This window comes from Amphibalanus amphitrite, unplaced genomic scaffold, assembly GCF_019059575.1.
Source record: "Amphibalanus amphitrite isolate SeventyFive unplaced genomic scaffold, NRLGWU_Aamphi_draft 000661F_arrow, whole genome shotgun sequence".
Taxonomy (NCBI): Eukaryota; Metazoa; Arthropoda; class Thecostraca; order Balanomorpha; family Balanidae; genus Amphibalanus; species Amphibalanus amphitrite.
In genome coordinates this window covers 123,736-193,908 of record NW_024882155.1, presented here as the reverse complement: position 1 = coordinate 193,908, position 70,173 = coordinate 123,736, and the positions used below count along the sequence as shown (strand labels likewise).

Genomic DNA, 70,173 nt, shown 5'->3' with positions numbered 1-70,173 from the left:
CATGCAGACACTAATTGTGATTTGTGATATGTGAAATAATAAATCGGCAGAAATAGGACAATACCTTCTTATCCTGTTAGCAGTTGAGCCGCATTCATCAAGGAATGAAGTCCCGTGCCTCACAGTCTTGAGCTCTGACTGTGGGACTTGGAGATTTACCTTCATTCTGCTCATCTTGAGCCGTATTCTGAAATAAATAAATTGTCAGTTCGCAGCCAAACAGATGTCTACCTACTTCTTATCCATAGACAAATAGAAAAGCAGAGGGAGATACCATGGAAGAGAGAGAGAGAGATAGAGAGAGAGAGAGAGAGAGAGAGAGAGAGAGAGAGAGAGAGAGAGAGAGAGAGAGAGGGCAAGAGAGAAACCAGGCAGACTCATCATCACTAGCTGGTAGATACATGGCAAAAGTTGAAAAGGTAGAGTCAAAATTATTCATGTAAGTAGCATGTTTACAAACGCACACATAGCCACCATGACCAGTGGTGGAGTGGCAGAATGAGAATCAGGGCCGGCCCGAGGGCTCCTCCTTTCCATCCATAACGCCACACTAGTCACTACACGGATAATATTTATGTAACCACGCCTAAAAGGCATTTAATATCACTGATGTTATTGCTAAGAAAGATTTGGAGCAAGTATCACTTGTACTTACCAACGTCACACGCAGCACAGACACGAGCTCCCTGGATCGCACAAAGATGGCGACTGAGGCCCACGCGGCGCTGCATTTGGCGCGAAACTGAACCGAGTAAGTTAACAACCCACAGTGTTAATTGGTGTTAATGTCCCTCAAGATCGCGGCCCAAATAACCCCATTCGGGTTTTTAAACTCGACGCAGAGGGGTAAACACGCCAACGTGTCATTCAACACGGTATAACCGTGCGCAAAGATGCTTCCACAAAATCGTATTCGTGTTTCGGAACACATTGTCCGCCAAATGCGGGTATGAATACATGGCGATTACTCGAAAGGTGTCATTGTACATGGGGATTCCGAGCTAGTTCATCCTGATTTGGACCAACGGTGTTTTGCTTCGCAATAAGGTTTAAATTACTCGATAAATACGGATTCATTAGCAAGGTAGCTTGTTTGAACGCATCATTAAAGTGAGTCACAAAACTCAAACTGTGCTAACATTTTTTACAGTGTATGTCCTCAGTCCTGTTTCACTGCACCGCAAAAGCCAATCCGTGTCCCAGTGTAGGGGGACGGAGAAGGTCGAACAGACACCGTCAGCACCATGGCTAATTTCGTCAGGCTATAGGTCATAGTCATCTGTCGGACACTCTCGGCTCCGTCAACACCGTGTACCGTGGCACCCCAGGGTCACTGAGATCTCCGGACGCGGCCCGGGAAGTGCCGAGCTATCATCCACCTGTCGGTCTGGAACCACTGCAGAACTTCGCTGCAGACTTCCACTGCTGAAACGCTGCATAATTCTGCTGAAACAGAAACCGTGGAGGCTATACTACTGCACACCGGAAGCGGATCAATGTTCACTACGGTGCTATGGTTCAGAATAGTGGACGTTCCAGTGTTGGATATGATTCTGCATGCACGTCGTCATGCTTTACCCCGTCCGCTGTCACACAGTCAAGGTCGCATGGCTAGTAGTGTGTCGTCCCCGTCTCGACAGGGGCCGATGTCACGCGCCGTCTGTCTCGACAGGGGGCAATTCCACGCGTCTTCTCTCCTCGACAACTATTATGCGAAGTCACGCATCGTTTCCGTCCCGGGTCCTTTCACTGTCTTCTCGTTTGCACGCAGACCGATATTCTACGCATAACACGTGCGCATCTCGGGAGCCAGGGCTGGGCTGTCACTCTGTCTAGTCTACAGCCGAGGCAGCTTGGTCACGGGGCCAGGGATTAACGTCCATAAGAGGCGAGGGATGAGAACGAACCCGCACAGCGGGTGCCCGTTACATCATGTTGCATTGCTTTGTAGCGTGCCAAAGAGTGTGTGGTTAGCCGCTTCTCTTCACAATAGAATACTGATGAGACAGCGTGCTGTCGCTTTACAGCTGCTAAAAGTTTGTGGAGATGACTGCGGCTGGTGTTGTAATTCGGTTTTCGACACTGTTTGCAGTCTAGTGCAATGCCAACACTCCTGTCATGAGTGGTATGCTTTCAAAGCCGGTAAGACCCTAACTTGCATTCATTTGCTACCACCTCTGCTAGTTTTCGTTTTCCATGTGAATCTGCTACACCGGCACATAAGTCACTTTTTCAATTTTGTGTGGGAGGTTCGCCGATAGATTCGATTTCACATCGTGTTATCTAAACGGTTCTCAGTAAGTAATTACACAGCTTTGAGAAAATTCAAGGCCAGCCAAGGTGAGAAGTCGTTTTGGCAAACATGAAAACAGCAGCCAAGATAAATAAGGAGACACAATTTACATAACAGCAGTCGTGGAATGTAAATGACTTTAGGCGCCGTACCGATGACACACATCACTTCGCAAACTGTCATGTCTGTTCTCTGCAGCCCTCTGTATTTGTCGATGACCCATGGTATTAGGCAGTCAGCAGAGTAACAGCATATAACCACGGGTCGGAGTCACAGCCACCCCTGTGGGCGGTGCCGGACCCGTAACCGCGCCACTAACGCCGCACTGGCGCGCGTTGCACCACGTCCATCGTTGCCGCCGGCCGCGCGTCTCTCCCACGTTACGCCACGGCCGGCGCAGATGAAGACACTGTCGGCGGCCAAAGGTCACGGGCGGGCTGACCTAGCGACCACCGGTCACCGCAGGCTAGACGGTTGACCAGCCTTCACCGCAGGCGGGCCGCCGGCCATCGCGATGGTCAGCTGACTGATGACTGACCGATGCATCGGTCACTACAGATGGGCCGTTGACCATAAGTTAATACGGGCTGTCCAATAATAACATCGGTCATCTTGGGTTGGCCTATACCAACGATCGGTCATCGCAGACGGGCTGCCGACCATAGGTGACCGTTGACTGTCCAATTGCCACCACCGGTTATCGCAGATTGATAGCTCCCGCATCTTCACTAGTTATCTCCAGCAGCAATTTATCCGCGTCATCGTTCATACTTCCCTGTCCAGATTGACAGTCCAGATTTACAGTTTTTTAGAGCATACCTATTCTTAGCCAGGTGATCATTTAGTGGCTGGATGGCATTTCCCGTGAGGCACTCCCGTCCTAACAGCGACGAACCTTGGTTTGTCGACTAGCACAATGCTTGTCGATAGATAGCAGTAACATGGCTCAGATATTACCTGGCTCGTGGCCGCCTACGTGAAAAGGTATAATTCGCTTCATACGACGGGATGCTGAGCAGCCGTAGCAATCGACTTGTTAAGTTCTTGGCCATATCGATCATCTGGCTATGCGACGTTAGCACACACGACAACCGACTTGAATCATTTATATCCTTCGGTGATCACCCAAGATTACGCCCGGGCCATCTAGCCGACGCCGCTGGATGCTTCGTAACAGCACCTCTGTCAGCCACAACACAGCTCTGACTCCTCCTCCGCCTCGGCCTAAACAGCACGTTGCCGGCCTCCAAACGGCCGCCCTCCCCGTCCGGCGTCCGCCGCCGAGGAGCGTATGACCTTGGTCCGGGGGTGAGGGTGAGGGGGCGGCTCGTTGGCTCATCTCTCGCCGGCGGCGCCCCGTCACACTTGTGGCACCGAGCTGCCGACCGCGGACGGGGAGGGGCGGATGGGAGAATACGAGGTGGGATGGGAGGTGAGATGGGACGAAATGAGACAAGACGGGATGGGACGACAGAAGCGAAAAGAGGACGCGATGAGACGGAAGGCGATGCGATGAAGAGGGACCAGGAGCGGGACGTGAGTGACAGAATTGGACAAGCTATAGCGAGACGGCGGAGAGACGAGAACAGTACATATATAAAACACTACATTTACCGGACGGGAAGATACCGCACTTCACAAAGAACGAGGCTGGAATGGCACTGTCCTGGATGGAACGCGGGTTGGGAAAAGTCGAGAGAAAACAAGACGGAGGAGAAACAGGACACTGAAGGCTCCATGGCGACAGGAGGGAATGGGAATGAAGAGACTAGGAACTGACAGGGACTGGATGGATGAATCTTCCTTTAATTACTCTATAACCCAAGCCCGATGCGGTTTGAATTCACCTCGGCTATTGCGACAGTGTGCCCTGCTGAGTTGGTTCGTCAGGTCGCCTTTGGCGACGCAGCGTAGCCCGATACGGCACCCGACCCCGTGTCTCAATAGTTCCCCAGAGCTGATGAAATCAGCATTCCCTGAGTGAAGATACATCAACACACAAAACGTCTGTCACTCTGGTAGGCTAGGAAACCATGGGGGTGAAGGCTCTCCAGCTGAGTTTTTGAGAGGGGCACTGGGCAGCATTGAGTCATGTCCTTCCGCGCCTGTCTACATAGGTACCTACATGTAATAGCCGTGAATTAGCAATAGCAAGTCCTTGCTTAGCCACAGTCTTTCTTTCCGTATAACTTTCATCTGCTTCTGTCTCCGTCCCTTGACAGAATGACAGCGATTTGTGCCACCCAAACACAGTGCTCATTGTTTGCGCTCTGTCTGTCTGTGAATGTAGAATTACGCGTCACTACAATCCGCGCAATCTTATTGTGAGCGTCAGGAATGACACCCGCTGGTGTGACAGTGTGTTTTTGTAACCGCCTACCCCGCGAGGTCCCCGTGCGTGTAACTCACGCCAACCGAGGCGGACGGGCCTCGGCTGGTGGCCAGGTGGCAAGGGTCACCGCGGGCTGGGTGGCCGTAGGAACTGCCACACCAGCTGTCGCATCAGGTTTTAACGGCGACAGGCTTGCAAGCTCCCGTCTGTCGTCTTAGCTCTCGTTTCTCACAACATGTTGCTCCTCTCTGAGATGTCACTAGCCCTCCCGCGGTACGCTAACGTCGGTCTTACGGCTCGATAGTCGGGCGCAAAGTGACCTCAGCAGTCAGCACTCAGTGCAGTCGGTGAACCCAGAAGCCCTAGTTAGCATACCTAAGGCTCAATGTTCTAACTCTCGATCTCTCTGTGTTGCAGTCCTCGCCGTCGTACTGGGGCCAGACGGCCATCCAGGTGGAGACTAAGCGCACTCAGCGCCTGCCTCTGACCGACATCGGCCTGCGCTCGATCGGCCGGCCCGACCAGAAGTTCAAGATAGAGCTGGGCCCGGCCTGCTTCTATTAGAGGCCGGCGAGATGGGAACCAACACTGCCACACGGACGAGAGAGGAAGTTACGTGTCCGGCCTCCTCCGTCCCAGGAGATAGCGTTAGCAGCAGCAGCAGCAGCAGCAGCGGGAGAGGAGGTCGAGGAGGAGAAGGAGGAACTAATAGAAATTATAAAAATAAACAAAAGATAAAAAGGAGAAGCAGGATATTTAGAAGTCAGGAGAAAAGACCACAGCGGAGGAGCAGGAGTCTGAGATCAGAGGACTCTGTTAGAACAGAGAGCCGCAGTGCGGCGCGGAGGAGAGACCGACCTGGGCAGGGAGGTGACCAGTGACGATTTGTGATGTGATGACGTGCCGGAGGACAGGAGGACAGGGAGGGGGAGCGCGGTGTGTCGGTCGGGCCGCCGGACCGCCGGGCGGCGCCCACTGTCCGGCCCGGAGTGGAGTGGAGTGGAGTTGGTCTGGAGTAGAGTGGAGTGGCTAACTCCAGCCGCGGCGCGCTGGCCGGGAGTGGAGCTGCAGGGCTCCAGCCGCAGCGCGCCGGCCCGGGGAGTGTGACCGGTGCAGTGGGCGCCGTCCGGCGGCTGACCGATCCGGCCCCCACCGCCTCCATGTGATGGCCTCGAGAGAACGAGAGACAGTCGGCCGAGACATCTAGGCTCTAAGTATTTTTATATGTCTGTGACGTAGATAGTCCTAGGTTAAGGAGCAGTACTTGTGCAATAATATTATTCTTTGTGCTTGAGCTTGCGTGATTTGCTTATATGTGGTGTACGCGTACTTTAAGTCCCCTGTGATGTGTTCTGCAGCCCACCTGACGATCGTAATTAAGTAATTAAGGAATATACATGCGATGTTTGCTTTATGTTTTGTTGAGTTGTGCTTCCGATATCATGGGTGATAAGGGAAAACTCATAAATTAGAAAAAAGTTAGAGTGCTTAGCAGCATTCAGGCTACGTGCATACTAATTCTAATGTCATAAATTCGTGGTCCAGTCACAATTATTATTGCTGATAAAGGGATACTTTCGGGATGGGCGATGGTGCGCTAGAAAAACCGCTCCATGTAGCTCACATTGCGCAGCCAAATCTGCCCAGTACCGCAACAAAACCTAATCTTACCCGCGCCGGGGCAGGATCAAAATGTTTAGAATGAACATGTCTAGAAGAATTGCTAACATCCTAATATTCGATACTTTACCATTTCTATTCACACAATATTGTGTGTAAAAAGAAATTCTGCTTATCTAAGCTCGCCTCAGTTATTCATTTCGAATTGACTTGCTTTTGCGTACCTTTTTCATAAAAAGGGATGTGATTTATGCATGTATAATAGACCTTTATGGACTATATATAGTCCATAAAGAACGTCCATATATGGACTCACACGATGTATCTAAGTGAAATTGGAGCTCGTCAGAGAACAGTGTCAAACTAACAAAACCCACATATTTGTAACAAAGGATCTTCGCGCCTGTGGTGTCGGAAGGTCACGACATTTGACCTCTCGGCTGGCTTTCGGAACAGACGGGAAGATAAACACAGGTATCTCTCAGAAAACTGATGGCTGGCGTCTTAGCGTAATGCTGCGGCATGCGTATTCATGAGTCGTTGGAAATAGTAGTCATTTTTCACCGATTGCTGTATTTCCATAATTGTATGCTTGTATCAACAATAGACGGACATATCAGTTTCCACATAAGCAGAATGGCTGAAAGTATGCGAGTTGCGAATTATTTACATCAGTCACAGGTTGACTTTACCGTCCAATTAGACGAGCAGGTGCAGTAAGCACTGCCTTATATGACGGTGTTGGTGATCGTGAATAATTGCGAGATGCCTTTGAAATGTCATCAGATATAATGGCCTATGGTGTATACCTAACTAGCTGTTTCGAATCCCGTTGTAGTTAAGTTCCCAAAGGACCTTAAGAAGGTGAGAGATCACTGTCAAATAAGTAGTTATGATAACATTTATTAAGTGCTCTAGCGAGGATGAAATTGAATATAATAAAACAAATAAATGAAGTTGACTTTTCTTCGACATCAAAAATGTACATACAAACCAAATAGTATTAAAACGGTGAGCTTTCGGCCACTGACATTTATCGCACTAACGATTGACTTTTACCGTTGTTTTGATAACTTGGCCAATGGCTGACAGCTCACCCTTTTTAAATGCATTGTTTGGTTTGAACTTTTGTCGCGGAAAATTTCATCTTCCTTTATTTATTTGATTATAGTATTAAATACGCGCAAATAGAAATAGAGAGAGAGAGGGGAGAAAGAGAAAGAGAGAGGGAAGAGGGGGAGAGAAAGAGAGAGAGAGAGAGAGAGAGAGAGAGAGAGAGAGAGAGAGAGAGAGAGAAGAGAGAGAGAGAGAGAGAGAGAAAGAGAGAGAGGGGGAGAGAGAAATAGATGCTCTTTAACGGAAGCATTTACAAGTCTTTCTATCACTTGTCACCCACCCAGACATTTTGTTCTGTGAAACTTGTGGCACGTGTCAACTGACCGCTAACGAAAGCGAGAGTGCTAACTGTCGCTCCGACGAGCGATGTGGCGCCGGGGGCGTGACGAGCAGAATGGTATGGTGGAGCCGGCTCTGGACAGTCGCACCTCCCATCTGGAGTCGATCACCGTGTCCAATGTCCACCACCGAGACTCCGACACAGGGTGTCACTGCGAGCCGGCTTCCGTACTCGGTGCCCGTTACGCAAAACGTGACGGTGCGTATTGGAGATCTGGCGAATGCTGAACTCAAATCAGAGTGATCTGATCGGCTCTCTGTCCGGCTGCCATTGACATATGCAGGTAACGTTCGGCGCATGTGAGTTCGCCAAAGCAATTAGTGAATTGCTGAATCCATGTTCCGTGACTAGGACTACTTCGTGCTCCTATAATGACTAACCGACCGGCGGACGATGACTGACTGTCCATGAGTGTCTCCATGAGTGTCTGCACCGGTACAGTTATCTTGTCTCGGTGTGTGTCTGTTATCTGTACCGCTGTCTGAGCTGGACCGTACTGTACCCAGGGGAGTCTCTCACGGCCGTCCTTGGCTTCCTGGTAGGTAGCGTCGTATGTCATTATACAGCGGAGCGCTGCGGCGTCTGCCGTGGCCGCCGCAGAGGTGCCACTTTTACCGGGCGCCGGGCCAAGGCCGCGCCGCGCCGTGCGTCCTCTCTGCGTCTTATACGCAGCCGACAGGCGCATCTGCACGCTCGGCTGCAGATCGCTGGAGGCAAGGAGAAGCGAACCGTGGGACTTTACGAATAACGGAAACGGGCTGCAGTGTCACCGATCCACGGAGCTGCCGGCAGCCATCGTTATGCTTCAGCTGTGAAATCTATGGACCTATGGATTACATGAAGCTCAAAGCCCTTTTCATTGACTAAATCTGGACTTAGGCTGATCCTATGATGCGAAGCAAACACTTTGCGATGCATGACATTTTCAGGCGTAATGCTAGGTGCTGTTGAAAACAATGTACCTATTTACTCATATTTACCATGTTAGTATCACCAACAGCGAAAATGCACTAACTTCCGTGTATAAGAGCCTTCACCTTGTCCATTAATCAGAAAAATAATAGGCGTTGAGAAAGCAATATCATTGTTGGAGCAACATCACGCTTGGCTACTGGGACACGTGTTGGCTCCCGTCCGATAATGTGATGTGATGTCCCAAAACCAGCGTCCTTTGCGGAACCAGGCTAGCCACTTGTGCGGCGATGCAGTTTCCGACTGGTGTTATCGGGATAGCTTCTTGTGTGGCAATGCAATATCCCGGTTCTAAGTGCTATTATGTTGTTAGTCTGCTGTGTCATAATGCAGTCTCTCAATTTTTATTAAAATGGTTACTGTCCTGTGCGACAATGCAGTCCCCCAGTTCTTGGTGCTTGCAGACTGGCTTCTTACATTTGTGATCACAAGCTAGCCTCTTGTGCGACAATGCAGTCTCACTGCATTTGTGCCTCTGTGCTAGCTTCTTGTGCGACAATGCAGTCTCGAGCATATTTAGCTCACAAGAAAGCCTCTTGTGCGGCAATGCAGTCTCTCAATTCAGCGCAGTTAGGTTACTCTGCTGTGCAATAATGCAGTCTCTCAGCCCTTGCGCTCAGGGTTGTATACGACTCAATCAATAGCAATCAATTCAATCACGACAAATTTGGGAAACCAATCAAATCAATCAAGTCAGAGCAGTTTTCGGGAATTGATTCAATCGACTCAAACGCGACAATGAAAGGAATCAATCAACTCAATCAAACGACTCAAACCAAGACATACATTAGGTTTTTTGCCCCACCAACTTGGAAAAGTGTCCATAGCAGTCTGGTGTACCTACCTACCTACCTACCTACCTACCTACCTACCTACCTACAGAAGAAACATAAAAATATTGTCTTTTAAAATTATAAATTGCCATGCCATTCAAAGTTTCTATGTAATAAGGAAGGATACCTAGTGATGGGCAGGTGGATCATGATATTGAGGTTCAATGGGTAGAATTGGAGCAGAAGTGTCATTTATTGGGTGCAAAATGACCCAGTAGTTGACTCGCCCCTTAACCCAAATCACCACATTTCACCTAAAAGTTGTCAATTTAATTTTGGCCATATTCCAACTCCATTTACACTAAATATCAGATATTGCAGTTGAAAGTTGGCTGCTCGGATTTTGGCAGTGTTCGTGATTTGGCCATTTACCCTACACCATGTCTATTTTAATGGATAATATGCATCAATAACATATTAACCATAGGGAAATAGAAATAAACATCTTACCTGCATCATGCATGTGACGGTTTCGGTTAGACAGAGACTGACGGGCAGCCTGAAAAATCATTCCACACAATGTGCATTTGAGGCGTGGGATGTTGTCAGATTGGGAAGGAAGAGATTTGAAGTATTTAGCGGTCCACGACTCTGGACGTGGCATGTCAATGTTAGGTAGGTACCTATGTGAAAAATTCAAAACATTTAATTGCAATACAATTTGAAACTATTAGGACTGGGGGATAAGGATGAGTATTTAAAAGGAAATGGAGAGGACAGGGACTCTGGAACCACAGGATAAGATAAGGACAAAGGAAGTAGGAACAAAGAAAATTAAAACGCGAAAACGGCACGGTGCGACTGTGAATAAAAGAAAACGTTTTGCCAAGAAGTATGCTAAGCTTTTATAAATCCTTATTCTACTTCTTTTGACTTTTTTGTAAGATGACGTCATTGATTATCATGTAGTATGGTAGATCATCATAAAATAAATCGGTTGTACAGCACCAATTTCGTTTTAATTATTATTTCATTTGAAATAAAAACACTTAATAATATTCGGTAAAATATTTTAAGGAAAATGAAATATATTAAATATGTTATGCTTAGGCTCTCAGGAGAAAAGGATCAACAAACGTTCTGCTGCAAATTAAACAATGCAGCAAAGTAGCTATCAATTGTACGTAAACGTAATCAGCGAGACGAAAACGGCGCTTTTGTTTCAGTTATTTTTGTAGGGGTTTCAGATATTTATAGAGTTCAGTGGGTTGTTTCTGAGGAGATGTGGAGATGTGAATTATTAATCAATCACACTTTATTAGTATATAGGGCCTTGCACTTTATCATCTGGATTAAAAAAAAAACGTTTCCTGCTGAGTGCAGAAAGGAAGGTAGGTGCATCGCCAGGTTCTATCACCAGGATTGGAGCAGTTATTGCAGTTGAAAGTCAACGTTGGCTGTTCATGTTGTTTAGGCCCTGTTCTTTATTTGGTCATCTACCCCATATTGCAGTTGTGATGACAAGCAGTTTTCAGTGTAGTTTTGTGATCTTTGGTGTCATCAATTGGTGTCATTATTTTTCGTCAAGTAAAACTTATTTGAACTTTTCATTCAATCGACTCAATCATACGAGTCACTCTAATTTTCGGGAATCAAATCAGTCAACCAGTCGCTTAAGTCAAACGAGTCAGTCAACCAGTCATCTCGAAAAGTCAATCGACTCAATCCAATCAACTCAAAATATGCGTTGAAACAAATCAATCAATTCAATCGACTTGATTGGTATACAACCCTGCGTTGCGCTTCAGCGGTACTGTGGTAGCCTCTTGTGTGATATTGCAGTCTCTCAGCGTTAAGTGGCTACAGGCTAGCCTCCTGTACGACAATGCAGTCTCTCAGTTCAAAGTGCTTTTAGGGTTCCTGTCCTGTGCGACAATGCAGTCCCTCGGCGTATGGCGCTTGCATGACAGCCTCTTGTGCGACAATGCAGTCTCCCTGCCTTTGTGCGTCTGTGCTAGCTTCTTGTGCGACAATGCAGTCTCTTATTTAAGCGCAGTTAGGTTACTCTGCTGTGCGACAATGCAGTCTCTTAGCCCTTGCGCTTCTGTGATAGCCTGCTGTGTGACAATGCGGTCTCATGGGACGTGGTGCTTACAGCTGCTAATCTCGTACGCGACAATGTAGTCTCTAAGCATGTGATGGTCACAGGCTAGCCTGTTGTGCAACAATGCCTCCTAGCCTTTATGCTGCTCTGCTTGGCTCCTGTGTGACAACGCAGACTCTCAGCATGTGGTGGCTACAGGCTAGCCTTCTGTGCGACAATGCAGTCCCCAGTTTTAAGTGCTCTCAGGTTAGTCTGCTGTGCGACAATGCAGTCTCTCAGCCTTTACAAGACAATGATCCATATCCTGTGCGACAATGCAGTCTCTCGGCATGAGGTACTTGCATGACACCCTCTTGTGCGACAATGCAGCCTCCCTGCCTTTTTGCTATTGTGCTACCTCCTTGTGCAACAATGCAGTCTCCGGCATGTTGTCCTTTCCTTGCAGGTTAGCTTTCTGTGCGACAATGCAGTCTCCAGTAGGTGGTGATAAGCCTTTTGTGCGACAATGCATTCTCTCTGCATGTGGTGCTTTCAGGCTGGCTTCTTGTGCGACAATGCAGTCTCCCAGTTTCCATTTTCGGACAGCTGACCGTTATGTCACCAGCACCAGAATAGGACCGTTGCCACCAGTAGTCACGGAATGCAGTGGCTGCGTGGCTACCGTTGGGCTCTTTGTGGCCGTTTTCGCTACCTCGGCTGCGGAGGATAGATGGACAATACACGACGTCGGCCTCGCAGCCTCCCCACTGAGTGTGAAAACATGTATGAGAGTCGGGGAAAGGTCAAGAACAGCATTTCACAAGCGAAGTCTGCGAATGCTGAATGCCATGAATAGCTAATACAGGTATGATGAATCGTGAATGACAAACAGTTTCATCAATGGGAACCAACATAGGTGAGTCTGCCCCTATAGCGGTCCATTGTGTGTTTGGGGTGTCAAGACCTCATGGGATTGATCGATACACATGACGGGACTATGTTAGACATACAAATACTCGTAAGATGCCTTTTTTTAGGCCAATCGAGCGACGAATCGACCTTGCTTGGATGCAAAAAGGTAGCACTACAGTCACAACGAATATTTCTGTAGTAGCTTGTGAATCATCAGCTTATTTCTTCCCTCAAGAAAAAAAAAAAACAAGGAAAGAGCAGACACATGCCGCGAATCAATCATTAATCATGGTGACCGTTGCACACATAGCAGCCCTACAAATAATTCGTTTGGATTTATGAACATCTTCTAAAGCGAGCGGTCCCTCATATACCATCTATGTACGGAGAGTTGCCGCATCGTGTCGAAAAAATGCCTGTGCGGAAAGAAGCGTTTTCTGCCAACATGATATAACTATAGCCATAACTTTCCAATATACGAGTATTTAGCTCGAATGCTTGCGTGGACGGATTCGTTTTTGTCGGAGTCCGTGCTAAGCAGCACGCAGACCCGTAAACGTTATATCGGGCAACGTCTGAGCTGAGTCGGGATAATTTAGATGCCAAAATTCAGCGTACCTATCCATCAAAGCCGGGCACGGTCCGTCCCACTCACTGACTTCAACTGGGTACGACCGCTCCCACTAACCACTTGATTACGGCATGCCAGTGCCACCAAAGGTAATCAGTTGTGTGAGCCGCTTGGTAATGCATTATTGCTCAGTGCTCATGGGCATATCTTCGGAGGCTATTTGTTAAGTCGCATTCATGCTGCTTTCACATTTTTTTCTGCAAAGTTTATTTATTCAAAAACGAGTTAATGAAGAAATCGGATATATGGGAGTCATATAAATTTTGCAGCAACATTCAATTATTTAACATGGCTTGAAGGATGAAACAATACTCGTACATACCTCCGTGCAGCTGTACGTGGTGTCTACTAAATAATGAAAAAAAGCTTAGAGGCTTCAATCTCGGATATTATGTAACATAAATAATCGGAAATTCGCATGCTTATGCACCTGTCTATTTGTTATCAACTACTTTCAGTGCAGCGCACTGGGTACACCATGTTTCACGTCACGCCACGCGCGCCACCTGACCCCCTTTATCAAACGTGGCGGCACCTCTGAGTCAAATGAGACCGATATTTCCCGCCTTCGCGTCTTCAGATGTGAGTCGGAGCTCGGAAGCTACGTCCATTCCCCTGGGCGCATTTATTTCTTGAAAAGCCTCGTAAGTCTTCAATCGGCCACAAATGTGACACGCAGGGTGGATTCTCTTCTCGATCTACCACGGGTACGCCGACCCCTCCAACATTGTGTGGTTTTAATGGCATAATGGGCAAAACCTATAAGTCGAACCAGAACGTATAGCGTTGGGTAGTATTGGTCTTGTATGACATTGGCGCCCCCCAAAATAAAGAGTCAACGCTATATCGTCTTTCATCTTTGCCTATGCCTTTGTGGTTACCTTGAACTGGCCAACAGGCTGCGAACACATCAGTCCGGCTCGTTTTCGTGCACAGACATTCCAATTCCCAACAACGCGGGCGATTTAAATGACCTTATGGATATCAAATTGGCCGCGCTAGGTGGGTATATCGTTGCCCTCAGACCACGACAACGCCACCATTCAGACATAAGTGACGTCACTGGTCACATACTGGTGACGTCACCGGTCAGCGGCTAGTGACGTCACCGGTCAGGTGCCGAAGCCAAGGCCGTCGTGAGAGGGGCTGTGGCCGGTATTAGATGGGCGGCGCGCCGGTCGGGCCGCTGTGCTCGCTGGTCGTCAGTCGGAGGAACATCGCCACCCTCAGCTCCAGGTGGGTGGGAGACCAACACGGACTGAGTGTGCAGTGTGCGGCGGATAGTCTCAGACGAGCAGCTGTCGGAACCCATAGGCCACCCAGGTATAACGGCAGAGACACAGGTAAGCTCGGAGAAACGCGCTGATTTCACCGTCGGCAGACCGTCAATCGACGAATCTCGACGTTAGGAAGATAATCGCTTCAATTAAAAACATCCGTAAAATTTTGAAAATTTGGTGAATATAGCATTCGCTGTTATAAGGGAAACCGACAGCGGAGAAATTAATGCTTTTGAATCGAATGAATTATGGCTATGGGTATTATGAGTTACGGAAAGCCCCAGTTTCGATGAATTTCATATTCGTGATGTTGAGTCTACTGCTGATTTATTTATTATTATTTTTATGTAGATTAAACGACTGCTAAAATCGTATTTCTCTTTTAGTTAGGTAAACAGAAATGTTCATCGACCTAACTTCGTTAAGATGAAAATGGTGAAGATTTGTAAAAGAGTTTCTACGGGTTTCTACATTTATTGCGTGTATTTATTATAAAAAGCATTGCCTCTAAGCTGCACATTATCCGCACTAGCGAAACCAGAAGTCCGCTAATGGACGCTGCGGGGAGGCAACCCCCCAAGGTTTTTTTCCCAAAAAAATCCTCTGATTTCGGTTCCTTACGGCACCGCTCTGCACTTTAAAACACACCTTTTCCCGTAGAACTTGCTTAGTTTTTTCTATTACCGAACATCGTAAATTTTCGTCGATTCCGGGCACCGCAGGTCCCCTTAATAAAGCATAAGCATAAGAAAAGCACAAAAATTAGAAGCGTCACAAAAGCAGAAAAGACTACCTCTTATTTGTCCTGGCATATGTGCCTTCTTACCTATTATTTGTCGTGATGAGGAAGGCTAAGCTCCGTGCACCTTTTTGCGATAATCGTGCAATATCATCCGGAGTCCAGTTGTAAACAAGCGAGTGTTTTGAAGGCCAGCCAGTTAATTGCAGTCCCCTAGCATGATATAGGTGCCGACCTTATGAGCTTTGTCTCAGCATCACGTCTCATAGGCTTTGAATCGATTTATTACGCCCGGGCAAGACTGATAAAAGTGCATACTACAAAACATGCTGATTGATAACTGAACAAGCATTTTCATTGCCTTCTCAACACTGTTTGACCTTTACACTCTTAATCGCTGCCCGCTGCCATGTTTACAGCCATTCTTCGTCAAGGAGCCACTTGCAAGACAATTAGCCTCGGTCGCATAGGACGCTCAGTCTCATTTTATATAGCAAGCGGCCACTATAATTATGCGCGGTTATACACTGAGACAGACTTACCGGTGTCTTCCGTTGCGGTCCCGTGCACTGATTCCCCTCTGTGACCTGCGGGTGATAGTGACGAGTGAGTGGTCTGCCTACGGCAGCGACGGGCTCCGACACGAGTTGGGCACGCCACTGGGGGTCAGAGGTCGCGCCCCGTCTGCACAGGGTCAGGGATTGTGGTAGCGGCGGTCCGGGCCTGACTTCCGATTAGCTTGGGCGCCCGGCCCCGCCCCCGTCCCGCCCAGCTAGCTTCAGGCCCCTTGTTATTTCTGCACCTTGCAGTTAGGCCAATAAATAATCAATAAAAAAGTAACCATGACATGCTGATTATCAATCGATGGGTGTAGCATAGTTTAAAGAACTAGCACTATGTGTGTGTAGTAATTTGTTTTACGATTGAAAGGTCATCAAAATGTTTTGCCTGTTATCTTCCGATCATTTAGTTTCTCGTAAGTTTAGGAAATCAGATTGATTATTTTTAAAGTCTTTTTCTGCTTAGTTTAGAAGGCAGCCTGTTTTCGCACGAACGACAGCATCTCACCAAATTTGTTTGTCGCTGTTTCACCGATGTATTTAGTACGGCTTGAATATTAGTCAGGCTTTCTGCCCACTGTAGTTCCACGAATTGCTAAATATTTGCTTGACATTCTTCAGCTCAACCCACAGTAAACGTATCCAGAGGCCGTTAAACAAGCAATTTTATTGGCGCTTCCGTCGCGAGTGCAAAGTAGCCTCTGTCGCCAGCCTTCAATTATAAATATTCTTTCGACGCTGACCAATTTGTCAAGGCGGTTGATAAGTAATTTCGCTTATTGACGACTCTGTCAGCAGATTCAAAGGTCAAATGTAAAATATGTGCTCGCCCGAAAGATAAAATGGCACCTAATTGGTCATTTCATTAGCCAATTTAGTCGCTAAGACCATATGCTCGACAGTTCCAAAGGCATCCAACTGCTTCATTGGTTTCCAACCAACCAAATGGCTGTCGCTCAGCAAGTCTTCCATGCATTCTCTGCGGCCGTAAGTCAGCAGGTGCATCCACCATTCAATTTACATGTAGCATGGCTCCTGTTTTAGGTATGCAGGGATGCCGGCACTGCAGAATACATTGGCCTCTCAGAACACTGGTATTAGGGGTGCGCTCTCAGCGCTGCACAGACTGAGACTCCGCCTGCTGAATTTCAACACTGCAGCCGTGAAGCCGGACGCCGAGGGCCAAGGTCGAAAGGGGCACACACCAGCCGTTCTTGCATCAGTCTAGTAGGGAATCCTATGAGGCTCCTTGTCACCGGGGGTCGCCGCTAAAGCATTACCTTTTTGGCTGAATTGCGAGCATCCTTCATTATTTCGCTCATGGATAGTTGGCATACCTATTATCGGACTATTAGTTGGTAATATTCCTGAAATGTTTTCAATTAAAGTGTACTTTATTATCAGCTCCATTTAAAGTCAACTGCGATAGCGACATGTCAAGGTGCCCTCTGCAGTTGGGGATCGACTAACAGCTCTTTCAGTCTAATGTGAGCCGATCTGCGACAGTGCCTTCCGCTAGCTCCCGGAGTAACCTGTCACAGAGCCTACCGCAAACCACCGGGCCAATATGTCACCGTGCCGGTCCATCTGCGGCCGGCGATTACATCACCAACTAACTCTCCCTCTCTGTACCGACAGCAGCGCCATGGCTCGTCTGCTGTTCGCCACTCTCGCCGCCGCGCTGGTCGCCATGGTAACCGCCCGGATGGCGTACGAGCTGTCTGACGGCGCAGATAGCATCGTGCCCAACCTGGTACAGTCGTTCAGCTGCGACGGCCGCGCCTACGGCTACTACGCCGACGTCAGCAACGACTGCCAGCTGTTCCACATCTGCGTGCCCGTGCTGGGAGCTGACGGAGAGGTGAGGGAGTCGACGGAGAGGGGGGAGCCAACTGGGAGGTGGGGGGGGGGACGATGGAGAGGTGAGGGAGCCGAGGGAGAGGTAAGGGAGGGGGAGGGGAGAGGCGAGGGGGCCTGCGTCGACACCGGCCCGCGGCGCCCGCTCAAATAGCGTGATTGGAACGGATTCAATCCCAGGACATGGAATGGTCAAACTAGGCCGAAATTTCCCAAAACCACAAACAACAACACCAACATCAAAAACAGCAACAACAATAGCAACAACAACGGATTCAATCCCTACGTTTGTTCTAAGCATTTACGTCTAATACGTAAAGCAGTGACTCGGTCAAAAAGAACGTTGCGAGTCTTCCCTTTATCAATGACTGATGAGCGCTAGATTTTGTCGATTTTCAAATAACTTCGCTTGCATTGCGTCGGGTTTCCTCATTCTCATTCAAATTTGCTTAGGTAGGTATATCGATTCAGGTCCCCCGGTCGTGCGTCGTTGGGGCTGGTTGGGGGCAAAATTTTGAAATTCTGTTATTAAGCAGTTATTTGGCACATTGACAAACATAAAATTGTAAGGTATGCCACGAGATGTGATAGCCAGTCGTAAGTTGCATTAAGCCTCTTTCACTTTCTGCAATTTGTATCAAAAGCATTTATTGCAGTTAACACCCAGCTTCCTTATTGGATATAGGATATTGATTCGTCAGAGAAGCACAGCTACTTGTCACGAATGGCAAAGTCATGCACATGAGTGACAGACCCCTAACGAATGCGCGTCATTACCTGTGTGTGCCGTTTAACACGTCTTGCACCACCGGGTCATAGGTCGACAGTTGCAATCCTGTGCCACGGTTTCGCTGAGTAAATTAACCAAATAGACGCTTGCCACATGCAGTGGCAAAAGCTCCACTTCAGTTCAGACTCGGCACCCGAGAATTGTAGGTTTCCTTGCCACGTGTCCTGGCGCAGTGCCAAAACCGCCGCTCGCCGTGCCTTCCCCGGCGATTGTGACGTCATTGACCGCTCGAGGGAAGAGGTCGGCACTGCGGCGCAGGGGTCAAAGGGCACGACGAACGGCCCACCGGCTATCGGGGAAGGGTGGGTGGCTCAGGGTCGCCTGCCGCGCCCTTGGTAGTCGCGCGCCTGTCGCTCACGTGCGTAATGCGTACCTATGTGGCGGTGAATGATGCCCAATGAGGGAGAATGATGGGAGAGGAAGAGTGTGAGAGAGAAAGAGAGAGAGAGAGAGAGAGAGAGAGAGGGTGGGAGAAAAAGAGAGAAATAGTGTTTTGACTTTTTGACGCTTGAAAATGGCAAATCAGCTTTATCAACATGGAAAATTTGTAATTTGATGTCAAATACACCATAAGTGTGACTTTTAGTTTTTAAAAGGTAACAATAAGTCAGTATGCTTACCCAATGACTTCTTGTAAGCAGTTCACACGGTGCAAAACGAGCGAAAATGTGAGTGAAGAGGAAACAGCCCCATTGACCTGTCACTTACCCTGCCGGGCGTTTGACGCAGCGCTGACGGAGTCGCCTCTCTGTCTGTAATTGCCTACAGGTGCTGTCCACCGACCAGTACAGCTTCCTGTGCGGCAACCAGACCATCTTCGACCAGGCCACGCTCACGTGCAACTACCCGGTGGACTCGCTGCCCTGTGAGGACGCCGAGTCCATGTACTCGCTGAGGAACGACGAGTTCTTCAGGAAGCTGGACGGCAGCGAGGCGTGAAGGCCGTGACGGGGTGTGTCGCCGCAGCTAAACCGTGAACCACCTGGCGAGCGCCGTGTGTGCATGTTCATGTCAGTTGGTTTGGTTTGTTGGAGAGACGAGGCTGACATCATGACGTTCATTTCATAGCACATCAGCCAGACTGATCGAGCTCGACTTGTGTCAAAGTTCGGTGCATGCCGGACCTGCGTCATTGATAAAGGTGATCAGCATTTGTGTAGGAAGGCGCAGCACTGTTCCCGATTTGTCCGACCGTTTACTCTGCCAAACATCTTTAAACCTTCCTGTCTTTGTTCTATTCGTTTGAGCCAAATTAATCTTTTCCAATTCAAGACATGCATGCTAACCATTATTGAACGGGATTCCATGCGATAATTTTGTATCCAAATGATATTTTGTATGTGATTCAAGTGTATTTTGACATTGTACTTCACTGAACAGAGCATTATGAATTGATGTGTGCTGGCGGCACGCAATGAGTGATTCATATTTCATATGAACTTCTGAATTGTAATAAAGAAATCGATGAGTGAAGTAACCGCGTTTGGGCGTCCAAAATATAGGCTGCTGATTTGTCGTAAAATAATATTACAGACTTAGTTAGTATCTAATACCGTTCATGTACATACAATGGGTGCGGTGCAGAACAAATCCGAGCTGGTTATTCCATTGTGTCATTTCGTGGCGGATGAGGTGCTAAATACAATCTCGAAATGTGAACACGAGCCAAACTTGGCTTCTCAGTCATAAGTAGTGACAAGCGACAAAGGGCACGGGAAAGATCGTCAAACTTGTTACCAAATTTCATTAGTCATCTTTCTAGATTGGATAAGATATCAGGTCAAAGGAAGTGAAATCTTAATAGATAAGATAGTAGATCATGTCAAAAGAGGCGACGTCCTTCTGGAAAAACAAAATAAAGATGGGATCAAAACTATACTTGGGTTCGCTATTTAAATTATAAGCTCGCATAGGCCGTTTTTACAAGTGGGGAAGCTGATGCCATTTTTCTTAGTGTGAGGCCACCACCTACTCACGTAACTTGACCTGTTGACTTGACCGTATACCTAGATGTGTCATGTATACGGCACGCCAAACTCTTATGGAGCATGAACCCCCTTCTCCACCACCGCTACCATGCCGCATATTTTGAATGGCCTTGCTGAGTCTCAGCATTCAGCAACACGGTCTTTACGCCTTACGGCTAGGATTGTTGATTCAGTCGAAGCGACAAGAGACGTCCATGCACCGCACGAGATGCCCATGCGATCAACTACGGTTTGATAAAGGAAATATTCAATTTCAAGCATGGAGTTTTAAACTGAACTAGCAGTTATGTAAGTACCTTACCCTAACACCATTTGGAAGCTTTAATAGCCTAACAATCAGCCTAGTCAAAGATATTCCACTTTATAAGTTCCGAATTGAGTCCCTTTCCAGTAATTCGACGCGTCCTATACCCAGGTACTGTTCCAAGTATGACAGAACATGATAGGAGACAATCTGTTCGGTGAGTCCCTTCGCGTGAGCAGAGGCGGGTGATCGTAGTTGATTGGCTATCCGGTCATTTGCAATCAACTGTTTAACCGTCACAATAAAATGAAAGGTTGTAGAGAATCGATAGATTTTACTTACCTTTGTTAAGGAATAGTATTATCTCACGTTTAACCTTCGCCGGACCAGTGATTATCTACATACGCGCCAGCCGAGGGAGGGGGGGGGGGGGGGGTACAACCCCGTCGCCGTTTCGCCCCCGGTGGAGCTAGCGCGTCGCGAAAAATAACGAGAGCGTGCGCCGTTACGAGACACAGACATTGATACCCTATTTTAAGGCCCTAGGTCAACCAATGACCTCTGAGATCAGGTTAACCCTATTAGTGGCAGAGGGGGTTGTTTTCATCCACCCCTCAGGTTTTTCGGGAATATCTACGAAACCGCTGAAGCTACGATGCTGAAATTTTCTGACTTTTCCTAAAACTAAATTGGGCACATTCCCTGAAAATTTCAAGTTCATAACTTTACCAGGGACGGCTCCAGAGCACTGGGAATTGGGGGGTCCTATTCGTGAAGCGAGTCATTTGGGCGAAGATCACGATGCTGGTTGCTGATGTATTATAACTGTATGCACCAGTTTTACGAACAGTGAATGAAAGGTATCATGTGATAACATAGTTATACAAAGTTATTGTGCATCCTCTTTTGACACCTTTTTGCTATAATAGGTGGATCCAGGCGTCCAAAAAGGGGGTTTATGTTTTACCTCCCAACATAGGTGCCCTGACACCGCCTATGCATGACCAATACAATTGTAGTCGTTCTCTCATAAGAAAATTGTAACATAACAAGACCATTACCACCCTTTTTAGAAACAGTACCAACAAAAACCTTATTTACTATACTTTTTGTGTACCCCCAATCTCAATGATCTGTATCCGCCTATGATTTTTGAAAATGCATATTTTTAGGATCCATGTGAATTCCTGGTTCATTTTCTATCGATCGGCAAAAGTTGCGTTAAGATTGGTTCAGAAACCTGGCCGTGATAAACAGTCTAAAATGTATCTGCAATTTGCCCGTTTTTACCCCCCTCTACCCCCCTATTGACATTTTTTTTTTAACTTTTATTTTTTAGAAATGTAGATCACGTTGAGCGAAATCGAACGGCGTTTGAATTTTGAAAATCGGCCCGTTAGATCTCGAGATATCAGGGGGGGGGGGGTCGTAAACAGCCCTCCCCCTGCCACTAATAGGGGTAGCCAGGAGCCTGCCACTAATAGGGTTAAGTGCCCCAAGGTACGGTTCCGTTTTTGGTTAGGTAATAACTTCGCCAAAAAAGCCGCAGAGCCGCGATTTTGGCAGCATCGTGTTCGAAGCGCTTCGGAGTGTCGAATGATATACTATTTGTTTGGGTGAGGTCTACTTAGGGTGTTGACCTCAGGTCAAGGTCAGGTCAGCGCCCCCAGGACACGAAATTGTTCGAAAAGCATGTCGCATATCATTCGATTCGGCAGGTCTTTCTGAGTCCATTGGTGGCTTTCCCGACTCGCTAGCTCAATTTGATCGGGAGTTATTGACGAAAAAAATCTAATATAAACCTAATGACGTCATAAATGACGTCACGCAAGGTTAAAATTGCAAAAGTGACGCATCGATCCTTGCAAGGAGTGCATGTTCACGATTCTGATACTTGAGATAGCTGGAGATCGTTCCCGGCGCCAGAATCGCAGTTTTCATTTTACCCCATTGACTTATAGGGGCGAGGTCACGAAAATGACCTGACCTCATATGACCTCTTAGGAAAAATCCGAGTAATACAAGTTGTGAGACTCCTAATGGATACTTAGGTCCTACAAGTTAGGAACGTTTTTCGGCTACTAGTCGTTTATTGTTTTCGTTTCGAATTTTCGACCTTCGCATCGAGGTCGGTGTCAAGAAAACATGTCAAGAAAACACGTTCCTAACTTGTAATGTCTAGTCGTAAAAGCTTAAAATCATATATTAGGTCCTACAAGTTTCATTTCCCTGTGAAAGCTCCTCTGGCAGTGAGGGCGTAGCGAAGTTGCGACATCTGAAGACCGTGCAGAGGCTCACTTATGACGTCATAGGCCAGGAAAATGGAGTTGGTGTCAGAAGATCCGGCTTGAATCAAAGGTCAGGTATGCCAAGTTTCAACTCCATATCACTGGCTGTTGATGATGATGATGATGATATTTATTGAACAGAAAGTACTGGAACAAAAGAGTAAATCGGAGATTGGTGCAGAAGCTCAAGGCTTAATTCGGGGCACCTCTCTCCGTGCACACTCATTCACAAACATACAAGCTTACGTGCAGACTCATACCTATGCTTTACACTATACACATACATACAAACACACACTCTTAATCACTTCTACTGGCACGCGCACACGTAACAGAATTAACAATTAACTTAAGAATTAACAATTCTTGGCGTATCAGGTAATTGTTGTGTACTATTATTAGCGTCACGTGCAAACATGCACTCACACGCGCGCTCACACACACACACACACACACACATCGCATTTTCAAACAGTTACACTACACTCCATCATACGCATCATACATTCACACACAATCAGTCATCAATGTCTCGCGTTCATTGCACATCAGCGACCGCCGCACGAGGAGGGACACCCGCCCACAGCGCCCCGGAACAGCCGCCGGGAGCCGCCGCCCCACGCGCCCGAGAGGAGTTTTAGTGATCAAAATCTGTGGGAATTAATTATGTATTTCTGGAAACAGCTTGCCACCTCTCGTCCGCTGCCCGGGTTGAGTAACTCGCCATGAAGTAGCATCTTAAGTTGTTTGGATGTTGGCAAAGTTCGAAAGTCAAGATTGAGAATTGTGGATAGTTCCTCGAAAAGCGTTTGTCGAATATTATTGTATGTAGTGCAATGAAGGATGTAGTGTTCCGCAGTTTCAAGTGAATGGCCGCATGGACAAGAGGGTGAATCTGAAAGGAGTAATTTATGGAGGTGTTCGTTGAGTTTAGATGCTCCGACGCGTAGTCTGGTGTGCAGGAGATTGCCGCGCTTGGAGCCGAAGGTAAAGTACTCAGGCGGTCGTGGAGGGCCAAAATGTTCGTGAATTTGTCGTTTGAAGGAAAAGAGGTTTGGATGGTGGACAGAGGGGGGAAGGTCGTTCCAGAGCCGGGTTGTGCTTGGTATGAATGACTTCCTGAAGAGAGTGGTTCTATTGAAGGATTGTGTGAGAGTGCTGGAATTTCGTAAATTTCTACCTGTCTGGTATGCTCGTGTATCAGGAATAATTAAAAGAACATATGGTGGTATTTGAGGATCAGCTGTTTTTAGGTGATGGTAAAGTAGAAGTCTGTGAACTTTGCGCCTGTTTTCCATGGAAGTCCAGCCCAGTTCCTCCCTCAGTCTGTTCGTCGGTGTTCTTGTCATTGTTCCTGTAATAAGTCGGGCTGCGCGATTTTGAAGTCGTTCAAGTCTGTTAGCGTCGTTCCTAGTTATCAGTCCGTCATATACTATGTCGCAATAGTCGAAAAAGGGCCGTATGTAGGTTATGTATATTTGGAGGAGAATGTTTCTTGGTACGTGTTTTGCGATAGGATAGAGGGGACCCAGAGCTTTGGTTACTTTCTTTATTATCTCGTTTATGTGTGTTTTAAATTTGAGATCAGAAGACAGGGAGATGCCAAGATGTTTGTGGTGCTCGCGGACGGGGATGGTTTGACCGTCAAAAACTAGTTTGGGAATGCTTGGGGCGTTTTTGAGTGAGAATGTTTGTTGTATCGTTTTTGATGCATTAAAGGTGATCATCCAATCATGGCTGTACTGCTGAATGTTGTCTAGGTCGCGCTGTAACGAGGTTTGTGTCAAGGCGAAAGTGTCATTGTTGTGTGAAGCGTAAAGTGAAGTGTCGTCTGCAAAAAAGAGTGTGTCATTAGAAGTCTTGGTCGAGAGTCCGTCTAGGTAAATAAGGGCTAGTAGAGGGCCGAGCACGGACCCTTGGGGGCATCCCGCATTTGTGGTTTGAAGTGAGGAAAACGAATTTTGTATTAATACACGGTGTGTTCTGTCCGTCAAATAAGATTGCAACCATGTCAAGAGAGTCCCTGTCAGTCCAAAGTCTGTTTTACACTTGTGAAGAAGTCCTTTGTGCCAAATTTTGTCGAAGTATTTGGAAATGTCTAAGTAGATTGCTGTGAAGTCGTCGCCTGCGTCAAGTGTTTGGTATAAGTTGTGCGTCAGATAAACGAGCTGGAGTTGAGTACTGTGGCCCGGTCTGTACCCGCTTTGTTTGTCTGTGAAAAGGTGATGTTCGCTAATATGCTTGTAGATACCGTTAAAGACAATTTTTTCAAGAATTTTTGACATGGTGTTCAAGAGGGATATTGGACGATAATTTGATGGAATGGATGGTGACCCTTTATTCTTAAATATTGGCTTGATTATTGCTGTTTTCCAAGAGTTTGGGAAAATACCGTCCCTGAGAGACTTATTAAAGAGTTTTGTTAACGGCTCAGAAATTAGAACGGTGGCAAGCTTAAGTATTTTTGTTGGAATTTTATCCGGTCCAGTCGACTTGTTGGGATCGAGGGAGTTAACCCGCGCCCCGTAGGGCTACCGGCGGACCCTACCACCCGTAGGGGGGGGCCGTTTCGGCCCCCCCCCCTAAGATCTCGGAAAGTTACCGGCCGATTTTCAAAATTCAAACGGCGTTCGATAGCCCCACCCGGGAACTACCTTGTGACCAAATTTCATTGACCTAGGTCAAACCGATGACGTCACAGGTCAGGTCAAAGGTCAGATTTTCACCGTTCACAGGCAATTCAAGAAATGTGCTGTGAAAGCGAGTAAATTGGTAATTTATTGAAAACCATCGATGGCACATTGTTCGTCAAACACATACTTTGCTATCTGAGGTCACTGATACCAGGTCAGGTCACAGCGAGGTCAGGTCACCGGGGGTCACAATATGAATGTGTCGTGTGATACATGTTTTATGGTCCATTTTACATGACAAATGCGATTATGTGGGTTAGGCAGCCTTTGGGGCCAGCCTAGGTCACGTTTTTGTGAAGGTCAGGTCAAGGTCAGGTCAAATTAGGTCAAATTTCAAAATTGATATTTTTGCATAAAATGGGTATCGATTCGATGCAGCTCGTCACGGGGAGTCTAATGGTGGTCTTCGTTTTGCTCTACGAGTTCTAGAATTGCCAAAAATTGAGTTTGAAAATTTGACGTCATCATTTTTGAGCAGTTTTTTCGTTATAACTTGGCCAAAAAACGAGGTATCGATCTGAAATTCGGTATGTAGATAGAACACGGTAGGCACTATCACATATATTCCGGTTTTTTCGAAACTCAAAAAACTTTTTGGATTTTTTGGCGAATATATCCAAAAAAATGTGTTTTTGATTTTTGAGGGTCAAAACTCAAAAATTTCAAAAATTCGAGATAGCAGTTTTGTAGCCCTGTCAATTCTACACCTTTTATGTCTTGATCATTTTTCTGTATCTTCAAAGCTGTAGTCCTGACAGGTCTTCTCGCGAAGGTCTTTTTTCGGTCGAAAATGACAGAACATGACGTCACTCTGACGTCATTTGTGGCCAACCTATCATAGCCTCCGGAAAAATTTTTGGTCACAATGTGTAAAATTGATGCCCGGAGGGGTCCTGAAAGTTTGGTGGCGATATCTCCAGCCGTTTAGGAGATATCGACCGAAAAGGACAGGGAGGGGCCGTTTCGGCCCCCCCCCTACGGGGCGCGGGTTAAGGATGCGGATCACTTCCTGTTCAGACACTTGAATGTTGTCTAGTGTGGGTACAGGCCGGGCTTCGTTTGGGAGTGTTTGTCTTGTGGAAGTGACTAGTCTCGTTTGGGAAGCAAAGTGGTCGTTAAGTAGCTGAGCTTTGTCTTTGTCATGTGTCACCATCTCACCGTCGTTGTTGACTAGAGGGGGAATGGGCTGGACGTTTTTCCGACCGATAAGGGTGCCTTATAGAATTTGGAAGTACTTGTGGGGATTTTGTTTGTTGCTTGTTAATTTGCTAACTTGGGACAGGATGTGTTCAGAGTGAAGGCGTTTGTTAAGTTTAGTTACGAAGTTCCTTTGCAACTTCCATTTGTGCCAATCAATTTGGGACTGAGTACGTTTTGCGCACTTAAAGAGTGTATCCCTTTTTCTTATGTTTCTTTTTAGTTCGTTATTTACCCATGGCTTGTCTGTGCTTTTTATACGGATGACTTTTTTTGGAATTGCCTCCTCCGCGGCACTTAAGATGGCTTCGGTCAAATCTATTGCTGCAGAGTGAACGTCTTGATTAGTTATAGCGTGCCAGTCGGTTCCTTGTAGTTTTCGTATGAACAGATCAGAATTCATCGTGTCGTAATTCCACAATGTTTTTGACAATGTTTGGCTTTCCGGTATTTTAACATTTAATTCAGCAAAAACAGGGAAGTGGTCTAGACGGGAAAATGAGGATAATGTTCCGGAGTTTTTCAGCATTGCAGTATCTGAAATAAATATAAGGTCCCTTAGGTTTGCGCATCTTTCCGCTAGTCTGGTTGGTTCATGGATGATTTGTGTTAGTTCTATGGCTTCTGCAGTTTCGTTTAGCTTAAGATCAAAGGGTGTGATCCCATTGCTATTTGTTATATGATGCCTTTCACTGAGATAATTGTTCCCAGCATTGAAATCGCCAAGAATGGTCTTTTCTGTGTGTTGATGCGTATTAGCGAGACTGACGCTTTCGGACAGGTTTTCGGTAAATTGGTTAAGCCTATCGTTGTCTAAATTGGGCGGTAGGTACAGGCAGCAAACTAGAAGTGAAAATTTTGAAACAGTTATTTTGCACCATACCCAGTCTTCGCAATTGTTAAGTTCTAGATTTTCCAAACGTGTAACTGGTAGTGATTTGTGTACGTATATGGCTGTTCCTCCCCCATGTCTGTTACGGTTGTGTGTAATTGGTGCATGAAAGTCGCTTAGGCAGTACAGGGTTGGATGGATGGTATCGTCTAGCTTTGTTTCGGATAGGCCAAGAATGTGTATGTTGTTGGTTTTTGTAAAATGATGAAGCTCGTCCAGTCGATTTTTTGCAGTTATACTATTGATGTTGACGTGAGCAATTTTTAAAGTTCGTGTGTACCCATGGTCTTGGGACAGCGGACGAGAGAGGCAGCTGCTACGGTTGGGGTTGACGGCTCCGTGCTGGTCGTCCCCCCGGGGCGCGGGAGCGGCGACCCCAGCAGAGCCGGGACCGGAGGCGAGCATGACCCCCAGACGGCGGCGCTGAGCGGCACTGAAACAGTCGTACGTTTGTGCAGGCACAGACACATTCTCTTCAGTCATTTATCATGCACCTAAATAAACCTATGAACGTATGCAGAGACCAGCAAGAAACAGTCTAGAAATTTAAAGGAAAAAAAATCTCCGTTAATGTTGGTAACAAATACAATCGCACAAAGGAGTAATGAAACGAAAACTGTTAAATTATCACGAACAAACTCAAAGTCAAAACACTATGATCGTTCTATACTAATGTAATATGACGACACATCATATGCACTCACTTTACATAAGACACGATAGCCCCGACCCCACCCCCACGAAAGACGCCGCGCAATTGGCCCGACAGCAGGCGAGCCGGGGAGGCGGACGGCGAGTACACCGGAGCAACCGGCCGACCGGCGCTGAGCCCCGCCACCACCAGCCGGGGACCACCCCACCGCGGGGCGGAGGGCGCGGGTCAGTGAACACATCAGTGGCGGTGCAAGTCAGCCGACCGGGACGGCAGGCCCGCCCCGGCTAGCCAAGCACACCGAGAGCCGCCACGCGAGCGGCCGTGACACGCGGTCGGCGGTCACGTGTCAGGCGAATCTCCGAGACGGGCCGGGGCCCCTCCACCGCACCGCTCACACAGCGACATCCCAGGTCACTCGGCGGAGAGCCAGCTGAAAGTCAATGCCCCCGGGGTCTCGAGAGTTCGACAAGGTCCCGACGCAAGCGGGCAGGCAGCTGTCAGCACGGCGGCCAACCGCGCCCCATGGACTGGGAAACTAACGGTGAAAAACACGCCGCGCTCACTTGAAAGTCGCGGCTGACCACCGAGCAACTCCGCCGCCCGCCACCAGGGGCGCCAGGGCCGCGACAGGCAGACACAGACAGCAGCCGCATGGGCGAGGCCAGGCCTCAGTTCCAGGGGGGGGGGGAAGGTTCATTTCTTACCGACGCTTGCTACCCCGTCTCCCGGACCTGCGATACCCGGAGTCGTCGGCGCCGGTCTCCGGTCGCTGAGCCGGTGCAGAAGTTTCGTCGAGCACGGGGTCGTCTCCACACAGGGCACGGAGGTCGGCTGTCGTCTTGAAAACCTTTGTTGACGCCCAGACTGCAAAGTATGGCACGCAGGTCGACGAGGCGCACCGGCCCAAGTTAAAAATCCGCACCAACCCTTCAAACTGAGCCGGAAAATCCGCACCAAAGCGAGCCAAGAGCCCAAAATATCAGCACCGAACCCACAGGCAATTATAATGCAAGGGACTTCATTAATCTCACTATAATTATTCCCCTCCAATTTCAGTTTCACGAGCAACGCTCACCACGGGACCGCGCCGCGCACTTGTACCGGAAGTTTGAAATAGAGCAAATAGACGGACGCCGGTGACAAAAGGGCGCCGGAGGGCATATTGGGTCACGTGACATTCGGAACTTCTCCCCCCTCTGTGGGCCTTCTACATGCTAAATGTCACGTGTGAATTTGACGAGCCTTGATAAAATCGCCCCAACAAACTTTCGTATGAGTAAAACTAATGACGTCATTCCAAAGTAGCGTGCTGATTGGCAATTCAAACCAGCTGCTCGCAAATGTGACATACCAGTCACCACCGCAACCAGTCTTCGTTCTAATGACGTCGTCATCACGTTAATTTCCGAGGCAAGAATGGATTTGTTCTGCCGCAATTGTTAGTTCGTAGAGTAAATTTAAAACCTTTCTCCGTCACCGTGCGTCACCGTGGCTGGCACGCATTTGTAGGGCTTTCCAAAGAACAGTCAACAAGGAAACCCAGCCGGGTAAGAAGACCAAGCGAAGTCCGCACCGCATCAAGGTCCAAGCCAAATCCGCGCCGCACCAGGCAAAATCCGCACCGCACCACTCCAAAATCCGCACCAGCCGAACAAGCCCGCACCGACGAGATCTCGTCGAAATTGCCATACTTTGCAGTCTGGGTTGACGCCCCTTGGTTTTCCTTTACCTTGAGCTTTCCTTGGTCCGACCATGCGGCAAAGACTTTCCCTTTCTTCTTCAGCTGCCTGGCCTGGTACATGAGGAACTCATTTTGTTGAGTCAGGTTGTCGGAGATGAAGGTCTTTGCCAGTACATCACCCGTCAACTTCGAGCCTGGCGGCGCCCTTGCACCACGCAGGGCGCGGCGCGCGTTGTAGAACGCCTGCCTCTGGGACAGTGTCGCAAAACGAGCGATGATCGTGCGAGTTTTGCCGGGCTTCTGCTTTCCGATTCGATGTGCTACATCGATATCGGTGGGCTGGAGGTTGGCCCCAGTGATTGCCGACAGCTCCAACACGATCGACTTGGCATCCTCGTTGCCGTTTTCGGGAATACCCGAAATGTTGACGCACAGTCTCCGTGAGTACTGCTCGATGTTGTTGAGCTGACTGGTGACTCTCTCTACTTCTTCCTTAAGAGCCTTTATCTCAGCATCTTTCGATGCCATAGCTGCGTTTACGGCAGCCTCCACCGCTTCGTTGACGATTGGCGTCAGCAGGTTTCTCAGCGTCGCTGCGACTCTGTCGTTACCGAAACACTCGATGAGTGAGGCTGCCATCAAATCAGACATCTTCTCAACCTGCCTTTGAAGATCACGCCGCTCAGCACCACCACACTTAGTGTCCCACTATGACCGTGGAAAGGTCAGGTGCCGTATCACTGTACTGAAACACAGCAGATCGGACGCTCACGGAGCGCGGCCGGCGCCGTCCGACCCGCACGGCGGTCACAGGTGAACTGTTCGGAGCTATCGCGAAAAAAAATCCTATGGGGGGGGGGGGGGGCACCCGCCCCCTCGGCCGGCGAAGGTTAAAACATACGTTTGATTTACATATATTTGCGAAATGTTTCCAGTGAAAATTCATGCCGATGAACTGGGAGCTGGTATGTGGTCGGGATATGGGCCGTAGCGACTAGTGATGTCAATTATGGAAAAACGGAATACCGATACCAAACCAAATACCAAACAAAATCGTGGGAAATACCGATACCAAACTAGCTCGGGAACATGAGGGAAATACCAACTTTTTACCGATTTCTTAGTCTCTTATACATTAGTGAGGGCACATGATACCAACAAAATACCAAACACATTAGGATTGAAATAACAAATACCAAGTTGGTATCGGTTTGGTATCGGTATGCCAAAAAGTTGGTATCCGATTGATATCTCTAGTGGCGACATGAATTAACCCGATATTGCTGGGGAGGTGGAGGGGATGTGTAGTAGGATGTGTAGATGTCAATCGGATACCGACTTTTTGGTATACCGATACCAAGCCCATACCAACTTGGTATTTGGTATTTCAATCCTAATGTGTTTGGTATTTTGTTGGTATCATGAACCCCCACTTATGTATAAGACGCTAACAAATCGGTAAAAAGTTGGTATTTCCCTCATGTTCCCAAGTTGGTTTGGTTTCGGTATTTCTCCACGGTTTTGGTTGGTATTTGGTTTGGTATCGGTATTCCGATTTTCCGTAACTGACATCACTAATGTGTAGGCCTAGTCTATAATGATATTTCCAGGCCATGGTCGAGTTAGTTTTTTTTAACATCGACCTCGAACATTTCACCTCTTCAAATATCTTATATGTATAGGCACTTAAAATGATTTTAAAGTAAGAAAGATAGCTTACTACGACCCAATTAGTGGCTTATGGCTCATGCAGCAATGTAAGGCTGACACGAGGCATTGTCATGCAATGGCACCAAAGTGAAAATTTGCCACTCAATTAAATAGAAAATTGCGGCACAATTACAAACGAGTAACAAAAAAGCAGATTGTGACGAAATAGTGATCGACAGAACAAAGCATGTTTTTCAATAGACTGATCAATTTAGCAGAGTTGTACGGTCTACTAGTCGTCGGTTCACCCAGCCTCTGCAGCGTCAGATATGGTCAGTAGCAGCGGAACACTGTCAATTGAAGGGGGGGGGGGCACTGCCGACTTTTGGTCCCATTCTTTCCGTGCAACGCCCATAGGGCTAATGTTAAAATGCCAAAATCAAAGGGGGGCACGGTGCCCCGGTGCCCTCCCCGTTCCGCCGCCTATGGATATGGTTCAGCAAAGTCATCTGGTGGTCGGACCTGGTAACCCACAACACAGTAACGGGCCTCGACAGTAACCAAGCCCTGAAAACAACAGCACCTCTCCTGAGGCCTGGCCACGTGTTATAGCAGCGCCACCTCGGTGCCAGGGCTTCGGCACCACATCCACCCCGGCAGCTACACTCAGCTCAGATGGCGCCAGATGGGCCATACCATCCGGTGCAGGGCGAAGGAGAGGGAGAGGGAGAGAGAGAGAGAGAGAGAGAGAGGGGGTAGAGAGAGGAGGTCTCAAAATTGACGTGGCCACAGGTCACCGATACAAAAAAAAACGAAATGTGCGTTCCTTTAAATCACAGCATTGATCATTCTCTCTTGGGGTGAGGTCACTTAAGGTGACCTAGGGGCCTGACATTGGATGACCTGGGGTTTGACGTATCCACATTAGGTATGTGTGACAATATGTATATCGTGAGGTCGAGGTGTGCAAAAGAGGCGGCGCTTCGCACCGTCTTTTCATACGTGTTTAAAGAGCTTAGGGAGCGCACCCCTCCTCACCATGGCAAATATTTCCCTGAAGGAATGGCGCTGATGCAACCCTATTTCTGCTTTCTTTCTGGGCTGCTCAAAACGTGTCACCGCCAGGCAACTGAAACTATACTCTACTTCAATTGAAGCCGCACCTTTTACTGCTAACAGTATTTTCCGCGTTTAGCCCGGGGCAAATAGTTTCTGACGCATTTGATGAGGCTAATGTGTGCAGTCAAAAATGTCGTAAATTCGTAACGTTTCCAAGGACACTGAAATCAAATTTTCAGGATGTAGGAAACTGCCAAGTCTCAATAATTCGCACACCCCGCATGAGATGAAACCATAATCTTATGCGTGCCGAAGTCCTTACGACTGTATATACCTACATACCTATACATTTTGCATTTTCATAGCGTCATTGCTTACATAATTACGAGCCAGCGAGCGAAGCAGTCGAAGCATCCCATTCAAAGGTTGAATCTGTAAACAGTGTTGAAATCGGCCAATGGCCAAATTTGACCTTTGATGACAATCGTTGACTCGACTTTCGAACTGACCTGAGAAATGGCCGAGTGCTTCCTCGACGAGCTTTGACGCTCTTTCGGATGCCGCTGACCGCGTGTCGCTACCGGGCTCAGGAGCCAAGTTAAGGCCGAGCTACACTATGCGTGGCCACTGACCGTCCAGGAAATTACGTGCGTGATCTGCAAGTTTGCGGGTTTTGCAGAAAATCGGTACGCAGATGAAGTTCAGCTGATAGGAAATACTCAGGGTCGGCTACACTGGGGTCACGCAGATTCAGTCAAGGAAATCCCGGACGTTCAGTCCAGGAAATGCCGGATAGTCAGGACGGTCAGGATGTTCCGTATCGATATAAAGTTCAGAGCTACGAACTTTTTTGCAGAATCTGCGAGATTGCGTGAAATGAGACAGCTGTTGGCGCACTTGGTGGCGCACCGTATGAATCCAAGTGTCGTACCTAATTAATAATTTTTTCTTTGATTTTCATGTGTTATTGATGTTTTATTAACAAATTAAACTATTTATCGATAACATAGCATAAAAGATAGCAAACTTAAGCGTTTGTTGTGAAGCCATTTATTAGTTATTATATTATTATGCCAGCGCCAGAAATTCTGGAAAAAGCAGAAACCGATGTCAAGTGAGTCTCGCAATCACGGATCTGCAGATCACGCACGTAATTTCCTGGACGGTCACGCAAAGTGTAGCTTAACCTTTAGAGGGCGCGTTTGGCGCCAAGCAACGGCCCGGCGCGGGCTTAACCAATAGAAACGTTGAGCGCATCCCATGGGACAATCACATAGCTTCGCTCAACAGGCCGAGTATTGGAATTGAAATTTAATTATTGCCACTGAGCCGTCCATTCGCATTATAAAGGCCTGGCTACACTATGCGTTTTCTGCGTGCGTTTTTGCAGGTTTGCGTGTTTTGCGTAATATCGTTCTAGGAAAAAAGTTATAAACAAGATAATTTTTACTTAGGTTATATACAAAAGCTAATATAACTATTATGTAACTAAAATTTAAGATGAAAAACATCACAAAAACGTAATATCGTTCTTTTTTCTAGAACGATATCACGCAAAACACGCAAACACGCAAAAAACGCACGAAGAAAACGCATAGTGTAGCCAGGCCTTAACCCGCGCCCCACTGGGGTCTGAGTATAACACGCCCTACTGGGGGGGGGCTATTCATAGCCCCCCCCCCTCCTAACTCCGAAACTACTGGACCGATCGTCAAAATTCAAACGGCGTCTGATAGCGCCGGAAAAACTGTCGAGCGAAACCTAATTTCATTGACCTCGAGGTCACCGATGACGTCAGAGGTCAGGTCAAAGTAAAAATTATTAGCATTTTGGCTTGTTCACATTTTGGGCTCTGGCCACCGTCTTACATGTCAAATCAGGCTCATTTTTGGTTTCCACACTCGTGAACAGATGCTCTAGATACCTTGAGGGTACCAAACTTGTACTTTGATTTTCAGGTCAGGGTCAGGTCATCACAGGTCACGAAAATATTATATCATGCGTCGGTCACGTGACACATGTTTTATGGTTCATTTAGGCCATAGATTTCGAATTTGATGTCGTCTGTGTCATTCGAGGTCATTTTGAGTCGAATTTAGCTTAGGTCAGGTCAATTTCAGGTCAAAAAAGGTCAAATTTTGAAGTTTAAATTTTTCAACAAAAAATGTATCTATTGGATGCAGTTTGAGCTCAGGAACACGATGGTGCCATTTATATTGGTGTACGATGTCAAATACGTACTGAAAAAGTGATTTGAAAAATTAATCATTGTGATTTTTTTTTGCAATAATGCGTATAACTTGGCCATTTTTGAAGATATTTAGCTAAAACTTGCTAGAGTTAGTCATAATCATGCGTTCTGTCACATATATTCCGGTTTTTTCGAAAAGTCAAAAACTTTTTGAAAAAATATAAAAATATAAATTTTGAATATTATTATATAAAATTTTCGAAATTTTCACAATTTTGAAAATCCGAGATAGCAGTTTGATAGCGCGGTCAATTCTGAGTCCTTTCATGCAAAGAAATTGGATCTAGCTTAAAAACTGAGCTCTTGGGAGCGATTGCCGTGGTTCAATGTTTTGCGTCGAAATCGGCCGAACATGACGTCACTCTGACGTCATTTCCGGCCGACCTATGGTAGGTACGAAGTTCAAATTTTGACACAAGGTGTCAAATTGATGCAGCCGAAGGTACTGAAAGTTTGGCGTCGATCCGTCAAGCGGTTTGGAAGTTATTGCAGAAAAACGGGAGGGGGGCTATAAATAGCCCCCCCCCAGTGGGGCGCGGGTTAACTGGTTATTTCGCAACGTACCTAGGTAGTTTGCAACCTAACTGCAGTTGTTAGCAAAATAAATTAACGGCCAGTTAGTTTGCAACGAAACTAGTTACGTTGCAAACTAACGGATTTCGCATGCTATCTAACACATAACATAAAGCTGATGGAAAAATTGGCCCCGTATTTGCCCTTGGGGTATGAGGGCTTAACCCTCGCCGGACCTATTGGTTTTTTACATACGCGCCGGCCGAGGGGGGGGGGCGGGTACGACCCCCCTCGCCGTTTCGCCCCTGGTGGAGCTAGCGCGTCACGGAAAAAACGAGCGTGTGCGCCGCTACGAGACGCAGAGAATGGTACCCGATTTAAAGGTCCTAGGTCAACCGGTGACCTCTGAGGTCAGGTCAAGTGCCCCAAGGTACGGTTCAGTTTTTGGTGAATAACTTCGCAAAAAACGGCCGCAGAGCCGCGATTTTGACAGCATCGTGTTCGCCTCGCTCAGGCGCGTCGAATGATATACTTTTTGTTCGGGTCAGGTCAACTCAGGGTGTTGACCTCAGGTCAAGGTCAGGTCAGCACCCCCAGGTCACGAAGTTGGTCGAAAGAGGTCATGTTGCATATCGTTTGATTCGGCAGGTCTTCCTGAGTCTATTGGTGGCTTTTCCGACTCGCTAGCTCAATTTGATCGGGAGTTAGTGACGAAAAACTAATATGACCTTGATGACGTCATAAATGACGTCACGCAAGGTCAACATTGCAAAAGTGACGCATATTACCTTGCAAGGAGTGCATCAAATCACGATTATGTGTGCTTGAGATAGTTGGAGATCGTTCCCGGCCAGGGGCGTCGACGCGTAAGGAAAACTGGTCCGACTTTTTCTCGGGGGGCCCTCACCGGTGGGGGCCCCCAGGTGTCGAGGCGCAGCAGGGCCCCCGCGGTCTCTAGCAGGGCCCCCCGAGCCGCAGTAGGGCCCCCGCGGTCTGCAGCAGGGGCTCCCGCGAGCCACAGCAGGGCACCGCCTAGTCGAAAAAGTGGTCCGACTAGTCGGAAAAGTCGGACCGGTGTCGACGCCCCTGTTCCCGGCGCCAGAATAGCAGTTTTCGTTTTTCCCCATTGACTTATAGGTAATGGTGAGGTCACGAAAATGACCTGACCTCATATGACCTTTAGGAAAAATCCGAGATAAACAAGTTGTGAGACTCATAATGGATACTAGATCCTGCAAGTTTCATTTCCCTGTAACATCTCCTCTGGCAGTGAGGGCGCTGCGAAGTTGCGACATCTGATGACCGTGCAGAGGTTCACTTATGACGTCATAGGTCAGTGACCTGACCTGACCCAAAAATGCGGTTGGTGTCAAAAGATCCGGCTTGAATCAAAGGTCAGGTATGCCAAGTTTCAGCTCTCTATCGCCAGGGTGTTCGGAGCTATCGCGAAAAAACCCTATGGGGGGCGGCACTCGCCCCCCCCCTCGGCCGGCGAGGGTTAACCCTCATAACCCAAGGGCCGAGTGGGGGGGGGAGGGGGAGGGCGCCGCCCCCAAAGTTTTTTTTGCGATAGCTCCGAACGCGCCGGAGATAGAGAGCTGAAACTTGATATACCTGACCTTTGATCCAAGCCGCATCTTATGACACCAACCGCATTTTCAGGTCATGTTAGGTCACTGAACTATGACGTTATAAGCGAACCTCTGCACGGTCCTCACTGTCCCAACTTCGCAACGCCCTCAGTGCCAGAAGAACTTTCACAGGGAGATAAAATTTACAGGATATATTATCATCCAGAATTCTCACAGCTTGTATATCTCGGATTTTTCCTAAAGGTCACATTAGGTCAGGTCGGTCACGTGACCTCATGCCATAAGTCAATTGGGAAAAATGAAAACTGCTATCTTAGCGCCGAGAATGATTTCAATCTTTGTTAAGCGCACGGAACGGAAACGTGATGTTTTGCACTCCTTGCAAGGTCCAATGCTTCACTTTTGCATTGTTGACCTTGCGTGACGTTATTTATAACGTCACATTGGTCATTTAAGTTTTTCGTAATTAACTCCCGATCAAATTGTGCTAGCGAGTCGGGAAAGTCACCAATGGGCTCAGGAAGACCTGCCAAATCGAATGACATGCGACATGACTTCCTTCGATCAACTTCGTGATCTGGGGGCGCTGACCCGACCTTGACCCGAGGTCAACACCTCAACTTGACCTCAGCCGAACAAAAAGTATACCATTCGATGCGCCTGAGCAAGACGAACACGATGATGCCAAAATGGCGGCTCTGCGACCATTTTTTGGTGAAGTTATTTCTGAAAAACAGCCCATGCCTTGGGTCACTTGAACTGACCTCAGAGGTTACCGGTTGACCTGAGACCTTAAAATCGGATACCAGTCGCTGCGTCTGGTAACGTAGCACACACTCGCTTTTTCCGCGACGCTTTAGCTCCATTAGGGACGAAACGGCAGGAGGGGGGAGTCGTACCAGCCCCCCCCCCTCGGCCGGCGCTATGCAGAAAAACAATGGGTCCGCCGAGGGTTAAGGTGTTAAGGGTGTAGGTGTGTAACCCCACGCCTTCCTCTCTGCACACATTCAAGCATGGAGCGTACAATTAGGTCCAGCCTTAAGAAACACAAAGCGGCAAGTTTGAATTGTTTATTTGTTGGCAAGTATGCGACGATATACAGGGTTGGGCAGATAAATTGGGACAAATTTTAACTTCCTCTAAAACGACTATTTTTTTTAGTGATAAATATAATTTTTGAACATAAACATAGGCTAATGAATACGTTTCCATGTTATGCAGGTTGCGTTGCAATTTTGAGTCGGCTGGTCACAGAACGTGGGCTTAAGCAAGCCACTATCAACTTAGTTCGCGCGCACATGCGTACCAATGCTCTAATTATGCTCCATCAAATGGCTGAAAGTAGTGTGTATCGAACATACGTAAACGTTGGAGGAAGAGATGATATTGACTCATCCTTACATACCAATTGCATTGACACCGGCCGCTCCCCCGGTTCTCCAGGGGCGCTAAAAGGCAAAATTCAGTTAAATCAGAGGATCCTCGCGAAAACAGTGGCGCGAGCTTACAACGAAGGTAGCCGCGCCATGAGAAAGCGATATACCAGCACCTCAAACATGTACTCTTATGCAAGGCCCTAAATACAAGGTTGCACGGACTTATTTCTACTAAACCTACCAGAATATAGTTTCACGGTTGATTATTTAAATAATTATTCAATCAAAAATTCTTTATTATTATCTCGTAATCATTTATAAGCAATTTTATAAATCAACTTTCAATTTGCTTGCCTTTTACTAGCAAAATAACTTTTCTAGTATTGGGTCAACATAGTGGTGTAGCAGTAGGAACCACATCTGGCAAAACCCCAATGCCTACATACAGCAGAAAAGCAGCCACCAGGTGTCGCCACAGTCGCCACTTGGTCGCCACACAGATGTCGCGCGCGTCGCCAATCGCCACACTACCGATTTCCATAAGGACGCATATGTACGGATATGTATAGGAAAGTCGCCCTTAAAGGAAATAGTTCACTTTTCTGAAATTAGTATTTTGCTATGGATTTATGATTTTTTATCCTCAAAATGATCAGAAAATAAAATAAAACCTTTCTATAAGAACAATTATTTTCTATATTTTAATATAGGAAGAACTATATTCTATGTAGAATGATGTTTTGACGCGGAAGCTTATTACGCGTTGACCAATCACATTGCGTAATTCAAACCTGAGCATGCTGCATTGGCTGTAAGCAGCATGCTGATTGGCTGACGATGATGTGACTGCATTCCTTTCTAAGCCACACATTCCTGCGTAAGGCACTCTTTTTGGAACGGGAAATTGGATATTTTTGCTTAGGGTGATCGTTGGGCCGTAAAAGCTTATGATTTGTGCTAGTCTCAGCGCAAGCTACAAGACTGCTATTTCAGTTCAAAACCCCATGTTAAAAGTGAACTATTTCCTTTAAGGATTACGCTTACATCCTTTGCTTATGAGGTCGGTGGTTGGAAATTGGGAGGGGCTCAGCTATTTTCGACCACGGATATGCCTTTATCACATGATGAGGAACATGCTGATAAGCGTTTTATGCGTCATAACAGCACAAAAGTATTTTTAATCATTTTTCAAAAATAGCCGTTCTGCCGTATCTTTCAGTGCAAGGTGCCGTCGGTCATCCCCGACGTGACGTCACGCAGGGAATTTGCCAGATTTTCCTACTAGACTTCGACACCCCCTGCTCTTATGCATTGATGCATATCAACCTGTCAACATAGATGTTGAAGCAGCTGTGACGTTAAAAAAAAAATTGTTTCCTCTTGAAGGGCTTGGAGAAGCGAGCAAGCACGTGCAGGTCTTTTTCGACGACGGTATCCCCATAACCGAACAAATGAACAACCGCAAACACCATGTAACATCGCAACCAGCCCAGAAGACGTGATCTTAGTTCCAAAAAGAATGCAGCAGACATCGGTGATGGTATTCCACTCGGTGACTTCCATGACGGTCACGTGGGGCCCCGTTATTTTACGGAACCGGGAGGGGGTTCGCCATTACAGGGTACGTAACCATTACTCCGGCAGTTCGAATCAACAAGATGAAAGAAGGCAACATCCTGCATGGGGTGATGCTTTTCGAGGAGTCAGCTCCCCGGCATACAGTAAATTAAATACAAAATCTCCTGAAACGGAGGATCCCGCAAACTGTACCCAAGGGAAAATGCCCCCTTCCTCATTAAACCTCAGCCCACACAAGTTCTGGTTGCTGGGGCGTTTTTGCGGGTGAGCCTAACGAACGTCCCCATATGACTGTGGTGAGCCTCAGCAGTGCCAGTTGGCTACAATTACGAGCCATTTCAGACGGGAGATCTCGCCGCGCGTGCGGCCATTCCAGGCACCGATAAGGACTGATGCAGGTGGACCACGGTGACCATATTTGGTGAAAATGTGTAAAATTGGTGTGACAATATGTGATCCAAATTTGAAATGCCTATGTTTACAAATTTCTAAGCTACGGCGTTCTAAATGCAAATATGTGTTTTGTCCCAATTCATCTGCCCAACCCTGTACATCATCATATTTCTCCCAGTGCACAAAATACGCACGGGGTGGTATTCAGCATTCATTGCTGCTCATTCAGAGTGACACAGGATGTCTTGTGCTGACTAATGACCGATCATGCAGTGGTGATTTGTCCAATATCATCAGACGCACTGTCCATCGTACCAAATGCCTCTCAGTTCAGGTCCCGGGCCGATCACAGCGGCTGTGACCGCCTGCTGATCACCAGGCACCACGTCGGCCGTAGCCACCACCGCCGCGGCCGAACCCGCCATGACCCCGCCGCCGACCGCCGCCGAAACCACCGCGGCCGTAGCCGCCGCGTCCGCGCCGCCGTCCGCCGCCAAACAGTCCTCGGAACAGGGACTTGATGCTGCCCAGAATGCCGCCGCCCCGCCGCCGGCCGTGCCTGCCGCGCTGGCGGCCGTAGCCACGACCGCCTCCGCGGCCGAACGATCTGACGGAGCCGAACCCACCGCCGTGGCCGCCGCCGTGGCCGCCGTGGCCGCCGCCGAACGATCGGCCGAGCGAGCGGTGACCGCCGGAGGAGCGACCGTAGCCCCCTGAGGACTGCAAGCCGCCGGAGCCCCAGCCGCCGCCGCTGGCCTCTGCGTTAGTGACCACCAGGGCGGCCACCAGGCCGCAGAGCAGCGCCAGCCTCTGCAACAGGCCGATGGAGGACGGTCAGACGGTGGAGCGGCAGTGCTGCACGAGTCCAGCTCATACCTGAACTTCTATCGCTGATTTAACATCTGCATTGCACAATACACACAACTATTGAAAGCATTGCACAATGCACATGTTTTCAGTGTTTTAGCTAAAAAATCTAAGTGGTCCTTTCAAGGAACAATAATTCAACTTTGTCAGAAAGTGAGTCAAATGTATCCTGTGCCATTATTAATTGACATATCGGCGATAGTGTCATATTTTATTCTTAAAGATGAATATAATGCTCGACTTACCATTGGCAACATGGCGTTCGTCTGGTCTGGGCGGCAGTTGTCTCGGAGCCCGGCCCCTCCGTGTCTGTCGGGCCGTCCGTACAGTATTCTGTTTTATAGCGGCCGCCGGGGGGCCAGGGGTCGGAGGGGGCGGCGCCGGAGCGCCCGGGGCGCCGGGTTCATGGGCGCCCCCGTGTGTGCGCCGGCCGTGCTCCCAGCCTCTGGCGGCGCTCCCATCCCATGGCCCAGCGGTATCCGGCGCCTCCCGCACACCAAGGCTGCTGCGGAGGACTGCCACGCACCGAGACGGCACGACGTCACTCGTAACGGCCGCACGTCACGGCCGTATCTGACGTCACGGACGTACTCGACGTGACGGGGTGTGACGCGCCCGGACGTGGCAGCAGCTTCCCTATAAACCCCGTCCGCCGTCTCAGTTAACTAAAGCGTTATGTAGCGAACCTAGGCGTTCTGGGCTGAAAATGTGTTTCAGAGGGACAGACGAGAGCCTGAATAATTAGCACGTCTGGTGTTTCTCACTCCCAGATAATAAATCATGTCGTTGTTACCTGTATTCTAGTCTTTATTGCGCAATGCATGTGTTGATCTTTTAACAGTGCTAGGTACTCAAGAAGGCTAAGGTATTTTAAAACAAATAAATATACTTACGGTAAGAGCTAATAGACAACCTACGCAGCACGCATCCTCATCATCATATCCTGCTACTACCCGTCTCAAAGTGATTATGCTGCTCGGCATGGTAGAATAGACCCTCTCATCGCTATTAGTGAAAAACCAGTTTTACGAAGATCACTTCCGTCCTTCGCATTACGCAGTGTTTTGAAAACACTCAATTATCCTGCCCGCTAATGTTAAGACCGTCATGGACTGAGAGGCGGCGGCGACGGCGAGGACGGTGATGCTGATGGGAGGGGGGGGGGACTATTAGCGCAGTGGCTATACCTGATCTTTTCAGTGGATCTCGAAGCAGCATGCAAGCTAGGATCTATGATCCCACCGGATCCCGCGAGAAATTATATCCGGCATCTTTGAGCTCATAGGGTCCGACAATGCAGGTCAAGAACATGGTTCATATGATCCGAGTGGACCCCACTTTGCACAACATTTGAAACCATGTTTCCAAGTGTCTCGACGTCAATAAGTGCCACAAATTATGCAATAAGATTTAAGACGTGCAATCACATATATTACTAAAACAGAACTTATGCGAGTTGCAACAATTGAGTCTTTAAAATTTTTGTGTTGAAAAAAAAAACTAAGTGAAGAACTATGATTTCAGTGGATCTCAAGAACAAAAAATAGACTTGGGTCTTTGATTCCAATGGATCTCTCCATAGATTTACTTGCACCGTGCTGGTGGTCTGAGATTTCCGTGAAGGGAGGGAGGTGTTTCACGTCCCCGTCTAACTCGGCTCCTGGGCGACGTAGCGACACGCTGTAAACGGCAATCGAAAGAGCGTCAAAAATAATGAAGAAAATACTCCATTCGATAGTCCTTTTAGCCCTCTTTCTGGATCAGGTCCTCGAATTTGACCTCATGTCAACGGTTTAGCCTACAGTGGCCGTATTCACAACCACGGGTTGGGTAGGGGAAGGAGTAACGGGCAACGGGTTATTTTTGTGGCCGTATTCAATTCACAATCGAGGTTTACCACTGATGGTCGCCCGGCGCCACGCAGACGGCACCTGGCCTGCGTGGTATAGTGTAAACATGGTTCCTTGCTCGTGTTTGGGATAGGTAGATTAGATATAGGAAATGGCTAATATAAGGTTCACATTTCCGCACAGCATCCCAATTCCCAGTACAATATGTAGTATGTACATACCTACCTACACATAACAAACAAATACGCCGAAAACGCGGCTGCGTTACTCTGTTAACGAGCAACTTCCCGCGACCTTTGATTCCGTACTCACTAAACTCGTCATTATGTGTGCACGATATGTGTGCGAGCCTCTGCACCATTTGAATAAATCGCCGTGGGGCGGCTTGGGGCGCGCCGTGGGACTCCTCGCCACGTACCCCCCACCTGTAATTGCAGCCGACAACTTGAGAGGGCGCCCCATTTCGCCGCAGGGAGCTGCGGTTTGGACCACACCTCCCGCGGTCATGGGCGAGATATCAACGGGTCATGTGATGAGAACAGAGGGTCAAATAAAGACAAATCACTATTTGAGGCATTTGTTGACAGCTCTCCAGCGTAAAACTGCAGCCTTGGCGCTAATTAATCGCTCCAGCCGATACGGAGGATGCACCGCGGTCCCTGACACCGCGGTACTTAGCGCTCGTTAGATGGTGTCATCACACCGGCAACAATCGGAGGCGCCGCCGTGGGACGAGTGCAGGACGGCCGACTGTGCAGGGTGCTGTGCACGGTCCGGTGCGACAGACACTGGACAGAGGTCACTCGAGATGCCCCATGCTCGTTACTACACGGGGTTATCTCGCGGTGGCCGTCCATTGCTCGCCCCAACGGTCATTTTCAGCTACTGCTCGGTATCATGCATGTTCATTGTATTGTACATGCATGTATTTTATCCTTTTTAATATTTTTGTGACAAATTGAAATATTTACTGTAGTATAAAGTTTGCTTTTTAATTTATCGTAAAAGCATTTATCCTCAAACGTGAAAACATTTTGCGAGTAGGTACTGACGTATTAGCCCAGCACATTTCGTGTTATGTCGACCGACGAAGAAAAAGCTAGGGAATTTATATGACATTCTAACTTTTACATTTGCACTTTTTTTGGCAGCTCATGTCATTTTTCATTAGAAAACATAAAAAACGTGATTAGAGATTAAACTAGAGCTCTCTTTTAGCTTCCTTTTCCAAAATTCCAATGTCTAATCGCCGTAATATCGGCATCATATCGTGTAGTATCCCTGGATATAGAATGTGCTAGCTCTCTATCCTATCGTTTCACCTGCCGGCTGCCTGACACACTAGCAGCTTTTGCAATGTAAATATTTGACTTAGGTATGGCACCCAAATGTGCGCGCGAGAGACAGGATATGATGGGCAATAAGCGACACGCACTCCTACAATCGAACACCGCAATGCGCGGAAATCAGCCGCACTAAGACCGGGAGGGTAGTACCGAGCACGGTGGGGGTCAAGGAGGGGTGACACTTACGAGCCGTACCTATACTCCAGCAGCCCGGGCGCGCGCCCGATGGGAAAGAGTGGCGGAGGAATGGCTTAAAGCCGAGGCCGAGCTCCCAGTATTACAGCCTGCAGGAAGCATATAAGTATGAGCATGCAATGCATAATGCATATGCACTAAGCACTGCGTATATGTCTACACAGAAACAGCTAGCTGTCTGGCAATTGCTCAAGGGCTAGGTACCTAATAGCCTATGCGGTAGTGCGGAGGGTGGGGGCAGGGGCAGCGGCTCCCCCATGATTTCATGATTGGGGAGGGGCGCCGGGTGACCCCAAGTAAAATGCATACTCTTATACATAAGGCTGCATAACGAAAATAAAATTAGGATTAGGCCAGCGGGGGAGGTGGTCCGGAGCCCCCCCCCCCCATTTGGTGATGGAGCTCCTGGCCGGTGGGGGGGGAGGGAAGGGGGAGAGGGAGTTCCACTCAAAATGTAGCAACTAGGCACTGCGTTGTCCACACTGCTCGAGTGCTCATCCAAAGGTGCCGGGAACCAGTGGTGGCGGAGGGGGGGGGGGGGCACTGCCGACTTTTGGTCCCATCTTTCCATGCAACGCTGAACGCCCACAGGGTTAATGTTAAAATGCCAGGGGACATGGTGCCCGGTGCCCCCCCCCCCCCGTTCAGCCGCCTACCTATTGCGTGGTGCAAAATTTTACAATAGGATGCGCTGCCCGAACACGGCTCCGGGAACGAGATCCTCAAAGTCGACACAAAAATGCAATCGCCCGCTGGGGTATGCTAAAAAAGCTCCTCAGCTGTTGCGTGGTGGAGATTGCAGACGAGTCGTCCCTGAGCTAGTGACATCATCAAATTACTCCTTGGTCTGCTATGTATATATGGCTAAGGTCAATTCTCAAACCTTGACACTTTTGACAAATGTGACACACAGGGCGCGGTGATAATAAAAAGTATCTTTGTTGGTATTTTGTGGGACCTTTTTTGTTATAATTTAAGGAAAAGGCCCGTATAAATTAAGTGAGCTTGGTTCTCTGCTTGGAACTCTGCTTTTTTTTTCTGTGTCATCAGGCTGTTCACTAGTTGCCTTGTATTATCACAATGGCTTTTCAACATGAAGCTGGAACTGCATTTGAGTGCCTAAGTGTAAGTTTTCAGAAGTACCTACCTAATGAACTGTTTTATGATAATAATTGATTTGCAGCTACATTGAGAATGAACTCTTCCACCCAGGCATCTTTTGTTTCAATTCAAATGTTTTCTCTTGCACAATAGAGTAAAAATAAGATGTTGGGTACCTACCTACTGTCCATAGCTAGTAAGGTAAACAAAATATTTAATAAATGTTACAGGATGTAGATAAACAGCTACACAGCTTTGTGATTCACATAAGATGGTACTTATGCTGCCCTACTGGCTACGCGTGACTGTGAGTATGGCTCTGGGAAGTCGGAATCTTTTAAAGCTGAAGCCTGCTAGCTAGTAGCTGAGGTGTACTTTCCATGTCCTTACATGACAGACTGCATCCTCAAAAAACATCCTCAATACAATATTTTTTTCTTGGATGCTTAGTGATCTTAAGCCTACAATTACATCATATTCCTATTATCATGTTAAACAGTATTGTTATTGGCATAAACAAAATATACTATGTCAGCAAGTTTTGCTAGGGTACCAAACATTTGTGACATTATATAAGCCTTTGCTAACCAAGGAGACTCTGAGGAGCATCGGGAAAGGAACTATAGAAGAGGAACAGTGATTTTGTCCCAGGAATATTGGGAAAGGAAATATAGAAGAGGAATTGTGATTTGACCTGTGGACTTTGGAAGACAAATAGCCTATATATCCCCTGTCTTCTCCTGCCCCTCTCTTCCTCTGTTTCCCTCTCTATATCTATTTATCCCTCTCTATATCTATTTATCCCTCTCTCTCTCTATTTATCCCTCTCTCTCTCTCTCTCTCTCTCTCTCTCTCTCTCTCTCTCTCTCTCTCTCTCTCTCTCTCTCTCTCTCTCTCTCTCTCTCTCTCTCTCTCTCTCTCTCTCTCTCTCTCTCTCTCTCTCTCTCTCTCTCTCTCTCTCTCTCTCTCTCTCTCTCTCTCTCTCTCTCTCTCTCTCTCTCTCTCTCTCTCTCTCTCTCTCTCTCTCTCTCTCTCTCTCTCTCTCTCTCTCTCTCTCTCTCTCTCTCTCTCTCTCTCTCTCTCTCTCTCTCTCTCTCTCTCTCTCTCTCTCTCTCTCCTCTCTCTCTCTCTCTCTCTCTCTCTCTCTCTCTCTCTCTCTCTCTCTCTCTCTCTCTCTCTCTCTCTCCCCCTCCCCTCCCGACTCCGGAGTCGGATGTGAACGCTGCATGGCTCAACGTCATGCACTACACCTGTTTGATTGACGATATTTGAGCTCGAAATTAGATTGTGTCGAAAAAGGTCATTTTGCTGTTTTGGACACGTTTTCAGCGAAAGAAGCAGAAAACGGTGAATTCCCCAGAACCTGCTTTTTAATTCTGATTTCTGCGTGTTATTTTTAATGCATATTTGCAACGCAAAGCCTTGGAACGCACAAAGGATTGTTTCAGGCAAGATAAAACATCTCCATTATGAACTTCAATACCATGATATGGATTTTAATAGAACCGTCCGGAGTCGGAGTTGGAGTCGGAGTCGGAGTCGGAGTCGGAGCCGATTTTTGAAGCCGGAGTCGGAGTCGGAGTCGGAGTCACCGTAAAATCCATCGACTCCGCAGCCCTGGGTACCAGCCATGCTTTTTTGTAAATAATTCTGAATCAACGAGAAATAAACAGTCGAAATTTTGCATGGGCATTGGTAACAACCTTCCCCCAGCAGTCGCATTGTTTTCAAGCGCATTCGACCCTTAATGAGCTCACAAAAAGGGTTCACCTCTGACCATGGGTCAGACATGAAAATGGAGGTCGCAAAATCGGGTCAGCTGAGAAACTCTGATTCAGGAGTAATGGGAATGGTTAAGTCGGAAATGACACATGGCAAAGTGTCGGCGAGGATGAGTACAACATGACGATCATCTGATAAAAACGGTGGCCAAAATTTGTGAAGAACGAAACCATGCGAGACTAACAGCGTTTTGAACGACCTTCGTAGGGCAGCAGACTCGTGCTCTGGAAAGCAGCTGAAAATGCGGTCATTACTATTGAAAACTGACCAGAAGCTCACAGAAAGAGGTTACCCAGTTTCAAAAATTGCAGGTCATCATAAGATAAAGACAAAGAATCATTTTGAAATTGTTTATAATATCTATAACGCTATTTTTTTGGGGGGGGGGGGGAAATAACGCGAAAATCGTCAATACCAAGGCAACTGGCCCTCTCAGTGTCATTTAATGTAAAGTTTTATCTTACGAAGTTTCAAGAGGCAGATCTGGAGCAAATAGCTTTCTTTTAGACACAAAATCCCAACAAAACCGCACGATGGACAGGTTTTGGCCGTTTACATAGCAGAACCTCTCCTGAGGAGAACACTCCGCAGTCCGCAACCCAGCGAAGGTCTCAGCATGGGGAATGAAGAGCGTTTGGGATTTGCAAAATTTGCAAAATGTGTCTAAGAAACAGATGGCCGCGACATTCTGCTATGATATGCTGCGAAAAATTTGCCCCTGGCACTTCCCATTTGTTCAGGAATGGGGTTGTTTTGAAAAGGAAAATGGTGCTTGGGAGGTTGGCGCCAGTCATTCATGAAGGAGTTTGCGTCAGAGAAGACCTACAAAATACTCACGGATGATGTCGATGCAAGCTGTCGGCTTTCAGGGAGAAGCGGATGTTGCCGGGGAGCTCGTCAAACCTAAATTCGACGCAGAAACTGCAGGGGATTCTCCTACAAGAGCTTGAAAGCTGGTAACCTTTTTTCAGCCTCCGGCAGCTGACGGAGCGACGAAAATCGGTATGGGCAAATATTTTTGGAGATACAGCAAAGGTTTTGGTTTCCAACCTTCCGAATCAGTTGTCAATGCATGCATACAGGGTGTCTCAAAAGTTCGTTTACACATTGCTCATTCCAATAAAGCATATAAGAACCGGCCAAAAATCTAAGATTTTGGTGTCTGTGTGTACAATAGACAAATATGCATGCATTGACAACTGATTAGGAAGGTTGGAAACCAAAACCTTTGCTGCATCTCCAAAAATATTTGCCCATACCGATTTTCGTCGCTCCGTCAGCTGCCGGAGGCTGAAAAAAGGTTACCAGCTTTCAAGCTCTTGTAGGGGAATCCCCTGCAGTTTCTGCGTCGAATTTAGGTTTGACGAGCTCCCCGGCAACATCCGCTTCTCCCTGAAAGCCGACAGCTTGCATCGACACCATCCGTGAGTATTTTGTAGGTTTTCTCTGGCGCTAACTCCTTCATGAATGACTGCCGCCGACCTCCCAAGCACCATTTTCCTGTTCAAAACAACCCCATTCCTGAACAAATGGGAAGGGCCAGGGGCAAATTTTTCGCAGCATATCGTATCAGAATGCGTCGGCCATCTGTTTCTTAGACACATTTGCAAATTTTGCAAATCCCAAACGGTCTTCATTCCCCATGCCGAGACCTTCGCTGGGTTGCGGAGTGTTTTCCTCAGGAGAGGTTCTGCTTTGTAAACGGCCAAAACCTGTCCATCGTGCGGTTTTGTTGGGATTTTGTATCTAAAAGAAAGCCATTTGCTCCAGATCTGCCTCTTGATGCTTCGTAAGATAAAACTGTACATTAAATGACACTTTTGGAGGGTCAGTTGCCTTGGCATTGACGATTTTCGTGTTATTTTCCCCAAAAATTTAGCGTTATAGATATTATAAACAATTTCAAAATGATTCTTTGTCTTTATATTATGATGACCTGCAATTTTTGAAACTGGGTAACCTCTGTCTGTGAGCTTCTGGTCAGTTTTCAAAAGTTATGACCGCATTTTCAGCTGCTTTCCGAAGAACGAGTCTGCTGCCGTACGAAGGTCGTTCAAAACACTGTTAGTCTCGCATGTTTTCGTCCTTCACAAATTTTGGCCACCGTTTTTGATGATCATCATGTTGTACTCATCCTCGCCGACACTTTGCCATGTGTCATTTCCGACTTAACCATTCCCATTACTCCTGAATCAGATAGTTTCTCAGCCGACCCGATTTTGCGACCTCCATTTTCATGCCTGACCCATGGTCAGAGGTGAACCCTTTTTGTGAGCTCATGAAGGGTCGAATGCGCTTGAAAACAATGCGACTGCTGGGGGAAGGCTGTTACCAATGCCCATGCAAAATTTCGACTGTTAATTTCTCGTTGATTCAGAATTATTGACAAAAAAGCATGGCCGGTACCTGTCAACGAACTTTTGAGACACCCTGTATTTGTCTAGTTTACACACAGACACCAAAACCTTAGATTTTTGGCCGGTTCTTATACGCTTTATTGGCATGAGAAATGTGTCAACAAACTTTTGAGACACCCTGTATGTCTATACGGTTGACAAATTATTTACAAAAATAAAGAGTGGGGCTGTTTCTCTCACAAATGTACATCATACTATCATTCATATATAGGAGTCTTTCAATGTATAAGTTTGACAACTGATGATATGACTTTCACTTCTGAGTCTGAGAATGTCGGCTTGAAGTCATGGGGTTACCTACATATGGTATTCTGCTACTTATGCCGAGGCTGGAGAAAGCTGGTATTTGGTAGCTCTGCTATGTTGATGCGATCTCATTGTATCGCCGATAGCCACCAGCCGGTGACGACCTGTTCATGTGATGCTTCTTCACTCTTCAGTTTGCGAAAACTTCCTATTGAGTCCGGATGTCGCTTTACCGGGTCACCGAAAACCATTGGACTGATAATGCTCTGAATAGAAGTTCATTTTGACTTTGTTCATCGCAGAATGGTGTTATGAATAGGTACTTTTAGTGCTGTAGCATTGTTCTGTTTCATGAAAGGATATCTTCTGAGTGACTCTGACCATTTCACTCCACTTTATTTTCAGATTCCGATTATGCTGCACAAGGAGTTTGTGCACATCAACTCGGAGGGGGAAGAAGTGTACAAATGCGGCTTTAAGATCGGAGGAGGGATCGATTTGGACTACACCAAGTCTCCGCAGGGCTATACAGACAACGTACGTATTTTACACAGCTTGTTTTAAATTTATGTAACCGTGATTTTACCGTCATTTAATCGTCTATATGGCCATTCTACAGGTGTGGGTACAAAGCCAGTATAAACTGTTAACAAGTTAATTTCTAAATGAAACTACTATGCGAGTTTCACGACAAAGTACAAAGTGTTTGTCTAATCATAACAGATAAACCAGTGGATTCGACATTTTGGCATCGGACTTTCGGCATTTCATTTCATGACGCCCTGTAAGTTGATGAGGGCATTTTTCCGCAGGGTATTTACGTCACGGAGGTGCACCCCGAAAGTCCGGCAGAGAAGGCGGGCCTGAAGGTGAACGACAAAATACTGCAGGTAAGCTCCACTCCGCCTCTGTCGCCAGCCGTTGTCCTTTGTACTGAGATAAGCGGCAATCGGTTCGATACCGGTCAAAGTACCGTTGCCAGCCGGCTCGCACGCAGCGCTGAACCACCAGTCGGTGTTGGTCTGCCCCTAATGGGTTGGGTTCGGAGCCATGGGTCTCAAGTTGCTGATAGTGAAACGGTACATTTATACTGCAATTTGAATTGCATCTTATGATAGTGTACATTTCGTTGGGGTCTACCCCTGAGGTCTAATCCGGCAGTTTTTTTTTTTTTCGGAGAAATTTTAGGTACCATGGGCTGTTGCTGTTTCGTGCGGTGTTGAGCTTTCTAACTATTTCTCAGTTTGTGATTAGGTACAAACGTCTGCTTGTTATGTCGTGAAGCAATTATTTTTCAACACCCAAAAAGTGCTAGTTATTTCGTTGAATACGGTAATTAATTCGATTGAATTCGATTGACAAGGGATCCGAGGAAATTGTTGGAGATCCTCTTCATACTTATGCTGTATATTGCTGCAATTAGGTTGGATGCTCATTAGTTGCGAAGCTCCGAGCATGACAATGAGATGCTGCTTGGGGAGGAACACAGAAAAGCAGCATAAGGAGCAAGGATATGCCTTGTGTTTATGTTTTTGTAGCATTTTACCCAGCTGCGATACATTAAAATCTGACACGCCATTTTAACCGATTTTCATTGATGGGACGATTTTCTTAATCATGCCAACTTTCAGGAAGGCCGCCACTTTCCCCGTCACGCACACTGGACTCTATTTTCAGTGTCAGGGCTACGATTTCACCATGGTCACGCACAAACAGGCCATCAACTACATCAAGAAGGGGAAGACACTGAACCTGTTGGTGGCTCGGTATGGCGTGACGCACTCGTAGTTGACGGCCGTGACTGTCGCTGTGGCGGCTGGCTGACGTCTGTCGCATCAGCTGCGACCGTTAGACGCCTCTGTCGCAGGCTGGCGACGTCCCCCTCGGCGGGCTTCCAGCGTTCGTAATGAGCTTTCGTACAAATCACTTTTGCGTCCTAATTGAGTGAGCAGTGTAAATGACGCGTCCACAAGTGCCAGAGTATTTTTGGTGGTCTCTGTGCCGGCCCAGCGCGGCGCGATGCTGGGTGCGGTGGCTGGCGTTTTTGATCGAAGTGATGGCGGATGGTCAGCTCGCTTAGCGTGCGACCAGACACCTGTGCTTTGGCTTTATGACAGTAGCTGGCCTAAAAAGCTGCCATTGCCGCGCACACAGCCGCTGCCAGGACTTTGTGATTGTGAAGCTTAGTGATGACAGTGATTGAGCTTGGTGCTGCATTTATTTACTAACGATTGGCGGGAATCGCGGACTTCATTAATGGCGCGTTAAACGTTGTCATGACTTCTGTCGTTGTTAGTTTATTCCCTCTCTCTTTTGAAGTGTTTGATGCCTCCCGGTAACGCCTAGTGTCACCAGTGAATTTTGTCGTTCGATATGACCAGTCACAATTACTGGAAGCGCCTCTGAAGCTTAAAAAACACTCACTGTGGGTCAGTCTGTCTCGAGTCACATGACAGAGCGAAGGTCTCTAGGCATGAAGTCAGTCACTTAAACCCGGAGACCGCCCATCATGTGTTCATAATGCACAAAACTTTAACCGATTTAAACGACCATGCTTACAACTGCTCGGTTAGCCGTTTTGGCTATAAGGCAATTTTGTTGTGTTCAGTGTGTGCTCCATTCATCGGACCATGAGCAGATTTCATTTTTGTTTACACATTTGAAAAGAGAGAATGTTAATTTTGTTTTAGTCATAATCTCTTTGTGATTTAGATTTCGACGTACTAGTGTTGGTCGCATTTTCCTGATAAATTTTCGATAGTTTTTCTGGTCAGTTGTAGTTCTGTGTTAGTGTGGCAGCTGCTTTATGTTCGTCGCAGCTACATGTGGTTCGATTTTTTATATAATCGTGCATTTCTATTGCTTTTTTATCGCGTTTTAATTGAGTTCATTCGTACTGAACACATACCGACATGAAACCAGCTTTGGCCCGCTTGCGATATCCGTCTTTACAGCGATACTTGAGTTTTTTCCGCTTGAAACAGCCTGCCAAAGCGGCAGAAACTACTGTATTATTTGATTCCCTCGTATGCATTCCTTTATACAATTGATTTACATATGTGTGCGTGCTTAGTGCTTCTTATTAATTTACTTTTGTATGCGCTTGATGTTATTGTGTCTGCATTGTTCATGCATTTGTAAGATTTATCTAATCAGGGTAATCAGTATCTTTGCATTGTCGCGACCGTGGTGCACCCACGATCTGGTGCACGTTGCTGTGTGTTTGGGGCGAGGACGAGCGGCGTGCTCACCCTAGCCTTGGAGACTGCTCTGTGGCTCCACGGCGGCTGAGCTTCTGTGGGCCGCCGCTAGGGACCGCTACCAGTGGTGCTCCCTGCTTCAATCAATCATATGCGCGTGTGAATCCGCTTGGTCTGTACCGCTAGAGATTCTGATCGGGGTGAAATACACAGTGATTTTTCTCATCGGCCGAGTTGTATTTACAGTCGGGGCTAGCATGCGAGTGGAACAGCGGCTCACGCTGGGCTGTCGCACAGACAGCAAAGGCACAATGAAAGACTGCGGCAGCGTTCTGGTCCCACACACACCCGCCCGCACATAGACAACATCTGCACTAAAACGCCCGCCTGCACAACGTCGAATGTCTGCTAAATGCCCGGTCATTGTCTTGTGAAAGACAGCGCGGCGACCGCAGTCCCGTCCCTGGCTCATTCGGGCGGCCCCTCCGCGATCCCTGCTGCAGCGCTGTACACCAGCGCCACCTACCGTTATTGCCTATGAAATACGTGGTGGCTCCTATTCTTGCCACACCGCAGATTGGTCGTAGTAGGCCTCCCTTTCAAACATGGCTGCCTCGTGGGCAATATATCTTACCTTTACAAGCATACACAACATCGAAGCATCGGCCTTTTCGCCGCGTTGGCACTAGCGGCTACTGGCTTTTAAGTTTTCAGTTGTACTTGAAAAGCAGGCCTGAGTTTAAACCGGCACTAAAGAGCTTGCCATTACGGCTGCACTCATGGAGAATCTCCAAATGGACATCTAGGTACGCACATTTCGAAGAGCTTTCACGAAACGCGCCAGTAGCCGCTAGCATTACAACACCAAACATAGCCATGGTGGCAACACAAAGACGGAACGTGAACACCACAGCTTCCTTGAAATATCAGCGGCAAACTACACACTCTTAAATACACGGAATTCCAACTTGGTCCCTTCTTAGAGATCACCGCTTGTAAACACACCTTTGTACAAGTTATGGATGAACGCATTGCAGTACTTAATGGTCGAATAAGCTCACACAACTGGCCTATTTTTTGGTCGGCCTATGACGACCAACCAACTCGCATTCGCGAGGCATTTGTAGCACTCGGCTAACAACCGTCTATGTTAGGAGCATAGAGCCTCGCCCGGCTCGAATCGGCTCGGGCGCTCCTTGGTCCAACTTGAAGCTGGTTTTGGCCAGCGGTGATCCGTGACCCAGCTTGAAGCGACCGCCGGCGCTGCCACCTCACTGAAGCACGGTCTGGTCGGTGGGGAAGTTCAGCAGCTCTGGAACTGGACAGGGAGGACCGTCAGTCGCCGTTAAATGGCCTGTCTGAGGTCGGAGCTGACCCGGCAGACTAGTCACCGATGACGTGACGCTCGTATCTCAGCGGTGGTCGCCGGCGGAGCGAGCTGTCTGCGCGGCACGTGCGGGTAGGTAAACAGACGCCGAGCGGGCCGGCCACCCGCCGAGAGGCGCCCTGCCAGCGGCGCTCCGCGGTGGCCCCTGTCCGAGCTAAATCGGGCATTAAAGGGCCACCTGCTGCCCCTCCCCTCCACTTTGTTTCTGTCATATTGAGCTGACGATGAGCGAGCACCGAGACGGCACCGAGACTCCCGACCCTTCCCGGGGGCTCGAGTGCCAGTTAGCAATGATGGCTTGGGAGGTACTGGATCTGCGGAATGCTGCCTCTCGACACTACTTGTTCTTCAGGGACGTTGGATACGGGCGAATTTTTTGACGGTTTGGAATGGAATGGCACCGGCTTACCCAATAAGTGACATCCCTTTTACGCTACTCGAGCCAACCAAGACGTTAAATGCCATAAAATTGCGCTGAGGCCACCCGTGCCACCTGGTGTTCGAGCTCACCTTCCAGGGCGTCAGTTAGTGCGGCGTCCCACCACCAGGCGGCAGTGCCGGCAGCGGCGCCCACTTGTGGTTGACAGCGCCAGTCTCCTGTAGACGCAAATGGGCGCTATGTTAGTTCGGTGGTCGGTTTGTGGAGCGGGCGAACGGCGGCACGCCGCTCATTCAATTGAAACGGTTTCATGATAAAAAATCACGCGTGATTGCTAGGTTCAGCGTAAATCGCTACAAAAGATCAGAAGTTGATCCTCAATTTTGGATGTGCTTCCGTCGGGTGCCCGCATCTCACAACTCACCCTGCTGCTGTTCGGACAGCTGAGCCTGGTGCTGAGGCTGGTGCTGAAGCTGCTGGTGGTGCTGAGGCTGGTGCTGGTGCTGGTGCTGAGGCTCAGTGCCGTACCACTGCTCCGGAGGGCCGTCGTAACTGACAATGTCTGCCAGCTCCACCTGGAACTGAGCGCAGATCACGGTCAGCCGACTGGCAACATACCTTTTTAAAGACCCCTTCAATGACATTCTCAAGAACAACAGAGCTGAGAGAGGGAATGCAAAATCCATTGTAAAGCCATTTACCTTTTGCCGTGAGACCGACTGTTCGGCCGCCGTGTGGTTCTTGATGTGTTTTCTCAGCGACGAGGGGTCCGTGTAGCGCTTATTGCACCCGGGAACCTGGCACATGTACGGCTTCTGAAACAGACGGAGGGGTCACGTGAGCAAACTTATGCCTATATACATCGACCGCTGAGAACTCGGGAGTCCAGGACACAGCGCAGGTTATATGTCATGTCCTGCCATAGACCTCTGTATCTTGAGGTCTTCGATCGTATTGAAAGGTCTATCCGTATCATCCTGTGGAGCGCAGAAGGCAGGTTATATCTCGCCTCACGCACGTCCGTCGGCCCCGTCTGCCCTGTCGGCATCGTCGGTGCCGCGCGGCGGTGCGCGTGGCGCCCATGTGGCCGGCGCGGCGGCGGCGCTGCACCGACCGCCACCGGAGCCGCCGGCCGGCCGCACCACAAACATTCCCACGCCGACCAAGGTCCGACGGGGCGCGCTGCGGCGACGACGGGATGGTCGGCGCGGTCCGTCGACCGTCAGGGGCCGCCGGACCGCCGACTGAAGGTCGGTGGTGGGAGATTCTTGCGCTGGGTTCTCCGAATGTCGCGATAATTATCCTCATCTGCTCGTAGTGGAATAGTTTACTCATAGGGGCTTTTGCGCTCCATCGTTTGCACGTTTCGCATTCGCCTGATTGAGTCCATACCTTTGGTCCCTTTTGCGCCAGTTGAAAGTAACCAATTCCATCTTGGATAAAGCATGTTATTATGACTACACTACTTCTCGTCGCAACATTAGAAATTTGGTTCACCACCCTCCGAACCCGGCAATGTTCTGCATGGCCTCGCGGAGTTCAGCGGTTGTTTCGTCAGCGGCCGGCGTGTGCCGCGGCGCCGCGCCGGGTCACCCATGTAACCGGGCCGCGGTACGGCACATCTGCTGCCCGTCCGCTGCCGTGGCTGACTAACAAAGTACACAGAGACCGTGCACGGAGCGGGCGAGACGAGCGCGCGCCGGGGCCAACGCCGGAACTTCCTTGAGATAGAACGAGCCGAAGGCGTACCCATGCCGCTCGGATAGGGATATCTCAACCAAATGTGTTAGTTTTGTGTGATTAAATATAGGATCCCACCAAAATGTTCGAATAGGACAGTTTGGGTATGCAGGTGCTCACATTGCGAGGTCATTTGCAGGGCGACTCGAAAAATAGATATAAGCCGGAGTGATTCGGTGTCTCAGCGAAACCGGAAGCCTGCAGCTGGCTGACATGTACCACAAAACATTTTCCATTCAAATTTGTACCGAACTGGTTTCACGTATCCGGTGTCGATGGCGTGACTATGAATCAGCCCGTCCTGCTATCGGCGGCGGAACTGGGTGGGGAATGGGGATTTCGCGGCGGACAGACGCCGTGCCGATTTCCGGCGTCACCATGTGTGTTCCGTCCGGACCGGACCGGATCCTGCCGCTGCAGAGACGCCCGGACGGTAACGGAAGAACGGCCGGGGAGTGGCGGGGAGTACTAGGAAGTCCACCGAGAGGTGGGAAACGCTCGGAAAATAACTGAGGAGCCACCGAAGACTAGGTAAAAATGGGAGCTACCGGAGACGGAAGGAAAACTACGACAGCAGAGGAGAGACGGCAGGGAGCTGGGAAAGAAGACGAATGAATTTCAAGTGAAGATTCAGGACGAGGTTGCAATGAAAGTTGCGACTGGAAGATGATCTTGCACGACAAAGTGCTGGCCTAGAATTTATTATTGGATGCATTGCACATTGTACAGACTACAGTGCACATTGCACATTGGAAATAGCCCGGGGCCGGAACACATCACTTATTTACTGCAAGCACCTTATTTGTATGGTAGTCGAGTACTTACAGCGTCTTTGTGCGTCCTCTGGTGTTTGGCTCGGTCCGAACTGTTTGAGAAGGCCTTCGGACATCCGGGAAACTCGCAGTTATAAGGCCTCTCCCCAGTATGCGATCGAAGATGAATCTTCAGATTCTCACGCCGGGAAAATGCCTTATTACAGCCCTCGTACTGCGAAAAGAATGTCTTCGTTAGTCATACAACTAATAACGGGACAGCCACAAGCTACAATGAGAAAGCAACTGCTGGCAAATGCACTGCTGGCAAATGCACAAGCAAAGGCTTTACTCGTTTCGAAGTTGACAATATATTTGTCGATTAATTAAAGAAAAAAAGTAAGAACAAACAGCGCAAAACAATAAATCAGTGAACTTTTAATTGAACCCGAATCACAGTCGACGACGCTACTGATAGTGGAAGGGACACCTTTTTGCATGCGCGGCTCAGGTTACATGGGGACCACGTGTTGTGACCTACCTAGGGTTTGGTAACTGGTTAGGGAACAAATGACCCGTATAAATCATAGTCATAAGACCACATGTTGTAGCCAGTGGATCTGGCCAGCACCCGAGCAGTCATTGTAGATACCATAGCCGGTTGGAGCTCTAGAAGTGAAAGACCTGAGTACGCATGCACAACACGGGGCAGGTTTGTATTGCTGAATTTTGGATGTCAAAAACTGTTTCGAATGAGCGAGTAAAGAGGCCATGGTCCGATTTCAGGGATGCTTCCTTCACCAAACTTTTGAACTCTACTTTGAGTAATGAAACTTCTGAAATTTAGATCCAAGTATAAATACTTTGAGAAAAAAACATCTTGGTCTTGATACGTTCTTGATTAATTTTTATCACATCCTGACATTTGTGAAGTTGCCAAACCTTGTCCCATTTTATTTTCCCTTATAGCTTATGAACCCTGACTGGAACCATCGCTAATTAAGTGGACACGTTTCACGGAACGTGTCCTGATCCCTCCCATTAATTAATACAGTAGAAGTTAACATTACATGCGAAATTAATTTACATCTTCTATGGGTTATCTATTCTATTCAGGAGCGCCACTGGAGCTCTCTCTGGACGCATCTGTGGCAGCCGACAGGGCGTTTTCACTGTAATGAATAGCACCATTAAATGTGTCACTACGCCGCCACGGGTGCGCTCCGGCAAAAAGCCTCCCTCGGCCCCTACCGCCGGCGGCGACACGCTCGCACTCGGCCGCCGTGTCTCACATTGTTTTCGTTTCTGTTCTGGGCGCGTGAAGCGGTCTTTGAGCCGCCCGCCCCGGACTGGCCGCCTCAGACGTCTCGACACATGTGTCAACGTTCTTCCAGAGGCGCCTCGCCCCGCGAGCCGTTTTTCAACCGTGCTGTACGCGCGCAAATTTGGTTGAATTAATGAGACGTATGTGTCGGCTGCAGATGGTAACACAGGGCTAATGGGGGCGGCAGACGCTACACCGCAGCCGACAACTCAAGACGGGTTTACTGCGAGAGCAGCACACGGATAGCACCAGACTGAGTTTCTGTGTCCCTTACTCCTTTCCATCTTTCCACCCACTGCTGTACATGTTTTTTTTCTCAACCCTCCATGCATTTCTCGCCGTTTTCTTACCGTGCAGAGGTTGGGCTTCTCCCCGGAGTGGACGCGCATGTGGATCATGAGCTTGTAGCGCGCGTTGAACGGCTTCTGCTGCCGCGGACACTCTGCCCAGTAGCAGGTGTACTCGTCGCAGCCGCGGCTGTCCACGTGCACCTTCTCGATGTGCTTGACCAGCGCCGTCTGCCGGTCGTACTGGAGTGCGCAGCCGGCCCACAGACACGGCAGAGGACCGGCGGTCGGCGGAGACTGAGCCCTGGTGGACGCCGGCTCCAGCGCCGCGCCGCTGCCGTAACTACCGGGGAACGGCGACTGGCTCGACTCGACCTCCTGTTTGAAGGTGCAGCCGGCCAGCTCGGCAGAGTACTGCCTGAACGGACGGTCCTGCAGCGGCGAGTCGCGCCCCTGGCCGGTGCACAGTTCGTATCGGGGCGGCTGCTGCGCCTGGCCGACCGGCTCCTGTCTGAGCAGCTGGGTCTGGCCGACCGGCTCCTGTCGCAGTATCTGGGTCTGCCCCAGCGGCTCCTGTCGCAGTATCTGGGTCTGACCGATCGGCTCCGGGCGCAGCAGCTGCCCGTGCTCCACCGGTTCCTGTTTGAGCAGGTGCGACTGGCTCTGCGGCAGTACCATGTAGTTGTTGTGCGCCGCCTCTGAGGGCCAGCCGGCCGCCTCCGCGGGCCGCAGAGACTGGAAGGGCGGCAGCTGGCCGCCGGCCGGCCGCAGCGCGTGACCGTAGTTACCTCCAACACCGGGGGCCGGCTCGACCTGCAGAGAGTTGGCCGGTCCGCGGATCGGGCCGTCCACAGCCTCCAGCGGGAACGGAGACGCCGAGAGGGGCCGCTTGGCGCGCAGGCCGAGCTCGAGCGATGTGCGCGGGCTGAGCGCCAGCGGGCTGAGCGAGCCCGCCTGGCTGCTGGCGCGCCGCTGGGCGGCCGCCAGCTCCGGCGGCGGCCAGCCGTCCGGGTGCAGCAGCGCGCCCAGCAGCGACGCCGCGTCCTCCGGCAGAGAGAAACTGGTGGCCAGCGCCGGGGACAGCTGCTGCTGGCCCATCAGGTCACCGCTCGGGTCGTGCTCCAGGTGCATGGCGCCACCTGCGGAGCGCAGACCTCGTCAGGACATGGTTGGGAGCCTCGTGAGCATTTAGTGCACGACTTTAGTACATTCAACAGATGTTGAGGGCTATGTGACAACTCAGGCTCATGGGTCAAGTGAAAGGGTAGGACGGGTCAGAGTAGAGCGAAGAGCACGTTCAGCGGCTAGCTCATGCGTGCGACAGAAATCGATACAGCCTTGGGCATCGGACGACACCTGGGCCACTTAGCTTAGTTGGCGCACCCCATTTCCTGATCAATTACCATCATCAAACCACATCTCCCGCCTCAAGATTAGTGTCATCGTAACCCCATAAGCATCAATTATTTTGCAACAGGGACGAATTGTGGCAATCATTACTTTACTTAACCCCTATCTTATGTCGCATGATACATATCGACTAAGTGTGGATCTGGGATATTATTGAGTTTTTATTATTGAGTTTTTATTCATCCTTGACAGTATTGACAGTAAGTATTGCTTCTTGAGCCAAACAACGACAACCGCAGTCAAGCATTGGTAGGTATTAGGTAAGACTGAGGCATTGGAGTACAAAATGATGAAATACGGTTGCCAATGACTGTCTTAACCAGGGATGCGGAGCCGGAGCCGGAGCCGGAGCCGGAGCCGTGAAACAATATAGCCCGGAGCCGGGCCGGAGCCGTCAAAAAAGGGGGCGACTCCGGCTCCTTTTCTTAAGAGGAAACAATTATTTACCTAGTTCGGTTTGACAGTACAAGGCGTAAAACAATGTGGTATTCAAAATAGCATTGTTATACAAATACAGAAGCAACGTGTACCAATCCCATCGCCTTTTTTCTTCCACCCGTATTTAATTGATCGCATAGGGGATGTACTGAGTAGAAGCCGGAGCCGGAGCCGCCGGAGCCGGATCATTTTACTCGGAGCCGGAGCCGGAGCCGGAGCCGCCATGACATTTCACCCGGAGTCGGAGCCGGAGCCGGAGCCGGAGCCGGAGCCGATTTTTTTCTCCGGAGCCGGAGCCGGAGCCGTCTGAAATTTCCACGGCTCCGCATCCCTGGTCTTAACCATTGCCATGCTGCCATGCTGGTGGCCTGTGTTTTCTGTGTCATCCAGGGGGGGGGGGGGGGGGCGTTTTCACGCCGCCGTCTTACTTGGCTCCTAGGCCACGCAGCGACACGCGGTAAGTGGCAATCGAAAGAGCGTTACAAATTATGACAGAAATACTTTAGTCATTTTTATGGTCAGGTTAAAGGTTAGGTCACCAGAAGTCATCGAAGGTCAAATTTTGTCTGTTTCAACAATTTTCGAAACACCCGACGGCTAACTCAGGAACCAGTAGAGCTACAGCGCCGCGGAAAAGTGCACTCGATAGCCCTTTTACAGAACTTTCTGATCGTTGTCCTCTGATTTGACTTCAGGTCAACGGTTTAGCATCCGGAGGGCAAAAACTCTAAAAATAGCAGTTTTTGCGAAACTTGTTTTTCGGTAATAACTTCTGACTCAAGAGAGCGACGACATTACTTTTGCCAGCATCGTGTTGTTCCTCTCGCCGAGACGCGTCGAGTGAACTATAAGTTGACATTGAAAGGTCATTTTGAAAATTTGACCTTCAGGCCAAGGTCATGACCTGACCGGAAAGGGTCATGTTGCATATCAGTCGATCCATATCGTAGAGCTGAACACTTCTGACGTGTTTTCACCGCTCTAGCATGTCTCTATCAAAAGTTATATTAAAAAAACTGCTGGTGACCTTTCATGACCTGAGATGACCTCAGGGGCACACAGAGGGGTCACAGGTGCATTTTTCCTCATTTTTTTCCTATGAACCGATGTTTGAGAAGGTTTAAAACGACTTTCGTCCAAAAGAAGCGCATTTCAATAATCAATATGCTCCCATTGACTTACAATGGAGAGGTCGCAAAATTGACCTGACCCTAGGTCACAGATATAAAAAATCGGAGATAAACATTTTATATATAATGCTACTCTTATCAATCGCTAAAAGTTTCAAAGTGACCTTTCAGTTGGTGTAGCTACAGCGAGCCTTTGAACTTTTTCTGAGGTAAGTTCGCTTGACATGACCTGGTGACCTGACCTTGAAAGACCCGGGTGTGAAATTTTCACATGTGCGGAAAACATGTATGAACAGGTCTACCTAAAACGGCGGCGCGATATTGGCGAAAAACCTGAGGGGGTGGGGCGTGAAAACGCCCCCCCCCCCCCCAGCACGGCGCGGATTAAACCTTTCTAAACTTAAGTTCTTTTGAAAATTATCATTGGCTGAATATCAAAAGGTATGACCTGGAGATGACCTCAGGCCAATGACCTCAGGAGTGTATCAAAGGAAACCCACATAGGTATGCCATATTTTACGCCTTTTTATATTTGTGAAAGAGGGGTGCATTGCGTCAACCCTGACCGGGATGTTAATTGTTTTGCTTATCGGAATCAAAACACTGAATGACAACACCTATTACTTACATAAGGACTAGGGCATGATTAAGGTTAATTGTCGAAATTTGTCGATTAATTGACGAAAAACTAATGTGACCTTGATGACGTCATAAATGACGTCACGCAAGGTCAACATGGCAAAAGTGACGCATCTAACCTTGCAAGGAGTGCATCAAATCACGATTCTGTGTGCTTTAGATAGTTGGAGATCGTTCCCGGCGCCAGAATAGCAGTTTTCATTTTCCCCATTGACTTATAATGGTGAGGTCACGAAAATGACCTGACCTCATATGACCTTTAGGAAAAATCCGAGATATACAAGTTGTGAGACTCGTAATTAATGGATACTAGATCCTGCAAGTTTCATTTCCCTGTGAAAGCTCCTCTGGCAGTGAGGGCGTTACGAAGTTGCGACATCTGAAGACCGTGCAGAGGTTCACTTATGACGTCATAGGTCAGTGACCTGACCTGACCCGAAAATGCGGTTGGTATCAAAAGATCCGGCTTGAATCAAAGGTCAGGTATGCCAAGTTTCAGCTCTCTATCGCCAGCGTGTTCGGAGCTATCGCGAAAAAAACCTATGGGGGCGGCACCCGCCCCCCCCCCCTCGGCCGGCGAGGGTCAAGTGAAAGGGTAGGGCGGGTATAAGTAGAGCGAAGAGCATGTTCAGCGGTTAGCCCATGCGTGCAACAGAAATCGATACAGCCTTGGGCATCGGACGACACCTGGGCCACTTAGCTTAGTTGGCGCATCCCATGACCTGATCAATGACCATCATCAAACCACATCTCCCGCCTCAAGAGTAGCTAAGTGTGGATCTGGGATATTATTGACTTTTTATTATTGAGTTTTTATTCATCCTTGACAGTATTGACAGTAAGTATTGCTTCTTGAGCCAAACAACGACAACCGCAGTCAAGCATTGGTAGGTATTAAGACTGAGGTATTGGAGTACAAAATGATGAAATACGGTTGCCAATGACTGTCTTAACCAGGGATGTGGAGCCGGAGCCGGAGCCGGAGCCGGAGCCGTGAAACAATATAGCCCGGAGCCGGGCCGGAGCCGTCAAAAAAGGGGGCGACTCCGGCTCCTTTTCTTAAGAGGAAACAATTATTTACCTAGTTCGGTTTGACAGTACAAGGCGTAAAACAATGTGGTATTCAAAATAGCATTGTTATACAAATACAGAAGCAACGTGTACCAATCCCATCGCCTTTTTTCTTCCACCCGTATTTAATTGATCGCATAAGGGATGTACTGAGTAGAAGCCGGAGCCGGAGCCGCCGGAGCCGGATCATTTTACTCGGAGCCGGAGCCGGAGCCGCCATGACATTTCACCCGGAGCCGGAGCCGGAGCCGGAGCCGTTTTTTTTTTCTCCGGAGCCGGAGCCGGAGCCGTCTGAAATTTCCACGGCTCCGCATCCCTGGTCTTAACCATTGCCATGCTGCCATGCTGGTGGCCTGTGTTTTCTGTGTCATCCAGGGGGGGGGGGGCGTTTTCACGCCGCCGTCTTACTTGGCTCCTAGGCCACGCAGCGACACGCGGTAAGTGGCAATCAAAAGAGCGTTAAAAATTATGGCAGAAATACTTAAGTCATTTTTATGGTCAGGTTAAAGGTTAGGTCACCAGAAGTCATCGAAGGTCAAATTTTGTCTGTTTCAACAATTTTCGAAACACCCGACGGTTAACTCAGGAACCAATAGAGCTACAGCGCCGCGGAAAAGTGCACTCGATAGCCCTTTTACAGAACTTTCTGATCGTTGTCCTCTGATTTGACTTCAGGTCAACGGTTTAGCATCCGGAGGGCAAAAACTCTAAAAATAGCAGTTTTTGCGAAACTTGTATTTCGGTAATACCTAACTTCTGACTCAAGAGAGCGATGACATTACTTTTGCCAGCATCGTGTTGTTCCTCTCGCCGAGACGCGTCGAGTGAACTATAAGTTGACATTGAAAGGTCATTTTGAAAATTTGACCTTCAGGCCAAGGTCATGACCTGACCGGAAAGGGTCATGTTGCATATCAGTCGATCCGTATCGTAGAGCTGAACACTTCTGACGTGTTTTCACCGCTCTAGCATGTCTCTATCAAAAGTTATATTAAAAAAAACTGCTGGTGACCTTTCATGACCTGAGATGACCTCAGGGGCACACAGAGGGGTCACAGGTGCATTTTTCCTCATTTTTTCCTATGAACCGATGTTTGAGAAGGTTTAAAACGACTTTCGTCCAAAAGAAGCGCATTTCAATAATCAATATGCTCCCATTGACTTACAATGGAGAGGTCGCAAAATTGACCTGACCCTAGGTCACAGATATAAAAAATCGGAGATAAACATTTTATATATAATGCTACTCTTATCAATCGCTGAAAGTTTCAAAGTGATCTTTCAGTTGGTGTAGCTACAGCGAGCCTTTGAACTTTTTCTGAGGTAAGGTCGCTTGACGTGACCTGGTGACCTGACCTTGAAAGACCCGGGTCTGAAATTTTCACATGTGCGGAAAACATGTATGAACAGGTCTACCTAAAACGGCGGCGCGATATTGGCGAGAAACCTGAGGGGGTGGGGCGTGAAAACGCCCCCCCCCCAGCACGGCGCGGGTTAAACCTTTCTAAACTTAAGTTCTTTTGAAAATTATCATTGGCTGAATATCAAAAGGTATATGACCTGGAGATGACCTCAGGCCAATGACCTCAGGAGTGTATCAAAGGAAACCCACATAGGTATGCCATATTTTACGCCTTTTTATATTTGTGAAAGAGGGGTGCATTGCGTCAACCCTGACCGGGATGTTAATTGTTTTGCTTATCGGAATCAAAACACTGAATGACAACACCTATTACTTACATAAGGACTAGGGCATGATTAAGGTGACGATTTTGACGAAATCCACAGTGTTTAAAGACATTATGTGGCTAGGAAAGTTGCATTCATGATTATTATTTATGTCCGGCGAATAGTTCCAGAACAGTGTCAAGTGTGCTAGTTTGGCAAATAAGTGAGAAAATCGGCATAAATTACAGCAATTGCTGGATATTTGGTTTCGGAATTTTCATAAGTAGGTACAGGATAAACGTAGTAATTGTAAAGGATAAACGATTAGTAATTTACTTTCATCGGAATCAAAAACTGTTATATACATTGAGACGGGTTACACAGCACATTGGGTGGACGCGTTTCGTCTAAATGACTTTTTCGACACCCTCTCGGAAATTAAAACAATACAAACACACAAGAATAAAACTAGCACAGCAGTCTCACACTCTGTTGAAATACAGCATGCTAAGAATGCGCATTACTACAAATGATAACCTTCACTGTAAAAAAAGTTAAGCATTTGGGGTACTAACGGCTGCTATTCGTAGCACCTTTTAGCGTCAAAAGAACCCTACGACGTATTTACAAAGAAGCATGGTGCTAATACTGTGCTAATGATAGCTAACATTCCCATCAAATATTATAAGTTTAGATCATCTATTCTTCTACTGAGCTTAACGTCTACTTCTGCTAGTACCCAGTCCATCAGTGAGTGCTCTTTCAAGCTGGATTTCTAATTAGAACCATTTTAAGTGTTTTAGAAGTTGGCAATGCTGAATATGGTGCTTACGTTAGTATCACAATAGAACCGGACATGCTTACAGAGGAAACAAATTTGAAATTGGCGCCAAAGAAAGTAGCTAAGCCCTGCTTTACAAATCTCTGGGAGTCTTATCACCAGCCCTTTAGCACCTTTTGACGGCGCAGAGCGATATGCGCATGCGCGTGCCAGCTGTTTCCGGCCACGTGTTGCGCCATTTTAGTGGAGTCCGTTGGTCGTGGTGGGAGTGTGTGCACGTGCTCCGGTATATGAAGTGAAATGAAGTGAAGTGAAGTGCTCCGGGCACACATGCCACCGAGTGATAGCTCTGGAATGATAGCTTAAATCAGCTATTATCGGTGGAATCCGTCGTGCGTGGCATGGGAGTGCGTGCCCCTGCTCCGGGAGGCAGTGAGGTGGAGGGAAGTGCAGTGCAGCAGTGCAGTGAAGTGAAGTGAAGTGCTCCGGGGACGGGTGGTACATGAGCATTTGCCACCGACACATGCCACCGACACCGACGTTGATCGACTTTGGTGAGTCTGACACGTTGTATCTTTTGACATTATCTTATATTGTTTAAGTGCTTCATATTCCGACTTTGGCAAATCGCGCTTCTTGGTCTGAAGGAAAGTTGTGTTGTTTGCGAAAATAGCTCCCAACAGAAAAAAAAATCTTGGAACTGATTCAGTTTTTTTTTTGCTCCAGGCATGGGGCCTGGTCAGTTCTTCCGTCGACTACCACTTACAATGGAGGACAACTACGACAACAACACGGGGTCTCCGGTTCCGTCTATCACTAAACGCCGTCTGGTCGTGGATGAGGTCGAACTTATGGCCATGAACGGAACGTCGGTTCAACGACCCCCCCCCCCCGCCTCCCCCAGTCGATCTCGCGTTAATCGTCGGTCACTGCGAGTGTGCAGGTATATGAGCGACCTTTCGTTATTTCCCGTGCGTTTGTTTGTGTATATATTTACATTTGTTTTTCATGCAGATGATATGAAGTGTTAATAAATGTTCCATTATTATTTTTTAATTTTATAATGTGTTGGATGCTTGAAAGATGCACTTACACGGGAATATTGCAGAATGCAAAACACAGTCATTGAGACTTGTAGTTATCACTTATCTAGGATATAACCTTTTTTGCACGTCTTTTCGGCCTTACACAACTTTTTGGTAATTGATTAGTCCTTTTTGCAGTAACTAGTGAAAGTATGTGCTGCTAAAGAAAGCAGTTTTTGCGAACTTTTCATGCAGCAGCTTTAACTAGTATAGATATTCTACTTTCAGCCCCAATGCTTTCGTTAGCATTATTCTACTTGTCGTTGGGTAACAATAGCGCTAAAACGGTTCATATGTGAGTACGGAAGGTACTAACTGCATGCTATTCTTAGCACCTTTTAAAGTTTAGCACCGCTAGGGTACTGAAAATTGGTCTAGCAGGTGTAGGGTACTACATTTAGTACACGGGTGCTAAACAAATATGGGTACTTATATTAGCACCTTGATACTAAACTAGATCTCAGTTAAGTATGAATAAAATGCTTAGCTTAGCACCGCTAGGGTACTGAAAATTAGTCAATTGAAAAGTACCTCTATGATGCTAAACTTTTTTTACAGTGTTCGATAAAAACTATTTGTCGGTACACAGCTACTGTTACATAATCATCGACGAGAATAAAAATAGCACACTTATAACGACTCGAACGGTAAGTTTTTTTAAGTCAAGTTTTTAATGCTGAACACTGCTGCTGATTTTGCCCACTTAATAAACCCTACCCTGGTATTGATCGTATCGTTCGTTGTAGTAAATGCCGCTTCGGTCGCTCTCCGACATCCCTTGTTCCCACAATTCGCTAACACTTTCGCCCCGTCCCAATTTGGCAAATGACTAGTGGAATGTGCGTGAACAACAAAGGCACTGTGGTCGGCGTCGTTTCGTATGTCTCGCTTGTGCTCCTTTAAGCGTGTTTGGATTCCCCTACCAGTTTCTCCAATATAAGATTTGTCGCAGTTACCACACGGTACCTGATAAACTACGCTAAGTTCTCTATTTCTAGAAGTTTTCTTTTGAGTTAACTCACCTATCTTCTTTCCAGTGGTCAGTGCCACCTTGAAGCCTGTCGTTTCGAGTTTCTGAGTGATGCTTGCGAAACGACAGGCTTCAAGGTGGCACTGACCACTGGAAAGACCTGAGGGACCTGAGATAGGTCAAACTGGAATGTTATTAACTTGTAAAATGATGAAGCCCGGCCTTGAAGCCAATACTTACATAGGTATAGGCAACCCTTCGCACCGTTTAACGCGAATAAGATAATTGATAGTAAGAGAAGATTCGTAAACGAAATGTAGTAGATAGTATCTACTACATTTTGTCTACCTACTAGATACCTATCGACTCGTAGATAAACTCGTTTTTAGAGATGGCAACGTATCAAAGAAATGCATGCATGTGACAGAAATAACATGAAGCAGATAAGGCACATGACAAGTGTGCATTCGGTTGGCAGTGGAGTGTCCACAGTCCATTTTTTAAGTGTTAAATATGAGGAGGGAGAGAGAAGAGAGGGGTAGAGAAAAGAGAGATAGGGAGAGATTGAGAGTGAGAGAGAGAGGGAGGGAGGGAGGGTGAGAGAGAGAGAAAGAGAAAGAGAGAGAGAGATAGAGAGAGATAGAGAGAGAGAGAGAGAGAGAGAGAGAGAGAGAGAGAGAGAGAGAGAGAGAGAGAGAGAGAGAGAGAGGAGAGTGGAGCTCTGTTTCATACGATATTGATATCCTGTCATAACTAGATAATAATTTGATAATGAGATTGTTGCTTCACTTATGTATGCTCGTATTCAGGGGCATCTGATGCCTCTCGAGCCTCGATCCCCATTTCCCCACGTTGGCCTACCTTGTTTCCGAAAGCACACGTTGGGAGCTATGTTCGCCGGTTTGCCTGCCGGTTGTATGCCGATGAGGATGGAGATACTTGTCACTGATCTGTCACCGTAGCTTCTTGTGGCAGTGGAAGTTCAAGAGTGAGGACAATTGGTCCTGGTAGCAACCACTTGTTCCCTGCGCCACGGGCGGGCGGCCAATCACCGTTCAGGGAGCTGTGACGTCCGTGCAGTGTGGGCGGGGCCTCGTCGCCTCCAGCCCTGGTAGGCAGTCGGAGCTGCTCGAGGGTGACAGCTGACTAAAGACGTGTTTATTATTTTGTGCGACTTCTGACTACCCTGACAACTGATTCGTGTGTAGCGAGTGAGAATGGGTAGCGTGATAATACTTTTTATTGATTAACCAGCCTGACGTGCTTGATTCCTTATTTCACTGGTGGATCCAATTCACGAGGAAGGGCGTAGGAAGTGCCTCGGGCCTCGGGAAAAACGCTCGAAATAGGCATACAGGGTGTAACGAAATTTTCCGGACACCTTTCTCTCCGCTGGTGTTAAGAAGTAAAACAATCTGGAGTTTTTCCTTCTAATTGACGATATAGCCAGCTTTTCATACGAACACAGCTACAAATGGGCTGGAGCATTCCAGCCACTGGGTTTCCAGCACACTGGGTTTGATGTCGACCAACGCCGTCCTAACCTGTGCTACAGTTGGGCGGTGCTGGTGGAGGGTGTCTTCTCATTCGCCTCCTGCTGGACAATAGCCCATAAGATCTCGATGGCATTGGGATGGGGACTATATCCAGGCCTTAGCCCGTCAGCCCAGAAGGATAAGAGGTCCTCTCGGCATCACCTCTCATTCTTCTTGGGACTTTGAGGTGGCGCGCCGCCCCTCATGAAGACAGCTTTGCTTGAA

At 48.0% G+C, this 70,173-nt stretch overlaps 5 protein-coding genes and 1 long non-coding RNA gene across 10 annotated transcripts in view; 3 read left to right on the top strand and 3 right to left on the bottom strand.

Moving 5' to 3' along the window:
* The window catches only part of LOC122364200, a 2,327-nt gene extending 2,209 nt beyond the window's left edge, over positions 1-118 (bottom strand). Inside the window, exon 1 of the long non-coding RNA XR_006253509.1 lies at positions 65-118. This is a non-coding gene — a long non-coding RNA (uncharacterized LOC122364200). The remainder of the gene's footprint in view (positions 1-64) is intronic.
* LOC122364199 (fibril-forming collagen alpha chain-like) overlaps positions 1-6,035 on the top strand; it is a 42,149-nt gene extending 36,114 nt beyond the window's left edge. For 2 of the 3 annotated variants that reach the window (XM_043334350.1, XM_043334351.1), the window contains one exon: positions 5,043-6,035. In XM_043334350.1, coding sequence (XP_043190285.1) covers positions 5,043-5,189 — 147 coding nt within the window. In that variant the 3' untranslated portion in view covers positions 5,190-6,035. The remainder of the gene's footprint in view (positions 1-5,042) is intronic. The other variant, XR_006253508.1, reaches the window with a different exon arrangement.
* An 8,180-nt stretch (positions 6,036-14,215) lies between these two features.
* LOC122364198 (U-scoloptoxin(01)-Cw1a-like) lies at positions 14,216-19,771 on the top strand. 2 transcript variants are annotated; one of them, XM_043334348.1, is made up of 3 exons: positions 14,216-14,308; positions 17,290-17,512; positions 19,067-19,771. In XM_043334348.1, the coding sequence occupies exons 1-3, from the start codon at positions 14,235-14,237 to the stop codon at positions 19,235-19,237; spliced, it is 468 nt and encodes a 155-aa protein (XP_043190283.1). In that variant the 5' UTR covers positions 14,216-14,234; the 3' UTR covers positions 19,238-19,771. The 2 variants fall into 2 exon arrangements, with proteins under 2 accessions (XP_043190283.1, XP_043190284.1); XM_043334349.1 differs by having other exon boundaries at positions 14,261-14,415.
* A 20,767-nt stretch (positions 19,772-40,538) lies between these two features.
* LOC122364211 (glycine-rich protein DOT1-like) lies at positions 40,539-41,863 on the bottom strand. The gene is made up of 2 exons (XM_043334380.1): positions 41,461-41,863; positions 40,539-41,158 (listed from the first exon to the last, which is right to left on the bottom strand). The coding sequence occupies exons 1-2, from the start codon at positions 41,470-41,472 to the stop codon at positions 40,721-40,723; spliced, it is 450 nt and encodes a 149-aa protein (XP_043190315.1). The 5' UTR covers positions 41,473-41,863; the 3' UTR covers positions 40,539-40,720.
* A 3,615-nt stretch (positions 41,864-45,478) lies between these two features.
* On the top strand, positions 45,479-53,577 carry LOC122364195 (tax1-binding protein 3 homolog). Of its 2 annotated transcripts, none has more exons than XM_043334342.1 (4): positions 45,479-45,731; positions 50,558-50,689; positions 50,965-51,042; positions 51,830-53,577. In XM_043334342.1, exons 1-4 carry the CDS (start codon positions 45,687-45,689, stop codon positions 51,938-51,940), a joined length of 366 nt encoding a protein of 121 aa, XP_043190277.1. In that variant the 5' UTR covers positions 45,479-45,686; the 3' UTR covers positions 51,941-53,577. The 2 variants fall into 2 exon arrangements, with proteins under 2 accessions (XP_043190277.1, XP_043190278.1); XM_043334343.1 differs by having other exon boundaries at positions 45,502-45,538.
* LOC122364194 (zinc finger protein GLIS3-like) lies at positions 53,213-69,665 on the bottom strand. The gene is made up of 7 exons (XM_043334341.1): positions 69,275-69,665; positions 59,285-60,360; positions 57,684-57,845; positions 55,820-55,933; positions 55,543-55,699; positions 55,250-55,336; positions 53,213-54,670 (listed from the first exon to the last, which is right to left on the bottom strand). Exons 2-7 carry the CDS (start codon positions 60,350-60,352, stop codon positions 54,624-54,626), a joined length of 1,635 nt encoding a protein of 544 aa, XP_043190276.1. The 5' UTR covers positions 60,353-60,360; positions 69,275-69,665; the 3' UTR covers positions 53,213-54,623.
* Positions 69,666-70,173: the final 508 nt, after the last annotated feature.

Excerpts from the sequence above, each read along its gene's own strand:
- LOC122364198 (XM_043334348.1), top strand. The coding sequence starts at position 14,235 with ATGGGCGGCGCGCCGGTCGGGCCGCTGTGCTCGCTGGTCGTCAGTCGG. Across the intron at positions 14,309-17,289 it reads ATCGCCACCCTCAGCTCCAG|CAGCGCCATGGCTCGTCTGC; the intron begins GTGGGTGGGAGA and ends CTGTACCGACAG. Across the intron at positions 17,513-19,066 it reads TGCTGGGAGCTGACGGAGAG|GTGCTGTCCACCGACCAGTA; the intron begins GTGAGGGAGTCG and ends AATTGCCTACAG.
- LOC122364195 (XM_043334342.1), top strand. The coding sequence starts at position 45,687 with ATGGCTTTTCAACATGAAGCTGGAACTGCATTTGAGTGCCTAAGT. Across the intron at positions 50,690-50,964 it reads CGCAGGGCTATACAGACAAC|GGTATTTACGTCACGGAGGT; the intron begins GTACGTATTTTA and ends ATTTTTCCGCAG. Across the intron at positions 51,043-51,829 it reads TGAACGACAAAATACTGCAG|TGTCAGGGCTACGATTTCAC; the intron begins GTAAGCTCCACT and ends CTCTATTTTCAG.
- LOC122364194 (XM_043334341.1), bottom strand. The coding sequence starts at position 60,352 with ATGCACCTGGAGCACGACCCGAGCGGTGACCTGATGGGCCAGCAGCAG. Across the intron at positions 55,934-57,683 it reads AGAGGACGCACAAAGACGCT|AAGCCGTACATGTGCCAGGT; the intron begins GTAAGTACTCGA and ends CGTCTGTTTCAG. Across the intron at positions 55,700-55,819 it reads AGTCGGTCTCACGGCAAAAG|TTCCAGGTGGAGCTGGCAGA; the intron begins GTAAATGGCTTT and ends ATCTGCGCTCAG.